Here is a 72,089-nt window from a genome sequence, read left to right as displayed (position 1 = left end):
AAAACTAAAGGCAATTTTGAGTGTTGCCAAGGACAAAGAGGAATTGAAAAAAAAATTCCCACTAGAAGAAATAGTTGTCACACATACAATTGCACAACAGTCCTGCGATCCTATTCCTATTTATTTAAGAGATATAAAGCGTATGTTCATACAATGCCTTGAAATCAAATATTCACAGAAACTTAATCATTGTAGCCACACCCAAACTGGAAACAACGCAAGTAGATGTATAAGCAAGTAGTCGTGTATCCATAAAATTAATGGCTATACAACAATAAGTTGTTCATTACTAATCAATTCAATGACATGGATGAATCAACCTGAATCATACAATATATTTTTATAATTTTATTTATGATAAATTATAGAAAATAAAAAACTATAGCAACAGAATATGAATGAGTGGTTGCCAGAGGCAGAGGATAGAAGAAAGTGACAGGGAACTGTATACATTGAAGGCCTGGATCATGCTAATGATCATAGTGACATAATTATATAAATTTGTCAAACTTCACTGAATTGTACACTCAAAGTTGATGAAATTTATTTTATATAAATAATGTCAATTTAGCTGATGAAGTATACTTCTTAATTTATACTTTGTGTTCTGATGTGTTAACATTAACTAACATTTCTAGGATTATATAAATAATAAGAGTAGTAAAATGACCTTGGACTTTTGCTGATTTCATTACTTGTACATCCATTGTTTCATATTAGATAAAATGAAGGTCTATTGGTTTCAAATTAAATGTCTTCACCCTGTTCTAATTATCTTGTATTTTTTTTTATTGGCGCATTGTAGTCATACATTTAATGGGGTTCAAGATGGTAGAGGGATATATGCATACATTATTCATTTAACTCTGTTTTGCTTAATGTTTCATGGGAATTCCTACTAGTACCCGTGTGATCATATGATTTTTTAAATTGGTCTCTGGGTATGATTAATTATCTTATTAGCTTTTCTAGTAGTAAATCATCTATGCCTTAGTAGTATAAAATATGCTTGTTTTATGTATTTTAAGTGTGGGAATTTGCCTTGGTTTTTTAAAATGAGATTAATCACTTGTCTTTGTTTTTCTCTATCTTTATTAAATTCTGCTGCTAAAATTATAGCTAGCTTATAAATGACTTGCAAAGGTTTCCTTCTTTTGAGGCATTTTAATGAAATTACATTATCTCCTTGAATATTTTGACATAACCAGTATTGGAAACTACCTGAGTCATAACTTTCTCGTGGATACTCAAGAACTTTATCTAGTTCTTCTAGGATCATTGAATTGATTTTGTTAATTTCCATCTTTTTTCCAAATTATTTATTAGGTATATTTTCCTTTTAGCAAGATTTTCTACTATATAAGAATAGAGTTAAATAGATTTAAACATGTTACTATATTACAATTTTAAATATGCCCTGCATGATTTGTTATATTGTTTGTGCTTCCTCTTTTATATTAAATCAGCCTTACCAGGGTGACTCTACTTTATTGTTTTTCCTTCAAAAGACAGTCATTAGATTTATATACCAATTGCATATTTTCTATGAATTTTCTTATATTTGGTTTATTTCATTACTTTTTTCTACCTTCTGTTTTTTTTTAATTCTTAGTTTACCCATATTTATTCTTTCTTATTTCATATAAGACATTTAAAATTACATTTTTTTTCAAAGAATAAATTTGGCCATCTTCCATATGTTTCAATGTATAATGCTTTTTAAAAATATTCGTGTAATTGTCACAGTTTTTATTTCCTTGGGACCTGATTGTGCATTATTTTTTAGACAGCAAGGAGCTAGCAAAGGTTTTGGCCAAGGAAGTGATATAATCAAGTCTATAAAGAAACACCTGACAGCATTGTGCAGAATGGCTTGCAATAAAGTGATACTTAAGATGAGGTTTAAGAGGCTATTGCAAGATTCCACGTAAGTGGTGATGACTCTGATAGGGACCGAAGTCACCCTGCTGAGTGTTGATGAGTGAGAGGAAGGGAAGACGAGGGAGCAGCGTGAGTCTGATCATAAAGCTGAGCAGACAGCAGAGCCAGCCAGACCCGAGAGTACAGCTTCAGACAAAATGACAGTCAGGAAAACAAGCTGAGTGGGGGCTTGGTGACAGAGCATGAGAAACAGAGCCCTGGAAATTGCCTGGCACGGTGGGACCACAGCCACAGTGCTGTGCAGAGGACACTTCTGGGATCTACTGGAAAGGAGTCTTTGAGAGCTCCAGCCCAGCTACCAGGGTGATTCTAGAGCATACCAAAAGAAAGACATCATAGTGAAGGAAAGCAACTGCATTTGGGTAGGATTGTTCTAAGAATGGTAGATGCAGCCATGTTTGTATTGGGAGAGAAAAGTCAGTGTAGAGGGAAGTTCTGTTTGAAATCAGATAGTGACATTGTGCCATAAAGTCTTAAACATTAGGCCATCACCCAAAACAACTGCTTTTCCTGTGGACTTTACCAAATTATCACCCACATACTGTATTTTCTTTGTTGAGTCACCATCCTTTATTTTTTCTAGAAGCTTCCAGCAGTGCACTCTGCAGCTCCTATTCTTTGGAGAACTAATGGATTTTGCATTCTGGCTCTTCTCTGACACAATCCTTTTCTTGATGAGCTTGCAATTTAAAAGGCTACTTATTTCTCTCTTTTTTTTTTTTTGCTACTTATTTCTTAATCTCAGGAGCAGGAGAAATTAGTTTATCATGCCATATAGAACAATAAGAAAATCTGGATAAAGTTATGGAGCAGGAGGACATTATGTTAAGTGAAATTAGTCAGTCACAAAACATAAAAAAGATGATGCTCTCTCTAATATTCAGAAGCTAGGGACAAAATGGATCATAGGCAGAACTCTAGACAAAGGAGAAACTACAGAGGAGCAAATAAGGTGACCTGACTGAGGGGGATGGGAGGGGAAGAGGGAAATTCCCTCATGCACATGATATACATTCACAAACATATCAAAGTCAATCACTAAACCAATCATGAGAAGAAGGAAGGGGGAAAATGGGGTGGGAATTAGGTAAGGGCTAATTGAGTGATGTGTGCGTGTATGCCTCTACCATCTTGTACCTCCATTAAGATTTATGACTACAGTGTACCAATAAAAAAATAAATAAAAAAAATTTAAAAAAAACGTATGAGCCAGGAATGGTGGCACATTCCTGTAAGTCTAACACTTGTGAGGCTGAGACAGGATGATCATAGGTTCAAAGCCAGCCTCAGCAACACATATCCTGTTTTTAAATAAAACATAAAATAGAGTTGGGGTGTAGCTTAGAGGTAGAATGTTTCTGCATTCCATCCCCATAACCCAAAATAAAAAATCTGTTTGAAAACATGAGATAAATGAAGGCAGCCAGTAGTCCAGGGTCTTTAATTTCAGAGAGAAAGGACTCACACTGATATGTGCCTGATGGTGTATAGCACTTTCTACTCCAAGCATTTACTAATTCCTAGTTATGTGAGTCAAGTCTAAAAAGCCAAATAAATACTAGCACCTGAGAGATGAGGACCCCAAGCAGCATCTCCAACATTTTCCCAAAGATTAGAAGACATTTAGAATTCAGGCTACCAACACAGTCAGAACTTGAGATGCCAACATTCTAAAGAAAAGTACATGGTGGTGTCTTCCTTACTCATCAGTTGGCAAGTAGTGTGGGGTCAAGTGTTCAGGAGCTGAACAGAAAGAACTAAAGGCATGAGGAGCCAATCAGAGCCTTCAGAGATCTCATGATGAGCAGAAGTAAAAGATTAGACTTCAGAGCCTGAGAAGATGCAAGGACATTGATAAACACCCCAGATTTCTGACAAGGGCCTAAAAATAGGAGTGAATTACAGACAGACGCTCATAAAGTCTAAAAGGAGTTTCTAATCAAGAACCCAGTTTCTAAACCCAGTTTATAATCAAATTAATCCCTGTTTAGATTCAGGAAATCTGACTTTAGCCAACTGATGCCAGAAATAAAAGTGAGTCATTTACAGAGGAGGATAATGTTAGCTAGAGCCTTAAGTAATTGTGTGTGTGTGTGTGTGTGTGTGTGTGTGTGTGTGTGTGTGTGTGTGTGTGGTACTGGGGATTGAACCCAGGAGCATTCAGCTGCAGAGGGAAGCCTTAAGTAATTTATATAGTTTTCCATGCATGTTTCTAAGCATTCAATTAAAAAAATGACTGAGCATGCTAGGGAACAAATGAGAAAAAGAAAAAAAGGGCAATTAGAATGTAAGCCGCCTGTGATCTAGCTGTTAGTTATCAGGTAAAGATCTAAAAATAATCATCATCAATACATTCAAGAATATATAACATCTAGAAAAATTTCACGAGAGACTATCTATAAAACAGAAATCACATGAAAAATTTAAAACTGAGAAATCAACAATTGAAAGTAAGAAAAGGTGAGTTTAACAGCAGATGTTGGGACACAAAAGAAGGCAGTATTAGCGAGACAAAAGGTCAGTCTATTGGAAAATAAAAACTATCCAACCAGAAGCATAAATAAAAAGGGGATGGAAAAATACAGTAGCTAGAATAAAATATATATGGAATGTGAAAATACTACCTAATAGACACATACTGGAGTCCAGAGGGAAGTTAAGAGAAAATGGAGCATATATAATAGTTAAATGAATATTGTTGAGAATATCCTAAAACCAATGGACGATATCAAAACAAGATTTAGGAAAGGCTACAAAACACAAACAGGGTAAATAAAACAACAGTATCAACAATAATAAACAAACCAAAAAATGTAGTATAATAAAACTACTGAAGCCAAAGAAAATATAAAATTCCCAAAACATGAGACAAGAAAGATATATTGCCTTGAAGGAATAGTTGACTTCTCAATGGAAATAAATAGAAGGCATAAAATAATGGGAACACATCTATAAAATACTGGATGAAAGGAACACAGATTTAGAAATGCCCTTTAAACATTGGTATGTATATATTTCTATAGTTCTCTAACAGCACAATTCACAATAGCAAAACTATGGAACCAGCCTAGGGGTGCATCAATGGATGAATAGGTTACAAAATTATGAGTATTACACACAATGAAATTCTACTCAACAACAAAGAAGGACAAAATTACATTGGAAGGACGTGGAGCACATTATGTTAAGAGAGATTAGCCAATCACAAAAAGTGAAGAGACATATGTTTTCTCTAATATGCAAAAGCTAGAGAGTATTTGGTATACAAGAGGTACTCCAGAAAATGGAGGAGAACATCAGTAGAGCTAGGGAGAAGGAGTAGGGGAGGAGGAAGACTGAGTTTCATTAATGAAAATACCACTGTTGATTATGTGTATACATGTGAATACTCCATTGTTAATCTGGGCACTTGGTATTGGGAAGGAATGAAATGGGAAGCTGGGAGGGGCATCAAGTACTGTTTGCATGTATGTCATTATCAACATGGTTTATATTATGATGTGAGACTATAATACACTAATAAAATGCATTAATGCACTAGTAAATGTATTTTATAATGTACCAAAAATATTCCCTTTAAAAAAATGAAGGCAAAGTAAAGTTGCTTTCAGACAAACATAGAAGTTGTACACTGTCCAATAGGCACCAAGTTGTTAGGACCTACATACTAAGTAGTTTGGATCACACTACTTAATAAATAGAATAGTTCAATGATTATTTTTTTTCAGTGGCACCTGACAAAAATACTGAGATACTAAGGGTTTAATCAACTGAATAAAGTTGGGAACTTCTGTATTAGATACAAACCCAGTGATTAATCTGGTGCTGGACAGTTAGTCAATGTGTGATAGGCTTCTGAATGAATGAACTGATGCATGAACGACATAGATTTCAAATGCAAGAAGGATGATTATTGACAAATAACGCATTGCCTAATTACATCCCTTATTTATAACTTGACTTTCAGTCTTAAAAATAACATAGGAAAAGCTGGGCATGGTGGCACACACTTGTAATCCCTGTGCTTGGGAGGCGGAGACAGGAGGATCGTGCAGTTTTGAAGTCCCTTGCTGGCTTAAGAGACTCTGTTTCCATATTAAAAATTTAAAATAGGTTTCTGGGAGTGTAGCCCAGAGGTAGAAGGGTTCCATCCCCAGTACCACCAAAAATATAAATAAATAAATAAATAAATAAATAAATAGAATATGTGGTACCACAGTGCTGCTATAATTTCTAACACTTGAAATTTAAAAGTCTCAAAAATAATTACACATAGTTTCAGACTCCCTCTTATGAATCTTATGAATATTAATTTTATGAATATTAATCTTATGAATATTAATTTTCTGTTGTTTTATTCACCTATGTTATAGAAAACATGTTTTTATTTTTGTATAAGCAAACCATTGTTTTCTCTTCTTGCTTTGTCCCTGACCCAAGCACTAATTTTTACTTAATATTTCCATGTTTTATTTAATAACATAAAGCCCCTTAAATGTGATATTTCAAAAAATACATGCTGCCGGGCATGGTGGCACACTCTTTTAATTCCCACGCTTGGGAAGCAGAGACAGGAGGATCGCACAGGTTCGAAGCCAGCCTCACTGGCTTAAGAGACCCTGTTTCCAAATAAAAATATAAAACATAGGTCTGGGAGTGTAGCCCAGAGGTAGAAGGGTTCCATCTCCAGTAACACACACACACAAAAAAAAATGCCCATAAAAAATAAATAAATCTGGGACATACAAGATAATCAAAGTTCCTCCCACTCTCTTCCACCCAACACCACACATTTCAATCCACAAAGTCATTGTCATTTTGCTTTATATCATAGCCAATTTAAAATGCATATTTCAATCTAATGAAATAATATTTTTAAATGTTTTATGATATATACAAAAGTCTATAAGGTTCCTTTTTACTTAACAATACATAGTACTTCTTATATATTACACAGTGTTGCATTATATGGATGTATTATTTTTAATGGGCATTTATGTGCTCTCCTTTTTTCCTATTATAAAAACAGCTTCAATCTTTTGAAAACTTTGTAAATATTCCCTTAGGGTAAATTTCTACAGTGGAAATGATGGATCAAAGGGTAAACACATTTCACAATTTCACAAAACATTGCCAAAAGTTGGTATCAATTAATATCCCAGCCACAGGTTAGGAAGATACTAATTTTCTCAGATTAATCTTGAGTTTTTCAACATTCTAAATATTTAACCAATTCTTTTCTACATCAGAAGTGTCTATAAAGAAATGGTGTCAGAAAGACAAAAAAAATCTCTTTCTACTTCATGGAATAGATTGAGAAGTATTTGGATTAGATCTTCTATAAGGCTTTGATAAAATTTGGCTGAAAAACCATCTGGGCTTTTCTTTGATGGTAGTCTCTTTATTGGTGCTTCAATCTCTTTGCTATTGGTGAATTTCATTTATCAATATCTTCTTGATTCAGTTTAGGAAGGTTGTATGTACTTAAAACTTTGCCAATTTCTTCTAGGTTTTCTATTTTATTGGAGTATAATTTTTCAAAGTAGTTCCTGATAATCCTCTCGATTTTTGCACTGTATGTCATAAAATCACCTTTTTCATCTCTTATGTTAATAATTTGGGTTGATTCTCTTTTTCTTTTGGTTAGGTTGGCTAGTAGTAACCCAATCAATGAATGGGCAAGTGAACCAAATAGACACTTCACAAAAGAAGAAATACAAATGGCAAATAAATGTATAAATAAATGTTCAACATCTTTAGCAATCAGAGAGATTCAAATCAAAACTACCCTGAGGCTTCACCTAACCCCAACTAGAATGGCAACATTTTAAAACATAAATAACAACAAAAGCTAGTGAGTATGTGGAGAAGTAAGAACTCTGATACATGATTGGTGAGACTGAAAATTAGTGCAACCACTTTGGAAAACAGTATGAGGCATCCTCAGAAGAATTGGAATGAACCTACCATATTATCCAGCAATACCACTTCTGGGTATCTACCCAAAAGAATGGAAACCTAATCACCAAACTAATGCATGTGTATCTATGTTCATAGCCACACAATTTCACAATTGCCAAACTATGGAACCAGCCAAGATGTCCATCAACAGATGAATGGATTACAAAACTATGGGATATGTACACAATGGAATTTTATTCAGCCATAAAGGAAAACACACATCATTGACAAGGAAATGGATAGAACTGGAGAACATTATGCTAAGTGAGACTAGTCAGTCACAAAAAGTGAAAACCCAGATATTTTCCCTAATATGTGTAAGCTAGGAAGAAAATGGATCATAGGAGACCTCCAAACAAGTAGAAGCAACCTTAGATGAGTGAAGAAGGTGACCTTCCTAAAGGAGATGGGAGAGGGGAAGAGGGAAACACCTCAAGGGACATGGTGTACATACAAAAATTTATGAAAGTTGATCACTGTGCTGAGCTCAGGAAGGAAGGGGGGAGAGGGACTAGGGTGGGACCTGGGGAAGGCGCAATGAGTGTCATGTGCATGTATGCCTCTATCACTATAAACTGCATCAAGATGTATGATTACAATGCACCAGTACAATAAAAGAAAGGAAGACAAATGGTCTCCCATGATGTTCTCTCAATTAGCAATGCATTCGAGTGCCTTGACATTTACAAAGAGCTTTCTTACTAAATCTTCAAAATAATTTTTAAAGTAAATATTTTTAGTCCTCTCTATAGGAACAAGTATAGGCATGAGAGGATGAATTATTTGTTCACAATCACATAAATACTAAGTGCCTGATTTAGGATTCTAACACCTGTCATACACACAAGCTTCATAAAAACGCATAGGTAAGTTCAGATATATTACATTTAGATCATTGGTATTGCTTTTGGATTTGGCTTTTTAAAGCTACATAAAATCCTACATTATGCTACCTTAAAATTATGATACTTTTAATTTACCCACCTGTTCCAAGCAACTTTCTCACTGATGTAATTCTAAACAACTGACCACACAACTTAGAGGAAGGAGGATTTATTTGCTCACAGTTTTGGAAGATCTCAGAATTTAGTCCATGTCAGGAACTGTAGAGCTCAGGACCTGGAAGCTCAAAGCAGAGAAAAAGAAAGAGCAAGAGCTCTGTGTTCAAGTTATGAAGGCCAGGAGCCAGAGGGAGAACAAGGGAGGAGAGACAATATGGTATATAATCCCTAAGACCATAACCCCAGGCAAGACCATAACTCCTTGGCAAAGAAGTCGCACTTCCAACAGGCTGCCTGGTTTCGGTGAGGTCCAGGGAGACATTCTAAATCTAAACCACTATACCATCTTATATACTTAAATGTTTTCTTCTTAAATGTTATTTTAGAAATTTTAATAATAAAATATTATGTGAGAGTTTAGAGAAAAATAATTTTCAGAGTATGATACTCACTTATTAAATGGAAAGCCAGTGTAAGCAGGGCATGGTGGCACATGCTTGTAATCCCAGTACTTGGGAGGCTGGAGGCTAACCAGCGGATCATGCAAGTTGGAAGCCAGCCTCAGCTAATTAAGTGGGCTTTCGGCAACTTAGTGAGACCCTGTTTCCAAGAGGTAGAAAGCCCCTGGTTTCCATCCAAAAAAAAAAAAAAAAAGTCAGAAAGCCAGTGTATACATAAGGCATGAAATACTGAAATTTCCCTACAGAGAGCCTTTTGGTATCTGTGCTTAAAAAGCATCGAGTTTGGATCAGAGAGATACAGGTTAGATATCTTTTTTTGCTTCTTTTTGTCTAGATGACTTTAGAAAATTTATTTAAATGCTCCATACCTCATTTTGTGCATCAAGATACTATGTCTTATATTGCTAATACTATTATGCTAATATAATTATCTTACATTGCTTAGGGAGATTAAATAGGATATCCTATATAAAATTTCTGGCACATAGTTGGCTCTCAATACTGTTATTGCCAGTAATATTGCAATTACAACTTGTTGAGAGTGTTAATTTTATAAGTAATTTTCAGAAAATATTGTAATTTATAACATTTGTTATTCCATAAATACTTATGGACACTTTCTTTTGTTACAGTTTCACCACTTATGTATCTATTGCATTTTTATTCCATTAAAATGTGTATAATTACTGTTGCAATCATAATATATCAAAACTAGATAGGACTTCATATGAATCTTGAGTTATGCAAAAAAAGATATTCATGTCCCAACCTATTAAGAGATTTTCTAATGTCATATAGATTCTTGGTGCCAAAATATACATTTGGTTTCTGTTCTCTGATCTTTTCAGGGTTCATTCATTTACTTTAAATGTTATTGTGTAGATTTAAAATATTTTGAAGTCATTTTTAAAATTGTAGGCCAAATATTGAATAATATTTTTGGCATCTTAGGTGATTAATTACATATTAATACTCATTTCATTGAAATAAATTTCTGCCAGTTCAAAATGTGCTGTGAACTTCCCCTTTTGTTATGCATATTTAGTTATTTTTTTAAGAAAAGATGCCCAGACGGTAATTCTGGTAATTTTTTGCCTACTTCCTTAGTAAGACAAAATTCATTTTACATTTTTCATATATCTTGTCATTGAGATATTAGAGATATCTAAAAATTTTCATATAGTAAAACCTAGATTAAATTAAAAACATTTCCATGCCTGCATGGATATCATATCACATTTTAAAGAAATGAATTGCTTATGGAGGTAAGTAAACTTGATCACTGTTCCAGCTTCATTCTTGAAGCCATTGATTCACTGCCAGTACTCCATGAAAGCAACCCCTGATCTGTATGGTGGTTGCCTTCAAAACCAGCTTCCTTTTAACTTTAACTCAATAGAGAGATAATTTTAAACTCAAGCTGGTTATTTAGTTACCCACTGGAAAATAGAGAAAAAATATTTAATAGTATTTTCAACTTGGTTACTTGTACCTTGGGTTATTCTTTCATAAAAATAATGTGTGTGATTTTTGGTCTGAAAAATGTCAGGGAAAGGCCTTGTGCCCATAGATATATCCAAAATTATCCTCATGTTAATGTGTTCTTGTAAGTACCATTGTGACTATGGTAATGCATTTAATTTTGAAACATGATCCCCCTTATAAATGGAATCCTTGATGAGGCTTAGAAAGTTTTCTAAAATTTATTAGGGAGTATAATATTTACACATAACTGTGACAGACATTTTTGACTAAAGAGAGAGAAATGTTTTATTTCTTAATGAGAATACAATCTAGTAAACATGTCAATTTGTCCCTAATTAACTTACCTATTTTGAAAAATCACACTATTTCTGCCCTATAGTTTATGGGAAAATGAATTCAAAATACACTGGAGAGTTAAAGATAAAAACATTATAAAATCGTTAGAAAATCTTGAGTATATTAATATGACTTTGAGATATATAGATATAACATTTCAAAACATGAAAGAGAAAGAAAACAGAAAGAAAAATATCAATCATATGAGCACCAATCTTTTGAAATCTTAAACTCTTTGATACAAAAGTAATTTTTTTAAACTGGGGATGGAACCCAGGGGCATTTTACCTCTGAGCTACAACCCCAAACCTATTTTTTTTTTTAATTTTTGAAAAAGAGTTTCACTGAGTTGCAAAGGCCCTCACTAAGTAGCTGAGGCTGTCTGCAAACTACGATCCTCCTGTCTCAGCCTCGAAAATGCTGGGATTACAAGTGTGCACCATCACACTAGGCTCAAAAGTAAAATTTGAATCCTGATTTGAAAATAAAATCTAAGCCTCAGTTATAATTCCATCATCTAAATAATTACAAACCAAGTAATCACTTAAAATTTAGTATTTATATTGTCTAATAATCAAATGAAAAAAACTTACCTTAGTAAGATCAAAATTTAGTGTCATACTCTTTGTAATACCAAATGAAAAATGGAAAGAAACACCTAATACCAAGTATCAAGTAAGTTGTGGAAAATATACAACTTCTCATACTATTGATGGTAGATAATAAAAATATTTCTTTTTTATTGGTGCATTGTAAGCATATATCTTGCTGAAGTTCATGGTGATACGCTCACAATAGTTTGGAAATGTGTCAAAATACCTTTAAAATATTAGTTTGGCTTGATCCATTATATATTCCAAGAATATACTCTAAGAAAATATAAGTACACATTCACAGTGAAATATTATGTGATAATAAAAATACAGTAGCAACCTAAATATCCAACAATTAGGGATTAGTTGTATATTTTAAATGTATATTGATAGAGTATATCTTGTAACTTACAAATCATACTTTAAGCAAATAATAATTCAGGAAAATGCTTACTACAACATATTTGGTGATTAAAAAACAACATACAGATTGTCTTCAACTCATGGTGGGTTGTTTCTGTATACTCAGGAGTTGAAAATATCATGTTAGAAATACATTTAATATACCTTGACCTACCAAACTCCATAGCTTAGCAACACAGTACACGAAAAAGAATATTGTCTGCTTATCCTCTTGGTAGTGTGGCTGAGACCTGCTACTCAATGCTTCTGTCCAGCATCCCGATACCAGTCTGTGAAGAGATTAAAATACAAAACCAGAAGCATGGTTTCTATGAATATGTATGGCTTTTTCACCATCATCAAGCCAAATCATAATAAATTAGGAAACACCTGCATTCATATTCGCATGGTAATAGCAATTAATAAATGTATATGTAGGACAGTTCTTTGACATGACCTTTACTTCACAGAAGAATCTGATGTTTCCTCCTTCCTATGAAAAATACCTTTACTGTTCTCAACTTATGCAGAACCAGCTGCTCTCTAGAATACACACTCATTTGTTTCACCAATCCGCTGATATGTAGATGTGAGTCAAATGTTTGTTTTTGTGCCTACTGATATCATATTCCTTGGCATTATAATTATACAGTTGAATCACAGATTAAAATGTCTAGTAAACTCTGAGTGCTAAGAAAGTTATTTTGGGGTAAACTAAATAGAATACTCCAGGGAAAGCCAATACATTTGAGTAGCTAAGAGAATTTTTTTTAATTACCTGGGGATAAGACATCTGAGATACTGGAGAAAAAGACTAAAATCTAGAATTATGCACTAAGGGTTTCACATTTGTCTTTATGTTGTTTCTATTTCAGGAAGATCAATCTGGAAATTATTTATATCCCACTACAAATGGATTTATATTATAAAGATGACATGGAGCATCCATCAGAAGACCTATCATTAGATAAAAAGCATGGATCTTCATTAAAAGATAAGTGAATAAATGATTATGTACAAATTAAGTTAAATTTATATTTATATATATATACAATTTACATATGTTGTTGGATATACAATAAGAGGGATGCTTCTCACATGTATGTTTAGAATAAATATTAGAAGTCACACCAACAATTTTCAGTAGTTGTCTCCTGATTTTATTTCTTCAAACATTTATTTTCCAGTTTTTTATAGTGAGCATGAGTTACTTTGATCATAATTTTAAAATTATTTGAACTAAAAAAGAGCACTTTGAAACCTCTCCATACTCCTCTGAAAAAAATGTTTTCAGTGGTCTTGTCCTGTGGGGATCTCTTATTAATTGTCTTACCGGGTTTGCTCTTAGCATTGTTGACTGTTGATTTCGCAAAGCTACAGACTATTAGGATCGAGGACCCCGTGTAATTGCATAAACTTAGGCGACTGCTTTCAGAAGCGAGGTTTGAGGTTGGGGATCTTACTGAGAGAGCTTATGAGGTGATCTTAGGGTGTTAGCTTTTGCAGCTTTGATGCATTGCTGGAATCTGTGAAGGTTGAATGGATCTGACACAAGACCACCTGTTATATATCCTGAGGACACAGCCAAAGTAGTATCTATCCAGTAAGTTATTTTAAAACTAGCAACTACACAAAACTCATGATCAAAGAAAGCATCCGCTATGGCAGGAAAGTGTATTTAGTGCTTTAACCAGTGTTCAGAACTGGGGTGTGAATGGCCCTCCTTGTGAAAGACCAAACACAGTCCACACAGGATTGACACAGTGAGTGCCCCCAGGCCCCATCCCAGCACACCAGCTGTGTTCTGTTGGCAGCCTCATGCAAGCAAGTCACACACTGGCCTCGTCACTCATCCATGTCATCTCAGTAAGTAGTGTAATTGCTTTTGTAAACTTTGGGGTGTGTGTGTGTGTGTGTGTGTGTGTGTGTGTGTGTGTGTGTGTGTGTAAAGAATAACTTTGATTGCAATAATAAACTCATGACAATGCACTCTGTTTTCTGTACAACTTTTTTTAATGAAACAGATTGAATCCTGTTGGAACTAAATACTAGTTAATATACTAGTGAAATGGTGAAATGTCTTCCATCTGCATTAGTGCTTTATGTCCATCATATAAAATTAAGTAATGGCATATCTTCAAGATATATATATATATATATGTATGTATATATATATATATATATATGTATATATATATATATATATATATATATATATATATCTTCCAAACCCAAATTCCCAATCTTCTTTTCTTTCTTACTTTTTTAATTTTTTGCCTCTGAAGTCCAAAGTATTTTTTAAGTACCTCTGCCTTGAGAAGATACTAAGCTTTTGCTTAGGGTCAGACATAAAGTTGATTTAAATAATCAGAGGAGTTAAACTGCAACTGTCAGGGAGCTCTACATCTTTGGCAATTATAGCCTGCCTTTATTCAATTTAATGATGAAGATTTGACTTTGTTAGATTTTTTTTCTTTTTAGTAAGTGAATGGTGCATCTTTCTTTAATTGTGATCTTCATCAACCATTTGGCCCAGTAATGGTATGCAAATTAAACTATTTAAAAATTAATGCTAACATTTATTAAATAATGCATCATACAAAAAGTTAATTTGAAATTCAAAGTTGGGCTTCCTGTCTGCTCATGAGGAAGTTTGTGTGTGTGTATGTGTGTGTGTGTGTGTGTGTGTGTGTGTGTGCCCACGTATGGCATCTTCATAAAATATCTTTATAGCCAGGCATGGGCGCACGCTTGTAATCCCCACACTAGGGAGGCAGCGACAGGAGGATACGCTGGTTCGAAGCCAGCCTCTCTGGCTTAAGAGACCCTGTTTCCAAATAAAAATATATAATAGGTCTGGGAGTATAGCCCGGAGGTAGAAGGGTTTCCAGGAACCCCAGTACCACCAAAATAAATAAATAAATAAATAAATAAATAAATAAATAAATAAATAAATAAAATATCTTTCTAGTCTTCCTAAATACCTTGAATGTTTTTCAATATTTTGAAAATTTATCACTATAGAGACTGATCAAGGAGCCAGGACTTAGTTTTGAATTTGATTTTCATGCATTCTCAAATTTTGAATTTATAGCACTGCTCTGACTTTCCAAACGTCAGGATGCTTCTTTAGTGTTCAGGATGCTTCTTTATAAATTGTAAAGACACGTTGAATTAAGAGGTACTGTACCTTAGTTGTACAAACTGACATTCAATTTTGGTTCTAAAACCAGAATATATACATGTGTATACACACACACACGCATATATGTATAGATATAAATATAATTATATATATGTGTGTATATATATATATATATATATATATATATATATATATATATGTAATCATGCTTGTTTGGCAATTGTAAGCCTCATGTAGTATCCCTACTCAGATACCAGTGTTCAGCCTTGTGCTTTAGTGATTTTATGAATTTCATTTGGAAAATTTAAATAAGATTGTGACTGACATAATCTGAGAAGAAGGAGGCATCTGAGAAGGCATCCTGGCACAGAGTTATATCAGCATGTGACCAGTGGGTCTGAATGGCAGCTTCAGCTACCAGCTTTGTGGTCCCAGACAACTGCATAAACTTTCTGGGTCTTTCTTCTTCATCTGTGGAAGTAACAACAATAATGTACTTATAAGATTGATCCATGTACAATAAATAATAACTATAAAGTACTGATAAGTGTTCCTCATACATAATAAGTACATAGTAACTATTAATGTACTGTTAGTATCTTGAACTCTTTTGGAGAGGAAAGAGAAGACTAGCTACATAAATGATTCTTCAATGTTTTTAACAGTAATTTAGACTTTATCTCCTAACATAATACTAAGAGTCAACTATTTATTTTCTTGGCATTGTCCATAGAAATAAAATTAGGGGGGGAGAATATAGAATTCTTCATTATAGCTGCACTCATTCTTTCCTCCAATGCTATTGAAACCAGAGCTTTCCCAAGTGCTTTCAACCAACATGCATACAATACCTAACATATGGAAGGCATTCAGTTGGACATTAGGAAGGAAGATATAACAAGATTAGGTGCTTTCCTTAGAGGAGTTAGCTCTACAGTGAGCAGTAGAGATACCAACACGCCAAAGTTAATCATTAAAAAAAATACATTTGAAGATTTTGCAATAATAAAAGTATATAAACATCTCGAGTGGGGCGTGGTGGCGCACGCTTATAATCCCCGCAATTTGGAGGCAGAGACAGGAGGATCGCGCAGGTTCGAAGCCAGTCACGCTGGCATAAGAGACCCTGTTTCCAAATTTTAAAAAGTATAAAATAGGTTTGTAGCCCGGAGGTAGAAGGGTTTCCAGGAACCCCAGTACCACCAAAAAAAAAAAAAAAAAAAAAAAAAAAAAAAAAAAAATCTCGAGCATAATATAAAGGCAAATTTGTTTATTTTTATTTTTTCCTTTCTTTAACATTCTCATTTCATAAGAATAAAGCTAAGAATTTAGAGAAATATGGTTGGGTTGCTCCAAGATGGCTTCATAAGAAGGTGGGCTTCAGGATGGTCTTGAAGACTGAGTCTTAGATGAGCTTCACCTCTTAGATTGTTCCTTGGTATTACTAATTTATCAAATAATCAAATTGGAGGTGGTTTATAACTTGTAACTCAACAAATAACATAATCACGAAGCTTAAGCCTGCTAAGTTTCTATCGAGAAACAAGTGGAATCAGATAATACAAGCTTGATAATTTTGATCATTTTATTTATGGCCAAAAACTGGGATCAAGGAGATGAATTTGTTGTTGGTTTCTGACCTCCAGTTGCTTACACAGCATTTAAGAAACACTTGTTATGCTGTATATAGTCCATGTCAAGACAAGAGTAACCGGGAGGTGTGATGACTGGTGGAATGGCCTGGGCTATGTTGGGAGGCTTCAGAGGGGAGCCCAGGTTTGCTATTCTCTTAATTCTTGAGTGGAAGCCAAGTAAAAGGTTTAATTTAGGGTTAGTTCAAAACACTTCACAACTTTTGTCTTTCCACTGAATCTAAAGCTATGATCACTGACTAAAAATTGCCAAGTACCAATCAAATTGGAATCTTCTAGGAAATTACTCCTTGCGAATGCCATTTTAGTGTCATTGGAGTTTGTTTTAAAATAGAATTGGGGTTCAGATATTGAGGTTAGTTGGAAGACACTCTAAATCACAAGTAGAATATACAAGCTAATAGTTTAAAAGCTCTTTTCTTACTGCACTTAAGACAGTTTTTTCTAATTGTTCACTGCTTTCTTTTTTTATTCATTTACATATATGTCATATACTCTATACAGTTTTTTGGCTGATTTGTAACAAACAAGCACAATAAATACGTTATCTATACACCTAGAATTTTATTTCAGCCATAAAGGAGAACAAAATTATATCATGTGCAGGAAAATGGATGGAACTAGAGAATATTATGCTAAGTGAGATCAACCAATCTCAGAATGTCAGGGATCATATGCTTTCTCTCATATGTGGAGGCTAAAGAGAAAATAGGGGGAGAAATGGAATTCATATCAGTGAGGAGAGAGACTAATAAAACAGTGGAAGAGGGTTGGGGAAAGAAGGAGGTGGGCATGGGAGGAGGGAGGATTGGTGAAGAAAACGATTCTAATAATTCTATTTACATGTATGAAGGCATCATTACCAATCTTGCTTATATTTACAGGTGGTAGGGATGGGGGAGCAGAATGAGATGCATAAGGAAATACACCAAATGCTGTGTGCATGTACGTTTGTATCACTACGATATATAATTACAATGCACTGGATAAAAGTACATGAAATTTTTCCATGGATTTTTTTTTGTGTGTGTGTGGCACTAGTGTTGGACCCAGGGGCATTCTGCCTTCAAGCTATACCTCCAAACCTATTTTGTTTGTATTTTGAAACAGGGTATCACTAGGTAAATGCGAGTCTTACTACTTTTTGTGGCTGTCCTTGAGCCCGTGCTCCTCCTGTCTCAGATTTACAAGTACTGAGATTACAAGCGTGTGCCATCATGCCTGGCTTCCGTGGATTCTCAAAGTCTAATACTTTGTCCTTAGATGTTTTACAAATCTCCTTGAGCGGTAAAGAGTAATTGCCATAAAGGCAGTGATATAGTCCTTCCTTCCTTCCTTCCTTCCTTCCTTCCTTCCTTCCTTCCTCCTTTTCTTCCTTCCTTCTTCATTCCTCTCTTCCTTCATTTCTCTTCTGTCTGTTCACTCTTTCTCTCTGCTTTCCTGTTCCTCTTCCTTTCTTTTACTTCCTCATTTCTTTCACTGCTTCCTGCATCCCATACTATCTTTTTTTTGTGTGTGTGGTACCGGAGATGGAACCCAGGGGCTTTTTACCCCCGGGCTACACTCCCAGACCATATATATATATATATATATATATATATATATATATATATATGTATGTATATATATATATATACACACATATATATATATACATACATACATATATATATATGTATGTATATATATATATGTATATATATATATGTATATATATATTCTTATTGTTAATTTTGAAACAGGGTCTCACTTAGTTGCTGAGAGCCTCACTAAGCAGCTGAGGCTGGCTTCGAACCTGCACAATCCTCCTGCATCAACCTCCCAAGTGCAGGGATTACAAGCGTCCGCCACCACGCCCAGCCATCCCATACTATCTTTAATAAATATTTTTAAATTAGCTATTGTGTTCTGGGAAGTGGTCTAGTTGATTTGTATAAACAGCCAAGATGGGCCTTGCTCTTTTGCCTCATAAACTCAACATGGATATAGAGAAGTGAAGCACAGAATAGAAAATCTCAACAAAATCTCGATAGTTTTCACATGGCCATCTACAAAGCCAGTGTGAGAGACGTGTGAAGGTGACTGCAAGGACAGAGAAATGGTAGAGTGAGGAAAGGTGTTTCTCTAAATATGTGCCCAGTGAGGTCCTTTCTATACAGGGATATTTGACTTGACACCTTACTGATGATAAAGAGTGAGAGACAGGCCACAGGCTGTAAGGTGGAGAGTGAACCCTAGGAGGCCATGGGGATAGTCTAGGACAAAGATGGCGTGGGTTGGATTAGGATGAAGGCATGAAGATGCAGAGAAGTGGGCGGATGCCATGTGTAATTAAGAAATAGAATCCAAGAGAGGTCTCAGTGGTGATGCTTTTGATGCAAACCATCAGAGGGATGATGGTTCCATTTAGTGAGATGAAGAAGATAAGAAGAAAAATGTGTCTGGTGGGTGCTCTATCTCACACGCGTTAAGTTTGGGATATCAATTAGGCATACAGATTCAGATATTAAAGAAACTGTCACATATAAAAGCCTTGGGTTATGAGAAAGATGTGGACTAATGAAAAAATTGGGGAGTCATTGGCATAGTGAAGATACCGAAAGCTGTATTTTATCTAAGCATTCTTATTTTAATAAATAACTAGTTAACAAGTGCTGTTACTGGTCTTTTTCTTTTTGTTGACTCTTTTACTCATAAATAAAATAAAAAATATCTGCACTTCTCAGCAGAATTAAGACAACTTTAAAATATTTTGTTATGATTTACAGGCATAAAATATGGCATTTTTTATTTTGGTTTTATTATTTTATTTATAAATTTATGTACTTTATTATGCTTTAAATTTGTGAATGATTTTTAATTGTTTGTTATTTGTTTTTTAAAAACTATTATCTCTTGTGGATTAGGAAAGGTAAGTATTGATGTGAGCAAATAGAACACCTGTGTGTAATCTCATAGAAGGGTTTTAAACTATAAAATATGTAAATATAATTGACAAGCCAAAAAATACTAAGAGAAACACTTGAAAACTGATCAAGTCATATTTGTATTTTAAATATGGAAGGCAAACATAACAGAAAAATGAATTAACTTAGCATGTGCCTTGCATGACTTTGCATGTCAAAGCAACTATGTTTGTGGAGTGCTCTTGGAAGGCAATATAAGATGCTACAAATAAATCATGGAATCCATTTTTGTGTGCCTGGTTTACGGCAAAGTCAAAGGAATGCTTCACAAACAATACTGTCTTTGTGCCACTCATTAGTTCCTCTTCCCCAAGGTAAAGAGAGATGTGGTTTCCAATAAATATCCACAGAAGCATTCCATAGTTTCCCAGAGATTTGTATGGATTTAAAATCACTGTTCAGCCAGGCACAGTTACACACACACATGTAAGCCCACCTACATGATGAGGAACTCAAAATTCATTGTAATCTGAATATCATGGGGATAAGGACAAGTTGTACTAGATTAGTTGGGAATAAGAGGCAGAGGTAAGATCTTATAGGGCTTCCTAAACCAGATCTAGAGACTGGAATTTATTCATTGTAAAATGGGTTGTCATTGGGAAATTTTAGGCAGGGTCATGATGTCATTGGATTCATAAAATATTTTGGCTTTTCTATGCAGAATAATATATGAGACATGATGGAAAGAAGTAGAACTGTTAGGAAGTGTGTGCAATTGCCCAGGTGAGAAAGGATGATGGGTTAGGCTAGATGGATATAGAGTGTTGAATCAACAGCACTTGATGAAATATTGGATGTCAGAAGTGAGAAAAATGGGCAATAAAAATTGTTTCTCAATCAAAAGTGGGTTATGGTGCTCTTTACTAAGAAAGGAAAACCTAGGACAGGAATACTTTGGGTAGTAAGAATCAAGAGGCCCATTTTGTAAGGTGTACTATTTGGCAAAGGCTGATATAACAAAATACCAAACACTAGGTTGCTTTAGCAATACACATTTATCTCCTGTTTCTGGACTGTAGAAAGTCCAAGATGAAGATTCCAGATGGGTTTGGTTTCTGGTGAGGGCTCTCTTCCTGGTCTGTACATATCCATCTTTTCAAGATGTCTTTACATATGTTCTCTTTTCTGATAAAGCCTCCAATCCAATAGGATCAGGGTTCTATCTACATTTTTAACCTCATTTAACATTAATTGATTTGTTCCTTACTCTAAATACAGCCACAAGTGGGGGTAGCATTGGAATTTGGGGGGAGCACAAATATTTAGTTAAGAGGATTCGGCCAGGAATATTGAGAAATGACCAATAAGAGAAAAAGAACATTGGGAGCAGCAGAAGCCAAGACAAAGAAAAAGTATGAAAAAGGAGTTTTTAGCTGTGTCAAGAAGTGGTAAAGGTCAATTAAAATAAGGACAGAAAGTTGATCATTTGATTTAGCAATATTTATGGGTCTTTATTGAACTTGACGAAAACAATTTCCACAGAGTAATGTGATGGGTCCTTGTTGGTGAGAAAATAGAGAAGTTAGTTCTAAGTAAGTCTTTAAAAATTTTTGACATGGTTAACCTGGACAACCATTGGTGGGAGGGGGGAAGGGAAAATGGGGGCAGGGGGGAGAGGGCACCAAATATAGTTTAAATGTAAACTATTTGTGTCCAATAAAAAATTGTTAAAAAAATAAAGAAAGAAAGAATAAAAAAATAGAAAAAAAATTTTGACCTGAGGAAAAATAGAGAAATTGAAGTGGTAAGAGCTGAAGGTTATTATGCTGTCTAGTGAAGGCTACTTTTCTAAGATCCCTCAGAAAATATTTTTATGTTGATGAGAAGAGTCAAATATAGAGGAAGAAACTGATAAAATAAGAAAAGTGTAGAAATAAAGGATATGAGATATGAGTAAGAGTGAGAAACAGAGGCTGAGTAAAAGAAAGGGGCTGGTCTTCCTAAGAAGCCAAGGCACGTGATCTACAGCAACAGAGGGAAGAGGACAGAGAAAGTGGGACCTAGTAGGTCTAGGTTGGTACTAGGCTGCTATTTTTATAGTGAGATGCTGACTAAGATCTTTCCTATTGGATTATTTCTGTATCTAATTGAAGTGTTCCAGTTTGAAGAGGCATCATCATAACATGACATCTGCACCTAAAGTCACAAAAGCCTTCTGTATGAGTTCAAATGATTTACAGAAATGCAGAAGTCTATAATTAAAATTAGATTATTCCTAGGTACTATGGTTTGGATCTGGTATGTCCTCTGAAAACTCATGTGTGGAGGCAGGGCTTTAGGGAATTGACTGGATCATGAGACTCTGACCTCATCAGTGGATAATCCATTGACAACTGGACAGACTACTGGAAGTGGGGCCTAGTTGAAATAAAACAGGTCACTGGAATGTGCCCTAGAAAGGTTTATATTTTCCCTGGCCCCTTTCCCTCTCTTTGCTTCCAAGTTGCCATGAGCCCAACACCTTTCTTTTGTCTCCTCTCGATGTTTCTGTCTTGGAGCCAGCTGACCAAGGTTTGAAATCTTTGAAATCATGAACCCCAATAAATCTTTGTTCCTCTAAGTTATTCTTGTCAGAAATTTTGATTGCAACAATGAAAAGATGTTCAACACACTGGGAGATTGTTTTAATAGGGTGTCCCTACAAACATGAATGGTTTGTTATGCCATAAAAAGGGAGTAAGTATAGTTTGTGGAGATAAGTCCATGATTTTTTTAGTATCCGTGAACCATCCCTCAGTGAGCAGTGTAATCGGGAGTGGTACCAATCCTAAGACTTGAAAATAACGAACCCTTCATAGACTATTTCAACCTAGTCAAGCGTTTATAACTTTTATCTTCATAAAAATAAATCTATAAACCAGAATAAGTTGCTTTATGCTCTATGTTTTATTGTTTAAGATCTGAGGTATTCATTGGTTGTACAGAACTTCCACTGAGGATACTGGGGTATGCCTGTTGAATTCTGCATGCTAACCAATATCTAGTAGCAGTGCAGAAATAATTCCAAATTCTATACATATATTCTCATTATTTGGAGAACGAGGGACATTCAGAGCATGACTATGTTTATGAGATTTTTTTCCTTAACCTATAGCAGCAGGTTGAGGTTCCCAACTCCCATCTACCATGATGCACAACTTTGCTCTGACCTACGGATTCGTTTAGTGGAAATCTTCACAAATAAAACTTTCTTCCACAAAACTATAGAAATACATTAGCTACAATGCACTCATCTCATTCTTTGGAATATTCAAGTTTTTTGAGTAAGATCAAATATACATAAAAGACACAGTCATAGCATACTGAAATATGCTTCAAGGTGATAAATCTGCCTCTGCACAATTCCATTCCCAAATTGCAATGTTAGCTTCAATCACCCTATCTCCATAATGGAAAGAGCTATTGAGCCTCTCTGGTACAAAATTTTCTCCCACCCCCTTTGGTAGCCTATAGTCGGGAGTAGGAAATTTTGAAATTATGCAATTTTCTTTGATTTTCTAGAAAAGCTTTCAATCCACACTCAGATTTTCCTTTTAAAAAAAGTTCACATTACATTTATTAATACACTTCCTTCATTACTCAGGATGACACACCTGCCTAGCCATTAAGAGAGTCATATTCTTGCCAGTCTTGTCCTATCTCCCCATTCATTCAACTAGTAGCTGGCATGTGTATCTGTGCTCCACATAATGCTAAAGCTTTACACAGCTTACACATGTGTTACCCAAACTTGGGTCCACTATAACACATCTTCACAATTTCTTTTAGGCAAAAAATTTCTTTCTGTGTTTAATAAAAATTATTTCTATTAATTCACTTAAAGAATTTTGCTTAAATATATTTAGTTTAAAAATAAAATGTTACATCATCCCTTCAAACAGTATACTTGTAGATATCATAAGATCATTAAAATCAGAGATATTTATACAAGTGGTTGCAGATGACAAGATTTTCTTTTTTATAAGGCTAAACAATATTCAATTTTAATTACATATTTAACTAAAATAAACAATAAAGCATAGATAATAAAATCCCACTGCATCTATAGCAATTCACACTTGAAAACAAATTTCTAAAAGAGAAAAAATTAGAATAATTATGATCTTTTACCACTAAAGATATTTTCTCCATACAGGCATGGTGGTGCACCCTTGTAATTCCAGTACTTAGGAGGCTGAGACAGGACAATCATGCAGGTTTGAAGCCAGCCTTAGCTACTTAGTTAGGCTCTCAGCAAGTTAGTAAGACTGTTTTCAAATAGAAATATAAAATAGGTCTGGGAGTATAGCTCAGAGGTAGAAGATCCCTGGGTTCCATCCCTAGTAACACACACACACACACAAACACACACACACACACACACACACACACACACACACACTCGCAGGCGTGCGCAATATTTTCTCTGCTTAATATTGATGACATACTCACCACAGGTACTTATATTTCCAACAGAGAGTTTATCTTTGTGCTTTGAAAGCACCAGTTTCAAACCACTCATCTAAGATGGGTAGAAGGAAAAGTAAGAGAGACAGCAGGAGAGGAAAAAGGAGAGAGAGGGAGGGAGAGAGAGAAGAAAGGAGTAAGGCAGGAAGGGATAGTTTTTTTTCTTTCCCTTTAAAATATTTTTTGAGATGCTTTTTTCCATTTCATATATATATATATATATATATATATATATATATATATATATATACACACACACACACACACACACACACACACACACACACACACACACACAATTTTTTTGTGATACTGGGGTTCCTGGAAACCCTTCTAACCTCCGGGCTACAATCCCAGACCTATTATTTTTACATATTTATTTAGAAACAGGGCCTTTTATGCCAGCGCTGTCCTGGCTGTCTCCTGTCTCCTGTTTCCACCTCCTAAGCACGGGGATTACAAGCGTGCATGCCCGGCTCCTTTAAAATATTTTTTGAGATGCTTTTTTCCATTTCCCTTTAAAATATTTTTGAGATGCTTTTTTTCTTTTTCCTTTAAATATATTTTGAGATGCTTTATTTCTTCAGTCCAACTACATAAAATAATAAGTAAAGCAGAAAAACCAAGACCAGTTCAGAGGTGATAGAATCTGAACAGAAAATGATTGAGTTGTGTCCAGCACAGTTGCTCAAGGCAGGCTTCCTAGAACCCAGAGGAGAGAAGGAGACATCATCAGTTACATATAACCACAGTGTCATGCACTAAAGACAAAATTTTTAGCACAAATATATCTATCTGTTCTGATTTTCTTTCATGTTTACTCATGAAGGAATAGCTGCCTAAATACTTTGACAATATCTCTATGCTAAATCCAATGACAAGCTTTATGTTTTTCTCTTAGAATATCACACATTGTAGGCTTGTGGTATAAAGTCATAAATCAGAGAATCAATTTGATCAGGCGCATTGCCTACTTTGTACAAGTAGGTAGATTTCTGAGAGCTAGTATTTCTTAAAGATAGAATTTAGGCTATTTAGTGAAGAGGATGAGTTCCTAAACTCTACCATTTTAATATGTAATTTTCTAGTTATAATGAACACACGGTTGAAAAATTTAGGAAAAAAAGGAAAGACAAAAACATAACTGGGCTTTTTTCTTTTTCCCTTATTATTTATCTATTTTCACGTAGTAACTTATGTTTTATTTTGTGAAACTAGGCAGAAACTAAACAGATAACATTTTGCATTTTATTTCTTACTGATTACAACAGGAAAACACAGTTTTATTACAGAAATTTAGAAAATTTAGGAAAATTAAAAACAATAAGAATCATTCAAATCTCAGTGCTAAGTTTTTTCCCTTCCTTTTAGAAACGAAGTAAAACCCAAAAGTTCTCCCTCTCCCTCTACTCTATCAGTATGCTCCCCCGAAGTGATATGTATATGAATGCAGCATAATGGCTCATTTAAAAACACAATCTCAGATATATCTAATATTCACACATATGCCAAAAGATACAGGTAAAGTTCTTCAACCACACGGATGTTAAATGCATGTAAGCATATGTGTATGCTTTCTTTTGTGTGTTTCTTTTCACATACCAACTTGTGGCTTTTGCTCTAAGCCAGTATGTATTAACCAGCCTCAACCACTTTCACAAAAGCAAGGCATGAGTTGTTCATTTATCCATTCCTCCTTCATGGATATTCAAGATGTGTCCCCTAACTTGCTTACAAACAGTACTGAAGTTGACATCATCAAATACATACTTTGATGTAACTAGATAGATATGTCTATAGGATCTAATCCTATAACTGAAATTGCTCACAAACGGTTCTGCACATTCATAATTTGGAGAGAGAGAATGTCAACCTCCAAAAAGTTTGGATGTCTTTTACTCACCCAGGGACAGTTAATTTCTCCAAACTCTACACTTTAGTATTTTACTTAGCAAATGCTCGTGTTATAACACGGCCATTCGTATGTGCATTAATGTCCTCTGAAACTCTGTCAGTGTTTTCTCTGTAATCCTCACTGAGTTACTGACTCTCTGTGATTTGACTTTCTAATGCCCATAATAGCCATATCAACAGATTTTTGTGTTATGTATTAAATAATGCAGAATAAAATGTTAGCATTGCATCTGGCATATTTAAAAATTCTGCAAATGCTATTACAGTGCATTCATGAAAAGTGCCATTTGCAGAGCCAGAATGCTCGTGCTCTTATTCTAGCTCAGCAATTTACCAGCTGTCTTGACCTCTCTGTGTCTCCGCTTCCTCATTTGGAGAATAGAGGTACTAATGGAACCAAACTCTAAGGGTTATTGTGAGATTAAGTCAGGGTGCATAGGAAGAGTTTCTGGCATTTAGTACACTCTTAGATGTTAGTAATCAATAGTATTATTACTATGAAAGAATTATTCAACTTTATTTTACTTCCCAAGTTTTCACTGCTACAACAAGGATTGCAGAAGAAATTTTTATGCTTGAAACTCAGTACATGTTCCTGATTATCTCACTAAACTAGAATCCTAGAAATGACATTTCTGGATCAAAGAGTATGTACTATGTAAAGTCTCTTGATAAATGATATCTAAATTTCTCTGAAGAAAATTTATATACTGATATTTTGACAATTTAAATTCCTATCAGCTATGGAAAAGCAAGGGCCTATCTCAGTACAACCATGGCTTTGTTCAAAAGTATTACATTAATTTTTACCTTTTCCAAACTGATGGTGAAATTAGTAACTCATTGTTTTTATTTTATTCTATTATTATTAGAGAAACAAATATTTTTCTCAGATGGTTATCAATTATATTTTATATGAAGTATCTGTAGTATTTTTCAAATGTTTAATAGATATTTCATTTTTATTTACTATTTTTTTCGGTACTGCAGATGGAACCCAGGGGCATTCTACTTCCAAGTTATACCCCCAGTCCTATTTTTTATTCTTTATTTTTAAATAGTGTCTCACTGAGTTGTGAAGGGCCTCACTAAGTAGCTGAGGCTCTCCGTGAACCTCAATCCTCCTGTCTCAGCCTCCCAAATGCTACCAAATGTTGGTATTATCAGCGTGCGCCAACACACTTGCCTCCAGCCTTTATTTACTAATTTAAGAGTGTTCTGTACATTAACCTGGCCCAGACAATTTTGCATGGCATAAATATTAAATTATACCTTTCTATACGTCCTTTATGTTCTTGCTGGTAACTGCCAAAATTCTGTAGTTGCTCAGCTTCGTTGCTATGAGAGTCAACCTCATCGTTTTGAAATTTAATGATGTGGTCTGGGCTACACAAGAATTTGTATCCTATAAACAATATATCTACATTCAAAAACTACGACTAGAGGCATAATGATCACATAGTAGAGAGGAGGACTATAGCTCTTAGGTTATCTGTACAAAGTTATCATTTCTAAATGGGGAAATGTGCAGACACCATAAACACGTTCCATTTTATATCAGAGAGGATTTGCTTTATTCGAACAGTTAACAGACATATTTTTGAATAATTTATTTTTTCCCTACTGTTTTATGCATTCTTTATCAAATATTACATTCTTTTACACACCAAAGTATATTTTGAGTTTACATACTCTGTTTCATTGATCTGCCAATTCATATGACATTTATATGTTAATATCTATTTTTATTTTTAATTATGAGATTGTTGTAGACAACCCTCTTTTCTCTGCAGATTTTCAAAATTGCTTTAGTCATTATTTTGGATTTAAATTCAAGATGAAATATGGAGAAATTTTATAACAGCTGCCCTCAATAAAAACACATTGAAATAGTCAAATATTTAAATTAATTTGGAAAAATTTGACATTCTTCCCACTTCTATTAACTTCTTGTAATACTGTCAGTGAATATTATTAGTGAACTATACTTCTCTTTAAATTTATTAATATCTTCCTTGGGACCTTGCAATCATTTACTTTTAAAAGCATTAAAAATATTTTTAAAAGAATTCTCTTTAAAGAATCAAATTTGGAAATATCTGCACTGGTAAAATTGTGATGATTTTATTCCTCAAATTCCCTATATCCCTATCTTTAAACTCTGTATTTAAAAAAAAAATTCAGAAGCATAAAAATAGTACCATAAACTTCTTTTACTCCGACAACCCAATCTCGACAATCATGAACGCACAGCCAGCTTTGTTTCATCTCTACCCTTAATATATCCCTTATCTCTGAATTATCTTAAGTAATTTTTATACATTAAATTGGCTTATAATTATTTTAGTATGTATTTTTAAAACAGAAAGACTCACTCACTGAAAATATATAGGCAATAGTACTAAAAATAATTATTCAATATAAAATATCATTTGCTGGTGATCAAGTTTCTCATTGCCTCATGTTTGTATTTTTATTTTATTTTTAATAGTTTGTTAGAATAAGGATCCAGATAAACTCAAGGAAAGAAATCAGTTTATTTATAGTGTGCCACAGTCTGGATTTTATTGATTGCATCCCTGAGGTCTGGTTTAAAATGTCCCTCTGTTCTATTTTCTATAATTTAGTAATTAAATATAAATGCTTGACAAATACAGACTCAATTCCATTTTCAAGCAAAACTACATCTCAAGTGGTAGCTTATAACCATTGCCCAGCTCCATTATTTATTTTTATTTTTCACTTATTTTTATGTTTCACTTCTTCTTTACTTATTAGGAAGCCTTTTATGAAGAGAAAATTTCCCTCATAATTCTTTTGATTATCTTCAGGTGCCATTCATACAGGAAAATATGATAGAATATTTGTCCTTTATTTGTCCTTTTCTTTATTTACTTTGCCACTACTTTGGGTCTATTTTAAATGTGAAAGGTTAAGTAAGACTTTATTTGCAAGAGATGGTGTTTTAGCCACATTTTCCAAAATTATTAACATGACAGTTTTTTCTTTGAATGTTATAATGGCACTATTTGGCACATGGCATTTGTTACACTTTTAATTTGATTTATTAATCTGAATTTATGTCTTTTTCACACGAGGTTGGCAATAGTCTAAATATATTTTGTCTGAAATTAACACTGCCTTCTTAGTTGACTTTTACTATTTGTGAAGAAAATTCTTGTCCACATGTCTCTTTGCTTTTCATTAAAAAGGGGATATTCTCATTGAAAAAATTTAAATCACACAGAATTTTATACAGTGAAAGCAAAAAGATTATACTCCTCACCAGTGTTTACTCTCTAGGAAAAACAGTGTTTAATGGTTTGCTATATATACTTTTAGATATTTTTCTATATACGCACATGTAGTACATGTACATGTGCATACTTTTCTTAAAAAGGGTTATGATTTATATGTAATATTCTAAAAGTTATATTTACCTTGGTGATAAATCATAGAGATTATCTCAGTGCATATAATTTATCTTATTTTTTTAAGTTGGTGCACTGTATTACATAGTAGGGACCCACTATAATATGTTTTACTAGTAATAAAAACAGTTTTTGTTTTTATAATTATGGCAATTACTATCAATATCTATTCTTATGAACCTGCAGTCTTCTTTGTCAGTCTCCCAAGTACTGAGATCACAAATATATTCCACCATACCCAGGTCTTAAGTATGGTTTTTTTTGTTTTTGTTTGGTTTTTTTGTTTGTTTTTTGCAGGTCTGGGGATGGAATCCAGAAGTATTTGACTTCCGAGTTACACCCCCTGCCCAATTTTTTATTCTTTATTTTGAAACTGGGTCTCACTGAGTTGCAGAGGGCGTCACTAAGTAGCTGAGGCTGTCCACGAACCATGATCCTCTGTTCTCAGCCTACCGAATGCTGGGATTACAAGCGTGCGCCACCACTCCCGGCTCTTAAGTATGTTTAATTCTTGACAATTTGCTTTACCAAGAAGTGGTATTTTTATATTTAAACTATGAGCATGCCCTTTGCCCCACATTCTCACAAGAATGGTATATTGGTTCTTTTAAAATGTTTACTGGGTGTGGCATGGTGGTGCACACTTTTAATCCCAGTATTTGGAGGCTGAGACAGGATTGGAGGTTTGAGGCCAGCCTCAGCAACGTAAGAGATGATAAGCAACTTTTCAAGACCCTGTTCTAAAATAAAAAGTAGGGCTACAGGTATAGCTCAGAAGTAGATTTGACAGGAAAAATAGTAGTTTGTTGTTTAGTTTGCATTTCCTGATTACTAATGGGGTTAAAGATTTCCATTTGCTCTGTTGTATTTGTGTTTCTTCTTTAAATCGTCAGCCCACAGTCTTTGCTTGCATTTTTTCCTAGATACTTTATCGTCTAGGTAGCAAAAACTTGGTTTGTGGTTACTCTTTAGGTGTAAGCTTAATCTGAAAGACTGAGCCAGGATTTGGTTGATATAGGACAGAGAGTTGGAAATTGGCATAATATGGCAAGAAGGTGAAGGATAAACATTTCCTATTTATTTCTTAGGGCATAGTTAGCCTTATTATGTTTTGGTAAGCAACCATAGGTAAGAAAAGTTATGCTTTATAAAAATTCAAAAACCTGCAGAGGGTCACAAAGAAAGGCACAAAAGTAGGTCTGGATGATACATGTGTTCAACACCAATATTTTCCTTAGGAAATCATTCTGAATTTGATGCCTATAATCCTATAATGATTTTCTGTGAAAGAGGAGCAGCAGAAGTATGACACGCATGCCAACATGTCCCTGACCAGTTTCATGGCAGACATCACAAGTCAATCCTGATAGTCTTTCCTCTTAAACATACATGCAAATAGCATAGTCCTTTTTATTATAGTGCCCTAGGATCATCTTTAATGAACATACATAGGTAATGAAATTGAAGCTGGTTCATAGTTCGTGCTACATTCTCAAGTTCGAGTTTCAGCTCCAGTAGACCATGGGGTTATTTTTGTTTTTCGATGTTTACAATAATGTATGGAACACAATAGGCACTCAGTAAACATTTGCTGAATGAGTGGACAAATAATAAATTCAGATGGAAAGTTTCCAAACTAGATGGAAATACTCTTCACATTCACAATGGAGTTTTAATAAAGCACTCACAAGCTATCTATTTCTGAGCCTTTTGATTTAGTGATCGCTAGTTCTGAGATTCCAAAAAAAAAAAAAAAAATCTTGGATTTCTGTATTTTTTGAGTCTCAAGGTTTCACTGTGAGAAAATCTTCAAATTTTAGAATAGAATTCTGTTGAACTGCTATGAACAATGTGATGACAACAGAAAAATGCAAAATTCATTTCAAATGAATTTTCAAACACCTTCAGCATCATCAGTATGATTAGCATCCTCGTTCTACTCTTTCTGAATTTGCGATGTGACTAGATCACACACCTGACAGCAGGTATGACTATGACTAAATTGAACTGGATAGTGAAACTTAAACCCCATTTTACTCAGGTTAACATCTTTCTGATCCGTAGGTGAGTGTTATTTTGGGAAATATGTTTTCAAAGTGTTTTGAGTCTTCTATTTTTTTTTTTTTTCATTCACTGAAGCTCTGGCACTGACACAGGTTGGGGAAAATCAGGAATTATGGCAACTTGATTTGAATCACTTGAAAAATAGAGCTTAATATAAAATTCAGTAAGGTAGAAGTAGGAGTAAGGAAGAAAAGAAAAGAATTTCTTCCAAGGATCAGAAAACTGCTCAGGTATGTGACGGGGTGGCAGATTTTTCTTGCAAGAAGCCCCGTTACGCATGGCCACTTAATCTATATCCTCAGCTTGATTAATTTTTCAGACTTCTTGGTTACCTTCTTCATCAGTCTTCTTTGAAAACTAACGATGTCTCAAACATTCATTTCCAAATCACCTTTCACAGTTGTATGAAAGTTTCCTCTTGCAAAATAGGAAGAGTCTGTGTGCACTTATTTAATTCTACAAGGTAAATGTTTCTATCATTATTTGGCTACAGAAATAAAATAAAATAAATTAGATCCCATCTGGAAATGTCCTTTACCATGTGGTTGCAGGGATAAGTGGCAAGTCTGTGTTGTCTAACTCAAAATCAAATTTACTTTTCAATAATCCACTTTGGCCTGAAATCATGTAACTATGACCATTTCAAAACATAAGAAAAACCGGGAGTGCCCCAGGAATACAGGGAGAGATAGGGGCATTTAGGAATTAATGGAAAAGAGCCGGGCGTGGCGGCGCACGCTTGTAATCCCCGCGCTTGGGAGGCTGAGACAGGAGGATCGCACGGGTTCGAAGCCAGCCTCAGCTACTCAGTGAGGCTCTCGGCAACTTAGTGAGACCCTGTTTCCAAATAAAATATTAAAAAGGTCTGGGAGTATAGCCCAGAGGTAGAAAGCCTCTGGGTTCCACCCCCAGTACCACTCAAAAAAATAAAAATAAAAAATAAAATAATAAAAATTAATGGAAAAAGACTGCAGTGACTAACTTTACTTCCACCCTCTTTCTTGACGGTTTGGCATCTAAAATCGAAGGAGCTCTTCCTTACAGCTCAGCTCGATTTTTACTTCAAATCATTTCCTTGCTAGAAGTGAAAACAGCACTCTAATAGCTTGGTGACAGTCACTATTTGAGCAGGCATGCATTGTAATCATTAGATTATTTATGACTTCCATAACAGAATTTAATCCCAAAATCTCTACAATTCTGTCTTCCTAGTAATTAATCTATAAAATCATGCAAGTGTAAATGCTTGGAATCTCTAAGAAGGTGTATTTTTTTTCATTCCTTAGCATTAGCATGATTATTTTAGTATGAACAAACCCCAGTTGCACGGAGACTGAGTCTGTCTAAGAAGTAGAAATTTGGAATTCTGCATGATGGTCAGTTCATTGCTCAGGGATCTCTCTTGGCTACAAAATGTCTGAAAGCCTTAAAGACTGACTTTTATTACAAGGTGGGAAATACCTTTATAAATATATTTAAGGACTGTTATAACCTCCAATTTGAAATTGATCCTCGAGACACAAAGCCTGGAAACAGGAAAAAGGTTTCCTATGTCGACATGAATAACCTGCCTGTCTATGGTAAGGTGCAGTGTTGGTAGTTTTGAGGTATCAAATTGATTCCCGTTCTTCTTGAGAACGGGGTAAGAACACTTGGAACACAGCGCTCCGGCCTGGGGAGCTTCAGAACCTGTGCGTGAAGACTCAGACATTACCTTATTTCCAGAAAGTTCAAGTGATTTATAACAGGAAGGCAGCACTGGTCATGGTATACGCTGGTGACACTATCAAAACTAAGATTCGCTAATCCTCACGGAAACCGAAAGGATCTGGGTACTTTTATTAACTGAACATCAATCCTTTTGTGTGATTCAATTAAAAACATCAATAAAAATCTTATTTCAAAAGTCACAAGTGGAGTATCCACCAATATAGCACATACCACAGATAGAAACCTGCTCAGCCCCCTCTGAATCGTTGCCTGTTTTAATAAGTATTCAGAAATTATACTCCGACTTCAAAAGAAATTGTAAGGAATTGTTAGCAGGTTTATTAATGTTTTATGTTTTATTAAAAGTTTGGGTGTACATTTCACAATGAGCAACATCAAAAATCAGACTTGCTGCCTGTAATTTTGCTTCCTCCTGTCTTTCTGCCTTTGGGATTCACTCTTTTCCTTTCATCAGCTGCCATTTTCAGCAGCATGCAGTAATTTCATGGCTCATTGCAAGCGCTGAAAACCTTTGAAACCACAAATGCTAACCTACCTGGCCTGCAGCCATTTAGGAAGAGATTAATTTAGCAAACAGAAGCAAAACACTTTCTACTTCTAGCCTGTGCATAATTTCACTTCTATCTATATTTATTTTACAGTGAGCAGCGTAATGACAATTTCAGTAATTGCAACTCTATAAAAATTTGCCTACCTAGCTTATCTCACTATCACAAGACTGTGAGTCAGTCCGATTAGAAAAAGTACAGCATGTGAAGCAGCACCGGCTGCCTTCCAAAAATACGGACCTCCTATAAAAACTCAAGCGATGCTTTGCACTTGTTTGCGTTCTTATCTATTAGGCAACGGTTTCTTCCTGATGTTTTGATTGGGACGTGTGTGTTCCTCTTTAATTCATGGTGATTTATGGGGGCACTCTCCTTGCAAACAGACCAGTGTGTTTGGAAGACTAGAGGCACCAGCCCATTTCTGCAGACTTTGTTATAAATGGCTGTTATGTTGCTGTCGAGCAATTTGAACAGAAGAGAAAGTCCATCTGGGGCAAATTTAAGCTATCATGCTTGGAAGGATTTCAAGGACTAAATTAGCCCACAAACTGTTAGCTAAAAATAAAAGTTTTATTGTTTCTTGTCCAACTTAAAAATCCCACCATTGAAATTAACACCAATTATACATACTGTATATGTCTATGTAGAGTTTTCTCCAAGGGATCATCCATAGTTTCTTTTTATTCATTTGTATAGTTCTTACACACACACACACACACACACACACACACACACACACACACACTTTAGCAAATAATGAATTCAGGGAGAAATAATGATTCAAGCAAAATGCTATTTAGGAATTAAGAGAACACATAATGAAAGTTGAAGTCAACCAATATATTAGAAAAAAATAATTTGCATTATTCAACCAGTAAGAGGCATCATGAAGGAATTAAATGCGAGAAGTAGGTTGGGGACAGGAAGATTCAATGTGACACTATCAATATCAAACCCTGTAGCTGGAGGCCTATCTTTTAGGGCATTTATATGTACATAAAGAGGAAGACAATGTTGCACTGCTTCGTAATTCTTTGATCAGCTACTGGGTGGAGGGCTCCTTTGGCAAGTGATTACAACATTTGCTGTATAAAGGATAATTCATAGATGGGAATCTAGGGTCTAGAGGTGAATGCTATGACTTGAGTCTTCTTCTAGAAGAAGAAATTTAGCAGTCACTGAATGACCTTGAGCTTGGGATGGTTTCTCAAGTCCTTTAATAGAAGATCCCTGCTTACCATCCTAGACTGTAAAAACTTGCAAAACAGCTTGGTTTAATAAAAGGGAGAAAAAAGAGATCAGCCAAACACTATATATATGGCATTTCAGTTTAGGTGCTGTATCTTTCCCATTTTATAGATTCCTTTCTCCCAAGTTAAAGCAGTTGAACATAATTCTCTACTTGTTTACTCGGATTTGAATATTTTGTACTCCATAAAAGAAATTCTATGACATTAAACTTGCTTATGCACTGTTTTTATATTAGCTAATTCATTTAAGCATACAGATCCACAGACGGCAGTGGGATGACTGGCCAACCCCCACAGATGTACACCTCCAATCTGGCATCCCTCACATTCATAAAATATGTCAACATAGCCTGGAATTTTTCCATGGTTTATGTTATACTTTTGGTGTTCATAGCATACTGGCAAAATATTTCATGTTGAAATTTGCGGTAGTAAAAAAAGAAGAAAAAAAGATTTCTATGTTTTGAGGCCATTTGCAAAAGTACTTGATCAATATCCTTCACATATAATAAGCACTTAAATCAACACAAATTGAACAAGAAAAACACATTCATGTGCCTGGGTGCTGTATAATAAATAGCAATTCATTTCTTTGAACAACGGATGGTAATTATGCTGTCTTAATGATCGTTTTGAAAATGCAGTGTATCTCTGCAGTAATGCTCAAAGAATCATAATACTGTGTGATAGAATCAAAGCAATAACAGAAAAATATTCATAACCAATCCTGGTTATTCTGGAGAAATATTTATTTTAAGCAAATAATAACTTTTGGTGAAGAGTGTTATAAGTTGTATGTGATTACTAATGGTGAAAAATTCATAGACATCAAGTCAAGAAAAATAGCTTATTTGGGAATATGGATGGTGCATTTACATTTTCCCTTTAGTTTGTAATTTTTGCCTCCAACTTGCCATAGACTGCTTTCCACTGAGCCAAGGTCCAGAAGCAGCCACTGGGCCAGACTTCAGGATGAGCATGAGAAAGAACCTTTGTCCAGTCCTTCAGGGACTTCAGATTTCAGAAAATGCTACCTTATGCCATTTTGTTTTGTTTTGTCTTTTATCCCCAAACTTTTGAAGATAAAATTCTTGGAATCATTTTTGTTAATCCCCATCAAAAAAAATATTACGGCAGAAAAAGGAAAGAGATAGTGGGGGTAGTGGAAAGCTTCAGATCTCTGGAATCTAATGGGGACAGGAATCATTCCTCCAGCTCTACTTTTTAACTTGCACAATTTCAAGCAAATATCTTTCCTTCCTTCTAGGGTCTGAATAATTGCACTCCCCTAACATTCATATGTTGAAATCCTAACCTTTGCCAGGTATAGTGGAGCACACCTGTAATCTCAATACTTGAAATGTTAAGACAAGAGGATCACAGGTTCGCAGCCAGCCTCAGCAACTTAGGAAGGCCCTCTGCAACTTAGTGAGACCCTGATTCAAAATAAAGAATAAAATAGGGCTGAGGGTGTAGTTCAGAGGTAGAGTGCTCCTGAGTACAATCTCTAGCACCATAATAAATAAATAAATTAACTAGTTAAAGAAACTCCAACCCTCAAGCTGATGGTATTAAGAACTGGGGCTTTGGGAGATGATTAAATTCTGCCAGCAGAACTCTCATGAATAGGATTAGTGCCCTTATAAGAGAAGTCCAAGAGAGAACCCTGTCCCTTTCCACTGTGAAAGGATACAGCAAAAAATAAGTCTTTCTATGCAAAGGCGGCTTCTCAGAAAATCTACCCACACCTTGATCTTGGACTTGGTAGCTTCTAGAACCATGAGATATAAATGTATGTTGGTAATAAGCTTATGGCATTTCACCATATCAGCCCCCAAAGAATTCAGATATTTCCTGATCATTATTTTGTTCCCTGTAAAACTGAAATAACTGTAAATGATATGTAATTTTTACTAAGAGCTCGCATTGCTATCATCTTTGTTTTAGAGCTTGTCGCTTTCAAGCACGACACCGGAGACGATCTTCTTCGGACTCTTTATTATCCCAGGCTCTTACATACTCTTCTCCTCTCCGCTCCCCGCTCCCCGCTTATATATCCCAAGCAGCCAATCAGCCTCAGATCACTCGCTCCATGCAAAATTAGCTCATTTGTTACAAACAGTGGTATGTTGTGTTCCCGTGCGCCCCATGCTCCAGTTACCGGACTTCCTGAAAGTTGTTTACTGCTTAATGGGCCTCACAGAGCTTCTGCTCGGCGCTATTTTTAGGTCTTCGAGCTAGCAGGCAATGGGTGGGGCTCTTCACAGTTCCCCCTTTTTGTTTTTAAGCAGAAGAGGATAGAGGACTCAACCCCTGCTATAGTTTATGCAATTATTTGCCACCACCTTTTTTGCAGGGACGGGCGAGCAATACAGTGGTAACCCGTATGCAGCTGAGCATATCCTCCTTGGGATGCACCCTCCCGGGGTCCCAAGTGCAGTCCTTGCTGACATTCTGCTTTATGATTTTTCCATTGCGGCTAGCCAAACAGTAGGCGATTGTCCTGCTTCAACCGCCATGAAAGCCTGAGCTAGGAGCATCTGATCCTTGGCCCTCTGCAGAAATAAACGTCTCAGGCAACAGAGACATAGAATGCACAGGAAAACAAAACAAAATCCCAATGCTCCCAACCCGGCCCATTCTTTTAGATGGAATGCTGCCTTCTGGATCCGGGACGCCAGCGTTTGGGCCACTTTGGGGTCGATTCGGGTGGTGTTGACCTTGATGATTTCAGCACGTAATTGTTCGGTGAGTTTATCAAACTCCCAGCTCCAGTTGCCCCATTGTTGCTCACTCCATACTGGTTTTGTCCAGATCAGCATGGTGATCAGGTGTATCCATCCCTGAGGCGCCATTTTGCGATATTATTTGACGAGTCAGTCTCTCTGGGATCCAAATCGGATCGGTTCCGTCCTGTGGGAAAACACAAACAGAGCCTCTGGCCCATGTGAGTACCGGATCAGGTCCCTTCCATTTTCCGGTGAGGACATCTTTCCATTTTACCATATCATGGGGAATACTAGAAGGACAAAAATGGCGATCTGCGGCCGATTTGCCATTAATATCTAAATTTAAAAAATTTAAAGTAAAAAGTGCCAAAGATAATCGCTGCCTTGGTTTCAGATTCTCACCTATTCCCCCTTTTTGTTTTATTAGACATTCTTTTATTGTGCGATGGGCGCGTTCAACAATGCCCTGTCCTTGAGGATTATATGGAAGGCCATGTTTTAATGTTACGCCCATCTGTTTACAGAAAGACTGAAATTTTTGTGAGGTATAAGCCGGACCATTATCAGTTTTTATTTCTTTTGGCACATTCCATGCTGCCCAAGCTTCAAGACAATGAGCGATAACGTCACGAGCTTTTTCCCCTGTGTGAGTAGAAGCATATATAATTCCAGAAACAGTATCAACAGAAACATGTACATACTTAACAGAGCCAAATTCAGGTATATGGGTCACATCCATTTGCCATAAATGTAAGGGGAGCAACCCACGTGGGCAAACACCAACATTAGAAGAGGGGATAAAGGGTGCACAAGTACCACAGGCCTTGATGATGTCACGGGCTTGACAACGAGGAATTTTAAATTTAATCTGTAAAGTTTTAGCATTTACATGAAACTGGCGATGAAAATCTTGTGCCCGTTGAAGTGGGGTGAGAGAGAAAATCATGGGCATCTTCGTAAGCTTATCTACATAATCATTACCTTGGGCAACAGGCCCTGGTAAGCCTGTATGTGCCCTAATATGTTGTACATAAAAGGGATTTTTCCTCATCAAAATTATAGGATATCATCCATATAATGGAGACAACGCAATGGAGGGAATTTATCCCTAACAGGTTGTAAGGCAGCATCCACATATAGTTGACAAAGAGTGGGGCTATTCGCCATACCCTGGGGGAGCACTCTCCACTCATATCTCTGGTCAATTTGCTCTTGGTTTAGGGATGGCACAGTAAAAGCAAAACGTGGGGTATCTAGAGGATTTAATGGTATAGAGAAAAAGCAATCTTTTATATCAATCACTATAATTGGCCAGAATTTTGGAATAGTTGAGAGAAGGGGGAGTCCACGTTGGACTGGTCCCATAACTTGCATTTGTTCATTTATGGCTCGGAGATCATGTAATAGTCTCCATTTTTCTGATTTTTTCTTTATTACAAATATAGGGGTATTCCAGGGTGATGTGGATGATTGGATATGTCCTAATTTTAGTTGTTCTTTTACTAACTCTTTTGCTGCTTCCAATTTTTCACGGGGGAGAGGCCACTGGGAAACCCATACTGGATCCCCCGTCTTCCAAGTGATGGGAATTGCCTCCCTGGTGGCTACTCCACAAAACCCAATCCCTGTTTAGTGTTTTGTCCTTCAGTGGGGACAGGGCTCCTCCGTCCCTGTAGGTTTCGCCCTAATTCAAATGATGGATGAAAACCTTGCTTGTTAAACATATGTAGCGCCTGGGGAGAATATTCATTATGTAATCGGAATCCCATGTCCAGAAGTAGATCTTGACCCCACAAGGAGACCGGAATTTCCAGCATATAGGGTGTAAAGGTCCCAGAATGTTTTTTTCTTGGTCCTCCCAATGAAGGGGTCTAGCACTAATATCAGGTGTTTTAATGTATCCTAATCCTCTAAGCTGTGTGTCAGCCTTTTTTATGGGCCAGGCGGGGGGCCAATCCTTAGAAGCAATTACACTAGTATCTGCCCCTGTATCAAGCAATCCTAGAATCGGCTTTCCCTCCACTTTCAAAGTAATTAAAGGTCGTTTTCCCATATCAAAGGCGAGAGATATTATATTAGTACCAGAGGACCCAAACCCTTTTTCTCCTCGCTGTTCCTTTTTTGAAGGGAAGAGAGAATGTAGACTAGGTAATAATAACAGCTGCGCTATCCGATCACCAGGAGAGATGGCAACAATTCCTCTGGGGGCGGAGACCATAACCTTTATAACGCCCTCATAATCTTGGTCAATAACTCCAGGATGAGTTATTAGGCCTTTCATGGTGGATGATGATCGCCCCAAAACTATGCCCACCGTTTCTGGGGGTAATGGCCCTGACATATCAGTCGACATAATTTGAATTCCCATTCGAGGGGTTAATACCAGCCGGGTGGTGGCACAGAGGTCCAATCCCGCTGAACCGGGAGTGGCTCTCCGGATTCCTTGGGCGGTTGGAGATTGGGCCATTGGGGTGTTTGGTGTGTCTCTATAGCATTGTACATTTGTTGGCCCCCATACTTGTAAGGGCCCTGGGGATGGGGGCCCCGTTTCCCGTTTTTTGACAGCGGGCGACCCTGTCCCGACTGATCATGGGACGGTAGGATATTGCCGTCAATATCCTTAACGGACCGGCACTCTGAGGCGGGATGTCTGCCTTTTCTACATCTCTTACATAGGTCTGGTGGGCTCTTTTGAGAGAGAGAGCCTCGTTTTGGGCAGTCTCTTTTTAAATGCCCTGCCGCCCCACATGAAAAGCAATTTCCTAGTCGGGTGTTGTTATTGCCCTTTTGCCTGCCAGATGCTTGCATGATAGCCGCAGCGAGCCCCGAGTTGGTTAAAGGTCCGCCGAGTTCTCTACATAACTTCATCCATACTTCTAAACCTTTACTTTTATATGGATTTATAGCTTGTTTGCATTCAGTATTACATTGTTCGAAAATAAGCTGTTTAACAAGTGGCATGGCTGCATCGACATCCCCGAATATTCGTCCAGCAGCTTCTACCATCCTAGCCACAAAATCAGAAAAAGGCTCAGTGGGACCTTGAATTATCTTAGTAAGATTGCCTGACACCTCCCCTTTATTAGGCAAACTTTTCCATGCCCTGGTGGCCAAATTGTTTATCTGATCATACACTTGTTGAGGGTAACAGGTCTGGTTGTTAGCAAATTGTCCCTGTCCCAAAAGCATATCCAAATTCCAGGCAGGTTGTCCTGCGGCCTGATTCACCGCTGCTTGCTCTGCTGCGAACTCAATAAGGAAAGCCTTCCAATCTAAATACTGTCCTGGGGTCAAAGCCGCTCGGGCCAAGTTCTGCCAATCTCCAGGGGTCATGGCATACCTGTAAATGCTTTCTAAGGTGGCTACGGTGTATGCAGCATTGGTACCATAAGTCCGCACGGACTCAGCAATATGTTTTACAAGCTTATAATCTAAAGGCTCATGATACCGAGGTCCTCCTCCTTGTGGTTGAAACACGGGGAAAGCCTGTCTGGATAGTAACATTTCCGGCTCACGCCATACCTTTTCATTAAAGGAGCAGCCTCCGCTTTGTCCTGGAGCTGAGGGATTATAGGGCGGAGGAACAGAGCCCTGTGAGGGGCCCGTAGCTAGGGTTAATCTGCTGACTTCCTCCTCTATTGCCGCAAGTTCCTCGTCCGAGTCCCCCTCCCCTTCAGAGCCTAGTTCACTAGCTGGGTGAGAGGAAGTGGACCGTTCCTCTTTTAACAGATCAAGTGCCACTTGTCCCTCTCGCACTAGCGGTTTGTAGTATTTCTGCTCCAAACATGCCCTGACGAGGCGCCACAAAGGATAAGTTCCTCCCGTGACTTGATTGTTTTTCTCTGCCCTTTTAATATCCTTCCCTAACTTATCCCAACTTGCCAGGGTCAAGTTTCCTGATACTGCAAACCAAGGGGCCACCTCATCCACTTGGCTCAAAAAACCCTGAATAGTCTTATCCCTAAGTTTTAACCCCTTTCTGTTTAATAAGGCTTTTAAAGCCTTTTGTATTGGATGAGATGGATTATTTCCCATACCTATTCAGCCTCAGGTCCAGCCTGAGAGTATACTACCCTATAAATCCTCCCCTCAAAGGAGCTCCCCTTCGTCCTCAAATGGAGTTGGGAAAGAACAATCTTATGATCCTCTACTTTGTAGAGCCTCCCTCTTCACAGGAGAACTTACCAGCCGGCTGCCCTGGAAAGTCCAAAGTTCTGACCGTCTCGTTGAGAGAGATTCCCCGTACGGGCCACCACTTGTCGCTTTCAAGCACGACACCGGAGACGATCTTCTTCGGACTCTTTATTATCCCAGGCTCTTACATACTCTTCTCCTCTCCGCTCCCCGCTCCCCGCTTATATATCCCAAGCAGCCAATCAGCCTCAGATCACTCGCTCCATGCAAAATTAGCTCATTTGTTACAAACAGTGGTATGTTGTGTTCCCGTGCGCCCCATGCTCCGGTTACCGGACTTCCTGAAAGTTGTTTACTGCTTAATGGGCCTCACAGAGCTTCTGCTCGGCGCTATTTTTAGGTCTTCGAGCTAGCAGGCAATGGGTGGGGCTCTTCAAGAGCTGACAAAAAAATTGGGACACTCAAAAGTAAAATGGCTTGTCTGGCTCTGGCAACACAAATGGGACCGGGTTGGAATGAGCTGGGAACCCAGGAATCCTGGCTGTGGATGGTTCACCACACAAACATCCTTCCTTACACGTGTGTTTTTCCTTTTTTTGAAGTTTCTTGCAAAGATTAGCCACTCGATCCCTTCTCTGCCTGGGCTTTTGGTGCTTTGCTTATTTAGTGTCATTTTTACCCCTAGACTTAAAAGTCTCACTTGGGTACATCTGAATGTCTTCGTCGTACTCATTGGGTTGCTCACAGGAGCTTGTTCCACTCTGGTGTTGACATCATGAACACAAGTAAAAAAAAAAAAGTAAAAAACTCCTAAAGATTTACCATTATGTTGATCACATAAGGTAGTTGAAAGGGAAAGGTTAAGTAAATGAGACTTTGTGAGATACCAACTAGATTGTGGTAAGGAAAAAAAAATCATGCATATAGTACTTATTACTGAATATTATAGTCCTAATTTTCCCTCAAATTTTAGTACCCTAGAGTTTTATATAAAAGATACTCATCATGCAAGACTTTTTAATATCAATAATTAAAAAGCAGCTCAAATCCTCTATCAATGTAGATATTTCTATTTTCTCTCCATTGTCTTCTCTATTTCTAGATCATTCTCTGAATAAAACCCCACCTAGATGCTGAGTTTTATTTATTATTTTCAGACAAAGTCCTCTGCAAACTATAAAATTTATCTATATAGTCAAGATCCTGCAGGAAAACAAAGCACACATACCCACACACACATGCATGTACACACACATGCACATGCACACACACACACATTTAGCCATTTATAGACCCAGAAAGTCTAAGGTCTGAGAATCAGAGAACCAATGGTACAAGTTCGGACTGGAGCCTGAAGGCCTAAGATTCAGGAGCACAAAGTACAAACATTTCAGTTACAACTTAAACAGTCAGGCAGAGAGCAAATTTAACCTTCTTTGGCCTTTTTAAATTTTTTTTTCTTATTAGCGCATTGTAGTCATACATCTTAGTGGAGTACAAGATTGTGGAGGCATACATGCACACATCATTCAATTAGCCCTAATCCAATTTCTTTTTTTTTTTTTTTTTTTTTTTTTTTGGTGGTACTGGGGTTCCTGGAAGCCCTTCTACCTCCGGGCTACACTCCCAGACCTATTTTTGCATTTTTATTTGGAAACAGGGTCTCTTAAGCCAGCGCGCGGGGCTAGCTTCGAACCTGCGCGATCCTCCTGTCTCTGCCTCCCAAGCGCGGGGATTACAAGCGTGCGCCACCACGCCCGGCGCCCTAATCCAATTTCCACCCCCATTTCCTCCCCCCTCACTCCTTCTCATGTTTAGCTTAGTGATTGACTTTGAGATGTTTATGATCTCTATTCTGTCCCCAGCAGATTGGATGATGCCCACAAAACTGGGGACAGCCCATTGCTTTGCTCAGCCCACTAATTCAGTGCTACTTTCTCCTGGAAAGACCCTCAAGAGATGTCCCCAGAAACAGTGCTTCTCCCAGTATTGAGCATTAGGAGACTTAGTCAAGCAGACACATAACATAAAATCTAGTGTAACATTACCTGTAGTTACAGTTCTTATGTACCAGGGTCTGGTGAATTTATGGTCAAAAATGCATAAAAGAATGTCATCAACCTAAAGTAACTTTTTTATAATTCTTCCCACCTTATTTCTTTGTGTGTGTGTGTGTGTGTGTGTGTGTGTGTGTGTGTGTGTGTGTGTGTGTGGTGGTATTGGGGATGGAACCCTTCTACCTCCAGGCTACCTCCCAGACCTATTTTATATTTTTATTTGGAAACAAGCATGCACCATCATGCCCGGCTTCCCACCTTTTTTTTTTTTTTTTTAAGGTTCTCTTGAGTGGGAGTATGGGATTAGAAATATAAAATTAACCAATTTCTTTCAACTTAAAGTATTTTAAAGAACTTCTCAAATTTGAGAAATAGTTAAGCACTTTTGCCCTTTCTTATTCCCCCTGTTTCACTTTAAAAAGTGTGGAGAGTGTTTGATATTTTAAATTAAGTCTTGGACAATCTGCTACATAAGTCAGGGTCCTGATTTCTATTCAGCTGAGAGGAAAATCTGTTATTACCTGGGTACCAGGGAAAAAGAGGTTTTTAGGTGCCTTGGAGGCACCTAAATTTTCAGTGGGAACTATGTGGACTTAAGCTTTAGTTTTCTTAGGCCCAAATAAGAGTAATGGAGTAAAAATTCTTACTCCTGATTATTCTTTCACAAAACTTTTTCCCCCTTTACTAAAAGACTATCCATCTGTCCACATTCGTAGATTAATATCAGGTTATTATAAATTTCAGACTTTGTGGGACACAGGTTGTACACTGTTAAATAATTTTTTATAGTTTCTTATTCTTTTTGTTTTACTGACTAAGTCATTTATTTTTTACTAAAATATTAGGGGTTGAGTAAGTTACTTGGACAGTGAAGTTAAGATTTCCTACACTTAAAGTCTAAATCTCATCTGTTTCCTTATATTAGGGTACAACAGAGACACAATTAGAAAAGTTGTTCATTTTCATTTTTGGGTTCCCAAGATATTAGATGGCCTGTTTATTAATATCCTGTTTTGAGTTGGGTTGGCCAACCTTTTGTTGAATGGTTTTCTATTTTCAAGTGAGACCATGTACCTTAACAAAATAAATATTCTATTGTTTATAGAATTATCAACCCTCTAGAGAAAACTTTTCAATATATGCCTTTCAGGCTTTTTTAAAATAAGCTATTGTGGTGATGATCCCAAATAATGAACATTGACTGTTTTGAATATACTTTATTTTTCTAAATACAAACATTGAATGTGTTGGCAAACCAGGTAGGGATGTATGTGTGTACTTGTGTGTGTGTGTGTGTGTGTGTGTGTGTGTGTGTGTATTACAAAAGAGGTTTTCAAGATACATATGCAAAATACAGTCAGAAATAAATAAGTGGCAAAAATGCTACTAACTTCTAATATGATTACTCAATAATAGCGTAGCAATCAAAGAAAACTAGCCTATTTAAAAAAAAAGTCTAGTTTCCCACTGGAGAATATTGTCAAGACCAAGTTATAAACTTCTGAAAAACAGGAATTATAATGGAATCGCTGCTGCAACCTTAAGCATTACGGTGTGAGCGTACTGCTATTATTTACTATGGTAACATAATAAAAGACAGCACTGTTTGGGCCATTATCCTCACTGCTCTTTTTTCAGTATAAATCATTATATTTATTATCTGTCTTCTTGTATAGGGGGTCATGAGAAAGGCCAATCGAAAGCCGGAGAAACCTACTTTTCTAAAGAAATTGGGCCTGTTCCTAATTCTTTTTCTTTATCAAATACAAGGGAACAGAGACTTTTTTTGTGAAAAATTGTTTCATGTAAGATTAAAGTGCAGATTATTGGTGAGAAAATGACATTCACTTCTAGACATCTTGTAGATGCCTGGGAGATTTTGCCAGTTTCCCTCTGATATTTTTTTACCTTTCTTCCTTGAGGTAGTTACTTGCTGGCATTTTTTTTCCCAATGTATGCTGGAGCTTTTATTCTATTTCTAGAGACTTGTATGATTATTTATTGATTGATAACTAAAGCTATGATCTTTGCAAAATAACTCCTTTGGGTGAATATTATTAAACATTAGAAATAAGTATCTTACACAGATTTTGTCTCTTCTGTTGCAGAAATCCTACAAGCTATACTTGTTTTTTTTTGTTTTGTTTTGTTTTGTTTTTTTGTTTTTTGCTTGAGTGATTATGTAGACATGCAAGCTGGAAAATTTAATCATAGTTTATTTGTAAAAATTCCAGGGACAAGGGTGATCCAATTCTGCTAATAATTTGATTGCATATTGCTTTTGAATTTATTGTCCTCCATATCAAAACCTAGGCCTCCACTGTGAACAAATGTGTCTTTCCACAGAATGACAGCATCTCTATTTCCAACTCTCTGAAGGGCAGTCAAAAGCCTGCAGCATCTGGATATAGGGCTTAGCACACGGAGGTGCACAGGGGATTGAAGCTGAGGATGAATGGCAAGAGTACCTTAGACGATAGACCATAGCTCATGGGCCCTTTTCTTACTTCCAGGAAAAAGAAAAGTGAATATGAAATATACTTGAAATAATTTATTTTTTCTGGGTGGAAGCTGAACCTTGCATCGAACTGTTTCTAACCCAAATGAGGCTTATAGATGGGAGTAGGGTGATAACTTGTGAGAGAAAGGAATATTACTATTCACAAAAGCAAATATTCATCACCAAGAATTCCAGTGTAGTGAGCACCCTGGAGAAATAATTTTGGAGGAACTGTTTTCACCTAACCAAACACAGGGCTCCTTTCAAGTAAATGCAACATGCTATCAATAGTGAGAGATGGTTAGGAATAAATTATGCTTATAACTTAGTCCGTGCCTGTGGATCCCCGGGATTAGAAAAATATGTGAACAGATCATTTTTTTAAAGAGCAAATTTCAAGCCCTGCACTTATTTATATATTATTGGTTTTCTTAATGTATTATGTACTGAACAACCATTTGCCATAGGAACTATCATTATACAGCAAAGGTATTTTAAATGTTTTATTTTATTTCCAAAAAGTGTATTTTCACAAACAAATGAAAATGGGTATATTGGATACAACCTCCATTTGTCTTAAAAGCAGAGATGTAAGCTAGGGCTTGACTTGTGACTGGCTCAGAGTGTTGATTATTGGCATCTTTCTTAAGGGGGTCCAGAGCAGGATGTGGTAGCACATGGTTATAATCCTAACATTTGGGTGGCTCAGACAGAAGGACTCCAGTTCAAAAACAGCCTCAGCTACTTAGTGAGCCCCTTTGCAACTCAGTGAGATCCTGTTTCAAAAAAAATAAAAATAAAAATGCCCCTGGGTTCTATCCCCAGTACTGAGAAAAATAAAAATGAGGATTCAGAACTGTGGTCACTAATGCCCTAACAGTGATATCTCTGATAATTGACTTAACGTCATAGCCTTGTTTTCTTTGCTTCATGAAATAGACACTGTTCACTTTTGAGAGTTTGATCTGGTTTTCATTTAAATCTCACTGCTGGTTGAGTGTGGCGTGGTGGCACACACCTGTAATCTTGATACTTGGGAGGTGGGGCAGGAGGATTGAGGGTTCAAGAAGAGTCTCGGCAACATAGAGAGACTTTCAGTAACCCAGCACCATCCTATTTCAAATCAAAGGGCAGACTGCATTGTAGCTCAATGGTAGAATTCCTCTGGGTTTGATCCCTAGACCACAAAAAATAAAGATAAAAATAAAAATAAAAAACAATGCTTGTTGCATTTCATATCACTTAGAAAGCCTTCAAACCATATAGGCACTTAAATCTCTACCCTAAACCAATTGAGGAAGAATCCATGGGCTTGGAACCCAAGTACTGACTCTCCTCTTCCCTCCCTGTGCCCACTTCCCAAACCATGTGGCTACAGTCTCCTGCCACACCAACGAGCTGTTCAGCCTGCTCCCAGGAAATTCGAGTCTGTAGCTGGAAATCTGGACACACTGCTCTCCATCATGGCACACTCACTAGTCTTTACTTCAAGGCCTTTGTAGGTGTTATTTTTGTGTCTGTGTTGTCTGTCAGCTTCCTACCATATACACCCTCTCTCATCACCAGTCCCTTCCATCCTCTACCCCTCCCATCTCTCCCTACCATCCTGTGTACCTGTGTAATGCCTACTCCTTTCCAGGTCCCAGTTACTCATGTACCTCCTAAGTAAGCCTTCTACTCCATACACAGACCCTCGAAGCCTGGGTTACCTGTTTCTTCTGTATCATCATTGATAGGTAGTTCTGCAATGCTTATCAGGAAAACATTGTATTGAAATTGACTATGACCTCTGTTCCAGCCGATGGAACTGGAAGCTCTGAATAATTTCCAATGTTTTACTCACTTTTGTAATCTCAATCTCTGCCCAGTTTTTATAATATCTTGTCCTGTGAATTTCAGTGTCCTACACTGAGTCTTCGGACATGATGAGATCATAATAAACATATTGAACATTCACTATTGAATGTTTCCTGAATTAAAAGAATTTTGAATTGGAGCATACAACAACAACAACAACAACAACAACAACAATAATAATAATACTTTGAGTATGTTCTGGGGTCCAAGATCAGTGGCATGGTGATCCTATAAAGGTACGATTTTTGTCCACATTTTATGAATGTGGTCACTAAATGTCTGAGTCATGAAAATTGCTCAAGGGCAAACAACTAGTAGAGATAGTTCTTATACTAAAATCTATCAAATCCCTAGCCATAGCCACTGGCTGGACATATTTGAGAAATAGTTAAAACTAGATTCTATGCTACTGATGTGATAGAAAATGTCTGGATCAGGAACCCTGTGCTTTTGTGGTACCATGCTTGACCAAACCAGGTAAGGGTCTCAGCAATTCCACTGGGGAAGTAGCTGATGTAGGTCCTACCTAGGGGAGCTTGATCTCTGCTACAGTTGTTCCCTTAAGAGTTTTCACTCCCTATGGTCTAATTTGTTTTTAAACTCCAATGCAAGCCACATTATAGAATTTTTCAAAGACTTTAGCACATATCCAGATGTGTGCTTCAATATGTCAAAATAGTCTAAGAGCACAACACAGGTAACCAAAGAGTTAGTTTTTAGTGATGGACAGCACACCTCAGGCTCAGTTGGCAGTTGCCCTCTACAGAAAAGAAGGCAGTGTGTAGGCACGTCTTGCTCCTTCTTTTCTAGAGATTAGCTCCACTTTTCTATTATGCTGTAGAGTAGCTATGATACTAGTAGAATAGCGCTACTACACTATTTGTGGATATTTTCATATAGTAAACACCAAGATTTTATTGATTTTATGTTAAATTAATTTTATAGTATGTTCTGTTTTCAAAAAAGGAATGGTAATTTATTAAAATATATTTTGGAGGTGGGATGAGTCAATATTGATGACATAAGGTTATTATCACACTGACAACTTTGCTTAATTCAGTAAATATTCCTTGGCATAGTAAACATTGGCCACAAAGCCTGTGGTTAATACAAAGTAGGTAAATTGATTGACAAATGGAGTCTAGAAATCCAGGGCTCTAAGAGTTTATAGATCAGTTGTTTGCTGATAAGTTGTGGTAAGGTGGGGGTAGAAACACTGATATAATCTTTAAAAGGTAGGTCCATTTAAAAGAAATATTAGTTGATATACTGCTTCTGAACTGACTTTAAGACCAACTTGCTAATTTTTTCAGCAGTTTTTTTTTTTTGCAGAAGAAAATAAATGTGCAGGTTAATGTTGAAAGCATTTGAAAAATGGAATTTACTTAATAGGCAACTATTTATTAGAGGCTTGTGGCTCAAATAAAATTTCCAATGATATAATGACTCTACATGAATTTTGAAGGCTGCATTTTATTATGCAGGAAGACCTTGAGGAAGAGGTTAAGAAAATATTATTTTAGGCTATCTATTATTATCTGAAAGTATGTCAATAGTACGTGCTTCAAAAGAATTGATGGGAAATGTTTATCAGCAGACAATAGAGCCAAACAAATTGTTTATGACAATTTGGGGAATATATTTCTTGGCAGTATTTTGAAGTCGAGACATGAGGGTCATTCTCATGGCTGCTTTTGATGACATTCATCATTACTGCATATCTAGATTTTAAAATTCAATGTGCTTTTGTATAGATAGAATCGCTAGGTAGAGTACCTTGTGTTTATATTAACTTTGATAGCACATTCACGAACAAATGTAGAATTTTATGTTATTATTTTAATACATCATCATTTTCTTGCAATTTCCTTGTGCTTGTGCTTGAATGCCACAACCAGATAGATTTATTCGGCTGTGTTAAGTATACTTATTTATTTACAAATCTGTAATTTGAAATATTTGTGTTCACTGACTAGCACTTTTCAAACATCAAAACTGCTGTTAATTAGGTTAAATCCCACAGAAGTGATGTGCGATAGTATCTATTTGAATGAGATAATCTATTTGAATGTATGTATGTATGTATGTATGTATGTATGAGATAGGATTTATTTGAATATTTTAGTGCATTAATAAGTTTTTGCTGTAATTTAATTTTAAAACCTTGTAAATAAGATTTCAAAGTAGGGAAACAGAATAAAATTCTAATTAGGAAATATGATTTTAGAAAGCATAATTATATATGCAAACATATGTGCTCTATATATGTGTGCATAATATACAATAGCAATATCTTCTTGATATTTATTTTCTGTTATTATCTAGTGCAAGAAGCAGGTATTTGTATAGTCAATTAAAAAGCTAGAGGAACCCTTGCAAGTGAGTCAACTATGGAAAGCACCCCTGGATTTATTCAGTTTTGGATCAAAGCCTTTCGTAGAAGTGCTTAAATATGGTCAGTGATGATTACAACTTATTAATCATTCAAGAGAGATAGCCGAGGTGATATTCTGAAAAATACACGTAAGTGCAGAGCCAGTGGGTAGTTTATTGAACGCCTGACATTAGCAATTGGACTGCAGAATGTGTCCTGGCCTCATCCCACTCTTGGTACACTTTCTTACAATGAAAATCTTGAAGAAATGCTAGTGCCTGCCCAAGGGAGAAGAAACATAAAGGATTGGGGAGGTGCTGGGGACTGAACCCAAGGGCATTCTACCTCTGAACTATACCCATAGCCCTATTTTATTTTTTTATTTTGAAACACGGTCTCACTAAGCTGCAGAAAGCCTTCTCCAAGCTGCTGAGGCTCGACACAAACCTATGACTCTCCTGCCTCAGCCTTAGAACATACAGGATTTTGAAGTCCTCATTCTGTATATCTTAGAAATACTGAACTTCACGTTATTGTTTCCATTCTGAATAGCAGATGTGTTCTCATTGGTCAAGAGTCCTGCATGGATCAGCCTTCTTCCAACTGGACTGGAATCTGAAGATGAAGAGGTAGGCTGTGATCTCATGACCATTTAAACTTAGGGAAATCAGACAGGAACAACAAAAACTAGAGTGTAGTATGTACCCTATCCTGGACATAGACATGCAACACAGGGAGGAGGGATGTGTTTTACCTTGAAAGATCAGGAAAACTTCCTTAGCAAATGTGTGAATAAGCTGAGGATCAAGGGACAGAGGTAAACAATGGGGAAGGAGGTCCTAGAGGAGAAGACACATACTAAATAAAAATGTGAATTGTGCTCAGTAGGGAGTGGTTGAGTTAAAAGCAGGGGACGTGGGAGGAGGGAAGAATGGATTGGATAGAAGCGTTTCCAACTTCCTGCCATGGCTTTGACATACAGGTACCATTGATAAAGTTATGCCTGTCTCTAAGGCTTGGAGTGAGTGGGCTGTTGTTTAAGAAGCTATATCCTTATAAGATATCTAGAAAATACATTTTTAAAAAATTAGTCTCCTCTGAAAACAAACAGGAGTCAAGAAATATAGCTAAAACATATGTTTGTGGATTCAGCATAATTAGTGGCACTGTCAATTTCTTTACAAGCTAATCTTTCATGCTTAAAGGTGTTGTCCAACTGACTTTATGAAACCATAGAGGTTAGTCCGTTCCTTAACGAGGTTCAGGTCCTCCTTTGCACAAGTTACATCCTTCCCCTCAGTCATATTTTTAAGCAATTTTCCATTGCTTATTTTGCCTGTGGTAGTTCTTTGTTATTTCTATCCTGTTTCAATTTCTTTCCCTCTGCCCCCCCCCCCAATTTAACATATGAGGAACTTTCACTTTGGAGTATTAGTTCTGGTTGAGTGTAAAATAGGGCTCTTGTTTCTTCCTATTTATTTATTTATTTATTTGCTTTTGTGGTACTGTGGATGGAACCCAGGGACATTCTACCTCCGAGCGACACTCCCAGCCCTATTTTTTATTCTTTATTTTGAAACAGGGTCTCACTGAGTTACAAAGGGCATCACTAAGTAGCTGAGGCTGGCCGCGAACCATGATCCTCCTGTCTCAACCTCCCGAATGCTGGGGTTACAAGCATGCGGCACCACTCCCAGCCCTTTTGATTCTTAACAACAAACAGGTGAAGCTGAGTACAGGACACTTGCAACTGAGGCTGAACAACTTCCAGCCAGTTTGATAACTCATCCAGCCTGACAGATGTTCTGCTGGATGAAAGCTTTTAAGACAGACCCCGCACTACAGCACTCAAGGATGTTGGTGCCATCGGTGTGCAATCATCCTTTTTCTTTTCGCATAGAACCCAACATCAATCCAGTATTTGTCTTTTAGTGTATGTGTACTGTGTAATATTTTCTCTGTGGATTATCTATGATGATATTTTCGACATGAACTTCATTCTTATTCTCACCCAGAATATTCACAGGCTGGCTTCTTTCAGTCTTAATTGGTAGATAAGGAATAAATGTATTGTTTTTATCCAAGACAAAGTTATTAAAGATTACTATGTGCAAGGTACCATGCAGAGACATAAAGATGCTTTTCAGCTGGAGTGGGAATTATATCCACATGGGTGGATAAAGTCTTAGTGCCTGGGTTTCCCACTTACCTCAGACATTGTTTCTACCCCCTTGAACCCCCCTCTTGGGCCTTGACCTTCCTCTTGGTCCAGCAACCAAATGGTACTGGGCACATAGCAGGAGAACACCAGCCCCTGTCCTAGCACCTAGGCCAGCCCTCAGCTCTGCTGTGTCACTGATTATCTTGTAGGACACACAAATAGAATATGGTCTCTTCCCTTGAATTTCTCATCTTCCTGGAGGGAAAACAGATACACAACTGCCAAGCCATGTGCTTTAAATAATTGTACAACAATCTACTCACCACAGAGAATTAGAAAAAAAATAGAGGAAAATTTCCATCTAAAGCATACAACCGTTCTAGAAAGCTAAAGATAAGTGGTACTGTCTTGTTCCTATCTATAGCATAATTGAAAATAGGATCTCCTGCCAACATGATGTGGATGTTATAAAAATAGTTAAGAAAATATGACTCATCTCCTTCTAAATGCAGTAAAATGAATCAGGCACAACGGGGCAAACCTATAATCCCAGCACTTGGGAAGCTGAGAAAGGAGGATCCCAGGTTGTAGAATAGACTTAGCAATTTAATGAGACTCTCAGCAACCTAGCAAGACCCTGTTTCAAAACAGAAAAAAATAAAATAAAATAGGGCTTGGAGTGTAGCTCAGTGGTAGAATACCACTGGGTGCAATTACTAGTACCAATCTTTTTTTAAGTATGGTAAAATGGAATTTTTTCAAATCTGTCTGTAATAAGGTAATGTATATCCTTAATTAAATTATATCACCCCAAAACTGCCAGAAGTAGATACTGCATATTACAAAGACTGGGGCTCCCAAGGCCAAACTCAGGACCATTCATGTTTACTTTCTCAGTGAAGTTTATTCTGTCTTTGGAAAACACTACCTGAATTGTTGTGTCCAATTATCTCAAGAACTTGAAAGATTCTTGGGCAGCAGTGTTATACAAAAATTTATTCTTTTAATTGTTTTTAATATAAACTGAGTCCAAAATGCCAAAGGTATCTGATACTTTCTAAAACTGAAATAAATCAGATACTTTCAAAAATCATGATTTCACTACAAAAAGATCTGCTCACCAAAGAAAAGGTACATTAATCATCAATTATGTTTTTACTTCTCTGATATTATAGAAAAAAGTTGTTAATTTTAAAATCAGCTGATTTCAGGTATTAAAGACAAAAGAAAATTCCTAAGGATCAGGATACTTTTTAGAACTTACCACTACAACACTGAGCTTCAGTATATTACATTTGGAGTTGCTGTTCAACAAGTAACTAAATGCAACTTAATCTTAGGGCTTAATTTTTTTAGGTAAAGTAGAAAACTGGTTGATATATGTTAAAATGATAGTATGTTAAAAAGTAAAAGTTGGTCAGGCATGGTGGCACACTCTTGTAATCCCCGCGCTTGGGAGGCTGAGACAGGAGGATCTCATAGGTTCGAAGCCAGCCTCAGCTACTTAATGAGGCTCTCAGCAACTTAGTGAGACCCTGTTTCCAAATAAAATATAAAATAGGTCTGGGAGTGTAGCCCAGAGGTGGAAAGCCCCTCGTTCCACCCCCAGTGCCACCAAAAAAAAAAAAAAAAAACAACCAATATGTTTAAGCCGGGCATGGTGGCGCACGCTTGTAATCCCTGTGCTTGGGAGGCTGAGACAGGAGGATCGCGCAGGTTTGAAGCCAGCCTCAGCTACTGAGTGAGGCTCCCAGCAACTTAGTGAGAACCTGTTTCCAAGGAAGTATAGCCTGGAGGTAGAAAGCCCCTGGGTTCCACCCCCAGTACTACCAAAAAAAAAAAAGGAAAAGTTAAAAAGTCACTTTTTATTAACTAGGAAATTATTGTAACCTGGATAAATATGTTATTACTGAAAGATTATAATACTTGATGGAAAAAATGTATGTATCTAAACATTTTCTCATAGACTACGTAATCCTAAGCATCAATAATACCAAACAGTACAGGTTATGTGAGTACTGCTTTACAAAAGAAGAGACAAAAACCCGGTGACATGAAAGAACTGCCCAGCTTCTTAAAGCCCAGAATTGCCATCCAAGCCTGCTCATTTTTAATGACTTTGGGATGGAGGTGGGTGAGGGGGAGCATATTTGTTTCAGTTCCTGTATAAGAGCAAATGTCACTTTAATAATTTTGGCTATATTTCTTCAATGTAAAAAATTCTATAAAGTTCTTTTATGACTAACCATTTGTAAAAAAGAGGACTCTAAACACCTATATCTCACCAAACACAGGAATCAACTCAAGATGGATCAAAGACTTAGAAATTAGACCAGACTGTGAAGTTGGTAGAGGAGAGCATAGGTTCAACACTACAACATATTGGCACAGGCAGTAACTTTCTCAACAATACCTCCAAAGCTCAGGAAATTAAAGCAAGAATTAACAAGTGGGATAGCATCAAACTAAAAAGTTTCTTCTCATCAAAGGAAACTATCAATAACCTAAAGAGGAAGCCTACAGAATGGGAAAAGCTCTTTACCAGCCACCACTCTGATAGGGGGCTAATATTTAGAATATACAAAGAGCTCAAAAGAATCTACACTAGCAAAACAACCCAATCAAGAAATGGACAAATGAACTGAATAGACACTTCACAAAAGAAGAGATACAAAGGCCCAATAGATACACGAAAAGATGTTCTACATCATTGGCCATCAGGGAGATGCAAATCAAAACTACACTGAGATTCCATCTAACCCCAGTCAGAGTGGCAAGCATAGAAATCAAATAACAACAAATGCTGGTGAGGATGTGGGGAAAGAGGAACTCTTTTACACTGTTGGTGGGAGGCAAACTAGTTCAGCCACTATGGAGATCTGTATGGAGATTCCTAAGAAAGTTAGGAATAGATCCACCATATGATCCAGCTCTACCACTCCTAGGATTTTTCCAAAAGGGTTGAATCCAAAGAACTATAGCAACATATGCATACCTATGTTCATAGCAGCACAATTCATAATAGTCAAAATATGGAACCAACCCAGGTCTCCATCAACAGATGAATGGATTTCAAAACTCTGGGAAATATACACAATGGAATTCTACTCAGCCATAAAGAAGAAGAAAATAATATCATTTGCAAGAAGATGGAAAGTCCTGGAGAGCATTATGTTAAGTGAGATTAGCCAAGCACAGAAGGAGAAGGTACATATGTTCCCTCTAATATGCCCAAACTAGTGAACGTAGAGGATACCAGTGGTACTCCAGGTAATGGAGGGGAAATACCAGCAAAGCTTGAATGGAAAGATAGGGGAGGAGGAAGACTGATCTTGATTAATGAGGGTCTACATCGAATATGTGTAAAATTATGAATATGGCATGATTACCCTGAACAATCATTGGTGGGAGGGGGGAAGGGAAAACAGGGGTCGGGGGTGGGGGGGAGAGGGCACCAAGTATAATTTAAATGTATACCATTTATGTTCAATAAAAAATTAAAATAAATAAATAAATAAAATAATAAAACTAAAAAAAATAAAGTTCTCCTTTTAGCAATGAATAAAACACATCCGAATTTAAAAGTACAGATTTCAAAATTAGTGATTGTTATTATTATCTAATAAAATAGAAGCATAAGTTCATAGAATTCCCCTCCTGTTTTTTGTTTTGTTTTGTTTTTTGTTTTTTGTTTTTTGTTTTTTGGTGGTGGTGCTGGGCTTCCTGGAAGCCCTTCTACCTCCGGACTACACTCCCAGACCTATTTTTACATTTTTATTTGGAAACAGGGTCTCCCAAGCCAGCACGCGCGGCTGGCTTCGAACCTGCGCTATCCTCCTGTCTCTGCCTCCCAAGCGCGGGGATTACAACCGTGCGCCACCACGCCCGGCCCCTCCTGTTTTTTTTAAATATGCAAGATTCTGGGTGAGTTTTTACAGGTGGCTTCTGGAGGCTACTCTGCAATTTTAGCCAATTGTTCACAAAGTGCCCAAACCATATAAACACATTGCAGTTCTTTCGAAGTGAAAACAAGGCATTTGCATTTTCCACCAATTAGCAGTCTTGTAAGCTGTGTGGTCCAGCATCACTGGGAGAGCTGAAAGAAGGACACCAGGCCCCTGACATAGATGTTAGGAGCCTCCCTGAATACCTAGAACACACAAAGGATTAGCTTTCCTATATATATACTTTTACTGGTGCATTGTATTTCTACATCATAATGAGGTTCAAAGTCATACAAACCAACAAGCACTCAGGTCTTGGTGTGTTTCCCTTCAGGTCCCATACTGTTAGCCAGCCGGTCCTCCTCATGCATAATAGCGTGACTGGTGGTAATGCCTTCATACATGGGCACAGCCTAAAGTGGCCCGTTTAGTTCATCAGTTCCTCCCTTCTCCCTTTCCCACATCCTTCCCTCTATCCCCTTGCACTATTCTACTGGTCACTCTCGGCAATTATGTTTCCTCTTTCCTCTCTAGCTTCCACAACTAAGAGAAAATATTCAACCCCTTGACTTTCAGAGACTGGCTGATCTCAGCATAATATTTTCTAATTCTATCCATTTTCCTGCAAATAACAAAATTTTTTCTTTATGGGTGAGTAAAAATTCTTTGTGTACATAAATCACATTTTCATTATCTATTCTTCTGTTGATGGACATCTACGCTGGTTCCATAATTTGGCTACTGTGAATTGTGCTGCCATAAACATAGCTATGCATGCATCTGACTTTTATTCTTTCAAAAAGATACCCATAAATTGTATAGCTGGGTTATATGGTAGTTTCAACATTACCCTCCTTAGCTTGCCAGGCTTGACCTAGGTGTCATTATAAAGTACTCCATTTAGCCATGCATGGTGGCACAGGCCTATGGTACAGTACTTTGGAAAATGAAACAGGAGGATCACAGGTTCAAAGCCAACCTCAGCAACTTAATGGGGCCCTGGTTGAAAATAAAAAAAAATAAAATAAAATAGGGCTCGGGGTATAGCTCAGAGATAGAAATCCTCTGAATTAAATTCCTAGCACCACAAAGAGAGAGGGGGAGGGAGAGGGAGAGAGAGAGAGAGCACGCAAAGTCCTCCATTTGGTCCTAACAACAACTACTGAGCAAGCATAGTGCAGCAAACACTGTGTTTTAGTAACAAAGATGAAGTAGAAAGCAAATGCTGTCACCTCATCAATCTTGTCATTCATTTAGTCTCTAAAGTCCCACACTTAAAAAATAAAAATCATTTTTCAAGTATTTCAACATTTGCTTATAGTGTAGATTTCCCTATATCAGGTGTGGAAAAATTGTTACTATTGATCTGGGGGCAATGACTTAATTTTTTGGCTACAGTCTCACAAAAGAATTCTTTCTCTCTCTGTTTCTTACCTCTAATATTTTGATATTTTAAGAATTAATGGAATAAAGCCAAAAATAGTGGTGTACTTCTGTAATCCCAGTATTTGAGAGGCTGAGACAACAGAATGAAAAGTTTGAGGCCAGTCTTAGAAACTTACGAAACTCGGGGCAAATTAGCAAGCCCTGTCTCACTAAATAAATAAGAAAATAAATAAACCAGGCGTGGTGGAGCACACTTGTAATCCCAGCATTTGGGGGGCTGAGACAGGAGGATCACGGTTCACGGACAGCTTCAGCAACTTACTGAGGCCCTCTGCAACTCAGTGAGACGCTGTTTCAAAATAAAGAATGAAAAATAGAGCTGGTGGAGGTGCAATACCCCTGGGTTTCATCTCCAGTACTGGAAAATATAAATAAATAAATAAAATAAAAAGGGATGGAGGTGTAGCTAAGAGGTAGAATGCCCCTGGATTTAATCCCCAGAAAGAAATAAAGAAAGGAAGGAAGGAAAGAAGGAAGGAGGGAGGGAGGGAGGGAGGGAGGGAGGGAGGGAGGGAGGGAGGGAGGGAAGGAGGGAGGAAGGAAGGAAGGAAGAAAGGAAATTGTTTTGTTTTAGTTTTAAAGTGAAATTCAGTATATTAGCTATTTGATATTTTCCCAAGACAGCTTGTATAGACATTCTTTAAATCTTGTGCATTTTTCTTTCAAATTTTTTATTCTTTGGAAGCAAAACTAAACATCATCAAAGATGTGTGTGCACATCATTCGAGCTTGCCTGTGTGTGTGCACGTGCATGCTGTGAAGCAAATAATTCAGTGTTTCTAATTCTGACACTGGTGAGCGCATGTCCTGTTTTTCTCCTGGCCTAAAGGTGCCTTTTGCAGCCTTTCATTTTCATATTGACTTTACCCTGGGCCTACTTAGAGGTTCAATCAGTGAAATAAAATTACATTACAATTATTTCTACTTAGGGAAATATGACAGCTAGAATTTTTATGTTAATTAATCTTTGGTCCTTTATTATTGTGTGACTACCTGTCGTAAATTTTCTTGCAATCCAGCTTTAGTGCATTCGATAAATTATTTTAGTTTATTCCAGTACTGGCCTGACTTGCAAATGGTTAAATTTGTGCCGAATCTTTTATGCTCTAAGACCCCGTCGGCTCTATACTACATGAGAAGAAAGGGTTTTAATAATCAGAAATAATTGTAATAGCAGGAGTAACCACATTTCACTGAATTCACGTTCAGATTCTATTCTTGTTATCCTGCTAGGTTCTAGGTAAGTAAATTAGTACATTTTAAACATGATGCCCAATAATTCACAAACACACTAATATTTTCCTTGACTCAAACTAAGGAGCAAATGGCCGCTGCTGTTCTTGTACATCTTTCAGCCAAATGAGGAAGCTCCTGCTTCCTCACCTGCATACCCAGTTAAGCGCCATCTGTTTCCTGCTTTAATGTGATATCTTGCATGGTTTTTCCAAACCTTTCACATCAGTAAGCACAATCCTAATAGGCAGTTGATATGAATTAAGAAGGATGTTTTCACAAACACTGTGTTATAGTTTTCTCTCTCATATTTTCTGAAACACTACACAGGTTGCTCCAAACCCACTTTAGTAGCTTGAAATTTCTCAGATTAATATAGGTTATAGTCGATGTATTGACCAGAATTTGGTATTCTGGCTGATGTGCAGAAATACATGTGCTCAACAAGGAAACTGCAATTTTAATTTTCATCAAAGGAAATATTCCCACCCCATCTTATCAGCTTTTCTAAAAGTAATATCTTTCTGCCCTCCCCTCAAGCTCGTACCATGCAGAATTATCAAACTCTTGAGTATCTGAGCAACTAGGTCCAGTGAATACTTGTGGTCCACTCTTTATTAGTTGTTAGTATTTTTATTCCTGACTGGCTAAGGCAAAATCAATCAGTAATGAGCGCTTCTCTTTTTCAGATGTTGTAGGTAACAAACTTGTTTCTACTTGGAAAAGTGTTTCAAGTTCCATAAAATAAAGAGATAAAATTATGTACAAAAGATTCATCTTTTGTTAGATTTCCACCAGCTTCTTGCCTTCCCTTCTGTAAGAGGTGAACTATTGATGTTATTTATTGAGGCTCCTTAGTCCATCAGTTCACCAGTTAAATCATTATGGAAGTTTGTAAATACAAATTATTTATGATAGAGGTATAGCGGTTTTCAAATTTCAGCATTAACATCACCCAAAAGGTTTACTGAGGCACAGAAAACTTCTGTATCATAATCTCAGAGTTTCTGATTCAGTAGTTCTTTCATGGGGCCCAATAATTTGTATTTGTAACAGATTTTCAAAGGATGCTGTTGCTGCTGGACCCCGGACAAGCAGAACTGGTGGTGCATTAGGGAGAACTCCAAGGATGGAGTTGGATTTACTTGTGCTCTTGCCCTGGCTCTGCCCTTCACGACCGTGTGACCTTGGGAAAGTTATTAACCTCTCCAAACCTCAGTTTGCTCAGCTGTAAAATAAAGGTAATCCCCAATTCATAGGGTTGTGGTGAGATTAAATAAGATGACACATGCTAAATGCTTCGCCTGCCCAGTGCTTAGAAAAATAGCCATTAAATGTTAGCACCAGGCTCTTTATCTGTTTAGGGAAAAGAGAGCAATGTGGGTTATTTCTTTATTTCATTCTACGAAGACCCAAAGGAGGGATAGGAAGTACATCCAAGCAATGTAATAATACATAAGAGTGCGTGGAAACTCACCAGGAGTTAAATATTTATATTTGGGTTTAAACCAAAATAAGTTCTTTCTTTGAGAGTTTATGGTTCAGAAATTAGTTGTTTTATATCTTAGCCACGGGGATCTATTGTGTTCAATAGCAATGGGTTTAATACTCATAAGAAATTCATATTTCCAAAGTACTATAATGATTTAACTGATGGGTTTCTCAGCTAAGGGGCCCGAATAAAAAACACCAATAGCTCACATCCTGTGAGAATGGAAGACATGAATCTGGTTGGAATCCAACTTAAGGTTAGATTTTTTTGCACATCATTTATACATGCATTTCATGGGACTCGAAGTACTTTTCCCAGGGGAAATAGATTTGTTATCTGTAACATCTGGGAGAGCAGATGGGAAAATCCTAGGCATTTTTTTTCCTCATAACTCAATGTTAGGAATTTGGTTGATTTTCTTCCTTGCTTAGCATTGGTGATCTCTAGCCCTGAATTAATACATGTTTATCAAACACAAAAGTACCTTCAGATTCACTTGGTAAAGTGTATTAGTTGAAAATTTAAAAATATAAAAATAGTACATATGAGCTCATATATATAAATTTTTGTGAATTGATGCTTAGTTAGGTTTTTTGAATAATATTGACACTCTTCATTAGTACCATAATCAAGACTTTCATAGCTACCTCTCAAATAAATTTGTAGAATTAGAAGCAATAGTTTTGAAAATTTCTTCTTTTAGTTTGTTTCTTCTCTGGGTGACAGGATGGAATGAAAAGAAAAGAAGAGGAGGAGGAAGGAGAAGAGGAGAGGAAAGAGGGAAGGAAGAAAGAAAGGAAGGGAGGGAGGAAGGAAGGAAGACAGGCAGGCAAAAGTTTACTCTATAAGATGATTGTTTGGGGAAACGGTCTTCTAAAATTTCACCTACTGGAAGCAAACCATGTTTATGGGATACAACTCTAATTTCTAAGCATGCAGATGTCTTACCTGAATTAATAAAGGTGACCAGTGTCATTAGGATATTTTTATTTTCAGTCCTTGACACACATTCCAGGTAAAAGACAAATCAATTCCAATTTGAATTTCCTCCACTGATACACAGTACAGCATCTATAAATCAAGTTTTGTGTTGCTAATGCACACATCATTTGCAATAATAAAGACCCTGGGATCAGAATTTAACAGCCAGTTTACTTCACAAGGTGCAAGATAGGCAGAAAGAGAGGTCCTCTTTAGCTGAGCTATGCCAGCAGTGCCAAGACCACCATTATAATGTGATTTTGTCAATTAGCTACAACCAGCCAGTCTGGCATCTGCCATGGAGAGATTTCTACTTGCTTTCCCTAGTCACACTCCCCTGACTGTCATTTGATGTAAGGGGAGGAGAAATCACAGTTCATCAGGAATCTCTGTTCTAGATGGAGCAAGAAGAAGATAGTTGGCTACAAATTAAGACATTTGTCCATAAAGGATCATAGTATCCCACTTGGGGTAGCATCTTTCAGCCAAGAGAATCTCAGCAAGCGTGATTCTGATTCCCGTTTCCCTGGATAAGGTGATACAAAAGAATAGTAAAGTATATAAAAACTCAAGACTTACAGTTCCCAGTGTCCCAAGCCCAACATAACATCTAAGTTCCCAGGAATGTGTCCTGGTCCTGAAGCGAGAATGTGAAAAGGGTGGGTTAGAAACTGGAAGATGGGGAGGAACGGTGTTTCTTTTAGCAGTAATGGGAAATGAAAATGAAGAAAGAGAGAGAATTTTTGGAGGATGTTAATGAATGCATGTCTTTTACTTCCTCCTCTCCTCACTGGCTGAGATGTAGATGTAATGGCAGGGACCGAAGCAGCTATCTTAAAATGTGAGATGAAAGCAATGTGCCGAGGATGGCTGAGCAGCTGGACAGAATGAGCCTGGATTTATACCCTGAGATAAACATACAGTGCTCAGTTGATTGTGCTCAGATTATGGCATATGAAAAGAATACACTGATCTTTTTTTTAAGCCACGGTATTTTGGGGGTACTTTTAATAGAAAAGATCAATCAATGCACCATTTCTTCCACTCAGTCATTTTTCAAGCATCTGGTGCTGTTCTTCTGAAATATTACTGTTTTCTTAGAGTCATAAAACCTGGTCATATAAACTGCCCTGTCCATTCTTCTTAGAGCAACTCCTCAAATATCAGCTTCTCAGCAAGGTTTTCCCTCATTCCCCAAGCAACGGTTGATATAATCGTAACATATCACAAGTAGAGGAGAGGTAGGATTGAAACTACAGCCCACTAGAACATTATTTGTTTTTGTTTTTGTTTTTGTTTTTTGTGGTGCTGGGGTGCTGAGGATTGAACCCTGGGCCTTGTGCATGCTAAGGAAGCACTCTATCACACAGCCCTGTAACTAGAACCTTGCCTGTGTATCACCATCTCTGTACCTAATGTACATGGTCTGGCCTCTAGTAGATACTAGATGCATATCAACTTTTGTTACATAAATGATTTCTCCAAGCTCCAATGAATTAAACTTTCTCTGAATTTTCACTTTGCTTTCATTTTTTTAGGACTGGATTATGCTCTGTATTGTAAGGCTTTCCAAATGTTTCATTACTTATTTATATACCGTGCAATTTTTGGAAACAAACCACTAGTGTTCGAGGGCTAGATTACCCAGAAGGAATCTAACTTAAATTAGAAATTATTATCTACAAATCAGTATTTGATAGTCATCTTAAACTGACACATTGACAAGCCCCTGACATTTTGAGGGTCTACTGTATGTACAGCATTGGTTTTCTGTCTCATAATCCATTCACACTTGAGCAGACATTTATTGAGCACCTCATAGACCAGGCACTGCTCTAGGAGCTAAGCATTCACTTGAGAACAATACAAAGATTTTTGCATTCATGCAGCTTTATTTCCTAGAAAAACATATCTTATAGATAAACTTATTTTAGTAAAAGGAGACATCTTTTTATTTGACCAAATTTAAATAACAGAGGGAATTTTTGTATACCATGGATTTAATCAATCGGGAATTTGGTTGCATAAACAATGAGAAATCATGATATAAAATATAAAGCTTTGCTTTGGCCTATGTGCTCATCTTGTAAGTTATTAAATATATGAGTTTACAAGGCACATCAATTTAATATGGACAAGAGACTGGCTAACACAGAAAGATCATTTTTCATTTCGGCCCTCTCATCGGAAACAAGTATATTTCTGTTGATTGTTTATAAAGCCCCTATGATTGGGGATTTAGAATGAAGACATTTTTATAACTTATAGTTTGTCCTGATATTTATTCACCTTTGAGAATATGAGTTAAGCTTCTTCAATATGCCAAGCAAGACAACCGATTTTACATCATTATCCTTATAAAATGATAACTTTAAAAATAATTTCACAAAAATCATATGAACTTATTCTATCTTAGAAATAGGTCTAATTCTAAGGCATTAATGGGTTAACATGAAATTGTAAAAATAAAGTGTTAAAATAATTTATCAGCCATAAATTTTGTATTGAAAAGGAAGAACTTGTGAGAAGCAGTTTTAACTTTCCTATGGCAGGCTACTTACAAATGAATACATCTGGAAAGATTAATAATGTAAGGTTTTAAAATGATAAAAATACAGAATCTCTTTTTTATAAACCTGGTTGAGATGAGTAACTAAATATAAATTTCCTCTAGATGTATTTTTTCATGGAACAAGTCACTTCTTTCCAGCAGAATACTTCTTGTAGCAACCACATAATGAAAGTGTTTCCCAACAGATATCCATCTCTGAGAGCATATTTTATTTCTCTGTCTGATTTCCAAAAATGTAATCTGATTTCATGAGGATGTAGGCCAATGGACCAATAAATGACTGTTGTAAGTATGTATCAAGAAACGGCCACAACTTGTGATGCAAAATCTGCCTTATATTTCTTTCTTTCCATCTGAGAGCTGTAATTCCAACACCATGCCAGGTACATGGATTGAGTGCAAAGATCAGCCCCAGGCAGGTTTAAATAAAACATTGACATTTTGAAAAATGATCCAAGTGTTTCCTGTTTTCACCTTCTATGTTTTTTTTTTATTGTTTTTATTTTTTGCTTTGCGATTTTAGGTAGTATCAAAAAATTTCTTTAAAAAAAAAACACTGAGTCTTTAATCATTGAGTAGATTTTATATTCTCTAGGGTATAATAGTGCAATAACAATTTGTAAGCCTTGAAAGGTAAAGTTGGAGAATTTAGAAAAGTTGTTGTTTATCATATAGTCTTCTTGGAAGAAAATGAACCTGTGAAATTGCAAAACCAAGTGTATGTTCATGAGCTGAAGCATTTCTCTCTCTCTCTCTCTCTCTCTCTCTCTCTCTCTCTCTCTCTCTCTCTCTCTCTCCACACACACACACACACACACACACACACACACACACAAAATTGTCACCACATATATAATGTATCAGCCATTATTAAAGGTAATTTCAAGACATACCATTGAAGACCATGATTTCCTTTTATTCCAACTTTCTAATTTTATTAGGATTTTATTATGAATGTTTTGATAATATATACATATTTTACAGCATGCCTCGTTGTTCTTAAGAGATAAGCAAATTTACTGTGACACTGTATTAGCAGAGACTGTGTCCTTGTCAAAGAACTAGTAGATGGGTAGCATATTCCGGGAGACTACAGCTACTGTCTCTGACCTGAAAATAGATATATTGGATTTAGTTTGTTGGACATAAGTTAATTATCAAGTTTCATCATATAAATTGTCTTCAAAGAGAAAAGGCAGCAGGATGGCTCATTACTGCAGAGTTCCCTGCTCGACTCCCTCGAAGCCCTTGCTCCCAAATGCCAAGAGCCACAGCCTCTGATGGAGACTTTAATTCATGGCAATGCTGCAGTGCAGTTCATTTCAGGATCTCTATTGTTGTGTCCCCGAGGGTTCATTCTTCTCAGTAATGGGAATGGCTCTGCTCTATAGGAGGTTAAACATACAGAACCCTAGTGGCTTGCATGATTTCTGACTTCAGAATAGTCTCTGGCACACAGATGATGTGAAAGGAGCTGTCATTTTTTTCTCCCTCGGAAAGCAATAGCAGCTAATGTACAGTTTTCTCCAAAATGCTTTGTGAGATGAAGGCTAAACACACATATACAGATACATGTAAAAGGAATAGAAAACACAGGGAAGATTCCAGGTGTATTTCACACCAAATAAATCAAATCATCGGCACAGCTAATCATCAAGTGTCTCTACAAGTATTCCTTCAGGAAGGGATTCTCATGTAAAAGTTTCATGCTTGTTTGTCTAAAGCCTTGGTATAAATTTGCAGGTGATGAGAGCAACCTTCACTGTGATAAAAGAACAGGCCAAGCTACTGATTGGAGAAAATTACATGAAGTTTTTTAATCAAAGTCTCTGTGGTCGACTGTCTGATTTTCTAGGCCAGATGTCAAATGTTTTTCACTGATGTAGATGTTGAAGTAATCACTAAACCAATTCCAAGAATGAGTAAGTGAGATGGTAATAATGTTTCATTTCAGTACAGCACAAGGTCTTTCCCTCAGCAGGGAACAGAGGAACAGGACCTCTCTGGTTCCATATAATTCTATAAACTATGACTTTGAATTCTTTAGATAATTTCATCTCTTCAGATTAGGCAACTTTCTTCTGAATACGACATGTATTTGTATGCTTTTAGCTAAATCGAGAGAGACCTGCAATTACTAACTAGTATGTATTTTCAAGTTTCATGCTTAATTTAACATGCAATTAAACATTGATTATTTGGTCTATTTTATGCAGTTTTGGGGGCAACAATAATAACCAATAATTTAAAAGACTCTAGGGCTCATAAGGAAAGCACATCTTTTGTTTTTTGACACCCTATGCCAATGAGTCGCTAATCTGATTTATACAGGTTATGTTGCTCTGTTTTTCTTTCTTTTCTTTCCTTTTTATTATTCTTATTAAATATTTTGAATCATCAAAGTAATTGGAGTAGGGCAGAATAATTAAATCAAAATAAAATGTTAAAATTTTGACTCAGAGTTTTATTGAAGTGACGTGTGACTATATAATACCATTTCCTATGTTTTACATCAGCACAAATCTCTTTTCTCTGAAAACAGTAATATCAGAGAAGACACAGGAGGGAAAATACTTCTCCAAACTTATTTGAAATCAATAGTGAAATATTTTTAAAATTCCTAAAAGAATGTGCTATATCCCCCACTGACAGACATAATTCAGCCCGAAGAAATTCTGCTGGCATCAGCCTCTCCTGTGGTGGCACCTGGTTTCATTCCTAGAATTCCCTACCTCCTTCCCCTGTCCATCATGTCACTAGCTTAAGAGAATTAAAATGCCTAGAGAAAACAGATCCTTTAAAGTCTCTTCACAGTAGGGATTTCTTTGAAAATGAATGAATCCAGAAAAAAAAAAAGTTTGAGAAATAGAGTAGTACTGGTATTAGTACCTGTGGATGGGAAACAATAGGTGCTCTTCCTAACAAAAATGTACTTGGATTTTCCTAGAAATTTTACTCAGCAATATAACACCACACAACTCCCAACAACATGACCAAAACATGCCTACGCTCAAAATATGCCCATATCCTATTTTGAATATCCACTCATCAGCTCATCAATGCAAATCTCTAATACAGGTATCGGGTTTTCTCCAGTGGTGATTTTGAGGAAGAAAAATTTCTTTTATTTCTTGTTTTCATTTTCTATTAGACTTTTGTTAAGGCTTTTGTTTTTCAGTGAGCAGTTCCACAATTTATTGATGCACTACAAGTTAACTAAAATCTTTACCCAGCAACAATTACTTAACTATTATCACTCACAATTCTGGGAGTTGACTGTTTTGTTAGATGGGTTTTGAATGGGCCCTGAGTTGGGATCCTTTTGAAAGGCTTTCTCAGCCACATGTCTGGTGGTTAATGCTGGCTGTTGACTTGTGATCTCTGATGGGACAGTAATGGCCTGTCCAGTTGACGTGGGCTTTGTCACATCAGACAGAAAGTAGAAGCTCTCAGTTTCTTAAAGTTCTGGCCCCATGTAGGCATATATTCTGTTGGTCAAGCTGTTATGCAGTCTAAAGTCAAGGAGACAGGACATAGAAGAAAGGCATATCAAATAATTTTAGGCCAGTTTTGAAAAGCATTCTGCTATCTTTTCCCTGCAGTACAGAAGAGGGTAAATTGCTAAATATTAATAAATGTTTGATCACTGAATAAGCTAAAGAAGTTAAAACAAATTGTAACAAAGGTCTAAATTAGGTAAAAAAAATTGACAGATAAAAGAAGATATCACAAAGGAAATAGGATTCTAGAAAGAAAAATAAAATGAATGGCTCTAAAATGTGCCTAAAATAACTGACCTATGTGACTTAAGTCTTTAGGATGCCATTATCTTTAACAAACTGTGATGTTTCAGAAAGGTCTCTGAAATTACAACCACTCAAGGTTTGGATCTCTGCTTTACCATCAACTCTGGGCATGGAAATTCATATTTCTCAGCCTCCATTAAATACTATTCATGAGCAAGGATAGAAATAAATACCTTTTGGAGATGTTGGAAAGATTGGAAATCGTAACCAGTAATTTCAGCACATAATAAGTGACAAAATATAGACAGTTTAATTATTCTAGGGAACAATTAATGAATTTCTTAGTATATGACAGTCTCTTAAATAATATCTTTATTAAAATATTAAATATTATGATCAAGCCAGGCGTGGGGGCGCACACTTGTAATCCCCGCGCTTGGGAGGCAGAGACAGGAGGATCGTGCAGGTTCGAAGCCAGCCACGCGTGCTGGCTTAAGAGACCCTGTTTCCAAATAAAAATGTAAAAATGGGTCTGGGAGTGTAGCCCGGAGGTTGAAGGGCTTCCAGAAAGCCCAGTCCACCAAAATATAATATATATATATATATATATATATATATATATATATATATATATATATCAAGGTTTTAATGCTTTCACTTCGTGTTATTTTCATTAATCAATTCAATCTGCAACAACTTGTGATAAGAAGCTTACTACCTCCAATTTCACTGTGGTTGTTGTATATACATTCTGTACATTGTATCACGTTTTAGACTTGAACTTCACATATCAATCATGAATCGCAAAAATTATCTAAGTTCCATGAGTAAAAACATTTGTTAAATTTTCTTTATACTCACCATATCAAAAAATTTTTGTTTTGATCTTTCATCATTTGGATTTCAATAATTATGTTGACAAGAATAGTTTGTTTCACAAAATATTTGTTCACAACATGTAGAAAATCAATGCTTAAGAAATACAATTAGAAATCATTAATTTTAGTTTTTTTTTACTTGAAGTTTGTTACCTTCTAAGGTTTTAAAATAAAGAAATAGTATTTTTGCTGTATAAGAAGAGCTTTGTACTGTCTTCCCTTCTTCAAATCTCCTAGACATATTCTGATGCAGAGAAAGGGAGGTACAATCAGTGGAACTTATTCAAGAATTTCAGCAACACAAAAAGAGCTTGTTTCATATGCACAAATCCTATCCTTATTTTTAATACCCAAAATAGACAATTTGGGTGAATATTAATATATGCAAACTAAATCTATTGTCAACTCAGGTTTTTTAAGAAATCATAATAGTCATTTTGGGAAGAAAGGGGCAATGCATTTGCTGGCCTTTTTATAGAGCTATTGACTACCTTCAAGAGTATATAGAAACCATTATCCCTGCCATATTGCAGGTTACTTTTTCAACGTAAAAATAAAATCTATAGACCATGTTGAATAATCTCTCTTGCAAGACCATCATCCTACCTCATTGAAACACCGAGATAAGATATTCAATGGGTATGAATGCTCTTTACTTATCATTGAGCTTAAAAAAAGGCTCATGTAACTAGATTCACATTTTATGCTGAACTGGGCTCCATTTTAAATTCTTATGACCATTGATGGATGAAACACAAAAGAGGATGAATTTGTAGCCAGTGAGTCTGATGTTTATAATTTCTGAAAGAGCAGTTTCAGAACACTTGAAAAAGTTAGAATGAAATATGGAGATTTCCTCAATTGCTTGTGAATCAGATCATCTGTGATATTTAATTACTTTAATAAAATATTTTTCTAAACCTTGTTTTTGAGCAAAGAGAAAAATTACACTGCCAAAACCTCTACTTGCCTTCTTAAATGACAAACATAAGAATAATAGTTATTATTTATAAGCTCATGGAGACATTCAAATATAGCATGTTTCTATACAAAGCACATGAGCTTTAGAATAAGAATTCATGCATTATCTCTTTGGGAAAGATTTACGATATCTTCATTTTTTGTTATTTGTTTGCTTTTGCAAAATGGACATACTGTAATTTACCAATTAGCTTTTGCTTTCCTTTTATTTATGGTGAGCATCCATTAACTTATATTTTTTTAAAAAAAAGGTCCTAACCTAGTTCCGGCCCATAGTAAGTGGTGAACAAATATTAACTTGTTGTGCACTCTACATTACATGGTAGGTGTTGGTGCTGTTTTCCATCAGTAATATAATTCTTTTCTGCCTTTGACACACTAGGCACTAAGCAAAGTCCCCAATCCTTGAGAAAAAGAAAGATTTCATGACTTTGGGAAATGAAATGTGGGCAGATGTTATGGTTGGCAGAAATGACGTGTCACTTCTGGGTAGAAACACTTAACTGCTGACATTCCACCCTCTAGTTTATGCTTTTCCTGTGAAGATGATAATGAAATGCATGTTGATGAAAGCTACCAGGAATGCTGAACCACACTGTGAGTATGGCTCTTGTTAAGAATTACCTGGTTTGGGGGCAAACTGAGAACAAATCTCTGATACTGTAATCACTGATATTTGTGGGTGTTTTTGTTACCTCATTATTCCAGTCAATCTCGAGTTATTTACCTAACTTATTTTTCACATATATTTCACACACACACACACACACACACACACACACACACACACATATATGATATAATAAATATACAAACTACTTAGAATAAAAATTTATTTTACTGTGTAGAAAATAAATACTGAAAAACTTAAGTTCAGTAATCTGAAAAAATTTTGCTCAACAGATACTTTTCTCTGATATGTTTTGTTTATAAATGATGTGGTACAGCTGGGCCTGGTGGCGCACACTTGTAATCCCAGCATTTGGGAGGCTAAGACCGCAGGATCGAGGTTCGCGGACAGACTCAGCTACTTAGTGAGGCCCTCTGCAACTCAGTGAGACCCGGTTTCAAAATAAAGAAGAAAAAATTGGGCAGAGGGTGTAGCTCAGAGGTCAAATGCCTCTGGGTTCCATTCCCAGACCTGCAATAAATAAATAAATAAATAAATAAATAAATAAATAAAGTGGTACAGTTGGAAATATAACTATTCTAATATCTGATTTTTGTATTTTGGATTTGTAACCATACATCAAGACATAGACATAGTGTTTGAATAATTATTACGACCCCCCTCCATGTGAGAAAAGAGAAAATTTTGTGTTCAGTTTGGAATTTAGGAAAATAAAGATTTGAGATTTTTTTTTTTACTATGTATGAAAATCATCTAAATTAAGTAACTGAAGACTCTAGTATTATGGAGCTCATTTCTGTGATCCAAAATACATTTCATATCTGTTTACATTATTTTGTATATAATTGTTAAGATATATATTATATATTATATTTGTGTATATAATATATGATATATTATAAATATGTATATAATATATTATATTATATATGTGTATATAATATATAATGTATATAATATTATATATATATATATATATTTTTTTTTTTTTTTTGGTGGTACTGGGGTTCCTGGAAGCCCTTCTACCTCCAGGCTATACTCCC

The sequence above is a fragment of the Muscardinus avellanarius genome, assembly GCF_963383645.1.
Source record: "Muscardinus avellanarius genome assembly, chromosome: 4".
NCBI lineage: Eukaryota > Metazoa > Chordata > Mammalia > Rodentia > Gliridae > Muscardinus > Muscardinus avellanarius.
Note: the sequence above shows the minus strand (reverse complement) of the source record.